Raw genomic sequence first — 71,143 nt, forward strand, 5'->3', positions numbered from 1 at the left:
AGAGAGAAAGTTGAATCAGGATTGGCAAACTCCATTGAAGAACGTAGGGGAAATTTGTACCCAATTTAGGAAGATTTATACTCAAAAAAATTTTTTTAATTCAGTCGTGTGGACTACCTCTTTCCATGGCCACCTGGAATAAATGAGGTGTCTCTGTAGTTGGAAAAAAAATGCACAGAGATGCCAAGTATTTGAATAAATTGTAACGTTGTAAAAAAACAAAAGTGCTTAGAACACATAGGTTGCCTATACTTACAGACAGACCACAGAATAAGCTTTCAGATTATACAGAGACAGCAATGTGGTCGGGGATTAAAGACACGGATAGAGTCCTATCATCCCGGACACACACGGGTGTAGACACACATGCAGGGTCACAAATACAGACCCGGAGATATCTACGGACAGGCGCCATCCTTGGATTATATATTATAGAACCAGGTATAAACAGATGCTGTATAATTACAGAAGTAATACATGTAGTCATACACTGGTCCGGTCTCCACGTAAAACAGCGGGACAATTACTAGAAGTCATAAGTCAGACACGAGTAGATGGGAAGCCACTTCCGACCCAGAATCCCCGGCAAAGCGATCGCCCCGAGCGCCACCACCAGGCATCTTTCTTCGGGAACTGCATCAGCTTGACATTTAATTCCCCCCGTGCAAAGGCGCTGGGATGCACCAGGACATCATTCCCGTGGTGAATGCTTCTCTTCCGGCCCGGGGCACCTGTGTGTTTCCCACTGTGCAGTCTCTCCGGCGATGCCAAGGTGCTTTAAGTGACACGGTCATCATCGTTGGAAAAGCCGCTCGGGTCTCTTCCCATGGGGGGGGGAGGGCCCCCCCCCGCAGGGCAACCTCCTCTGTATGACGAGGACCACCTTCCTGCCCCCGCCGCCCACGCTATAGGTCATGATGCATCCCCGAGGCGGATTCCTCCGGACCAGGGTGTCCTGATGCCCTCACGTGACACATCCAGTGATGGAAAATCTAACCATCGCAAGCCCAGGGAGAGGGCTGCAGGGTAGAAGCAGCAGCAAGGCCAAAGCACAGGTGACAGATTTCCATCACATTCGCTAAAACGACCCAGGGAGCCGACCCCATTTCCCACCCTCTACAGACGCTCCCGTGTTGTGGGTTTTTTTTTTTTTTTTTTTGCGGTACGCGGGCCTCTCACTGTCGCGGCCTCTCCCGTTGCGGAGCACAGGCTCCGGACGCGCAGGCTCAGCGGCCATGGCTCACGGGCCCAGCCGCTCCGCGGCATGTGGGATCTTCCCGGACCGGGGCACGAACCCGTGTCCCCGGCATCGGCAGACGGACTCTCAACCACTGCGTCACCAGGGAAGCTCTGCAGGTTTTTGATGAACATAGGTCTTTATTACTATTGCTGGGTCATATGGTAATTGTATGTTTAAAAAAAAAAATTTAACATCTTTCTTGGGGTATAATTGCTTTACAATGGTGTGTTAGTTTCTGCTTCATAACAAAGTGAATCAGTTATACATATACATATGTTCCCATATCTCTTCCCTCTTGCATCTCCCTACCTCCCACCCTCCCTATCCCACCCCTCTAGGTGGTCACAAAGCACCGAGCTGATCTCCCTGTGCTATGCGGCTGCTTTCCACTAGCTATCTATTTTACACTTGGTAGTGTATCTATGTCCATGCCACTCTCTCACTTTGTCCCAGCTTACCCTTCCCCCTCCCCGTGCCTTCAAGTCCATTCTCTACGTCTGCATCTTTATTCCCATCTTACCCCTACGTTCTTCATTATCTTTTTTTTTTCTTAGATTCCATATATCTGTGTTAGCATACAGTATTTGTCTTTCTCTTTCTGACTTACTTCACTCTGTATGACAGACTCTAGGTCCATCCACCTCACTACAAATAACTCAATTTCATTTCTTTTTATGGCTGAGTAATATTCCACTGTATATATGTGCCACATCTTCTTTATCCATTCATCTGTTGTTAGATTCTTAGGTTGCTTCCATGTCCTGGCTATTGCAATCAATGTGATAAACCATATTAACAAATTGAAGGAGAAAAACCATATGATCATCTCAATAGATGCAGAGAAAGCTTTCGACAAAATTCAGCACCGATTTATGATAAAAAAAAACCCTACAGAAAGTAGGCATAGAGGGAACTTTCCTCAACAAAATAAAGGCCATATATGACAAACGCACAGCCAACATCGTCCTCAATGGTGAAAAACTGAAACCATTTCCACTAAGATCAGGGACAAGACAATGTTGTCCACTCTCACCACTCTTATTCAAAATAGTTTTGCAAGTTTTAGCCACAGCAATCAGAGAAGAAAAAGAAATAAAAGGAATCCGTGTTGTGCTTTGTGGCCCAATTCTCGACGCCGCCGAACGAATTCTCCGGAAATTGTCACACCCGAAAATCTCAGGTAAACAGCTCAGTGGAGAGGAAAGGAAAGAGAGAGGCGGGGACACAGGGAAGCACCTCCTGGCTAACTGGGGTTGTACCGTCTCAGCACAGACGTTTTAAAGGGGACGGGGAGGCTGTCGACACGGCAGGCCTCATCAAGGGAACATCTGTTTGCAAACACTCATCGAAGATGAATTCATCACTCATCGTGATGAATTTCTAGAGACGACGGGTCGACCGAGCAGGTGGACGGGATGATGAGGCAGGAGCGCCCCCTGCTGTCCGTCGGGACACCTGCTGGCTCCCACCTGGGATGCGGCTTCCCGGATAGGACACTTGTGTCCTCCAGCTCCCCGCCACCCCTATCTGTGCAGGTTCCTCACCCTCCTGCTGCTTCTCCCAAGGCAGATAGCAGGAATCCTCGCTTCCGCTCTCGGCGTGGGGGATGGGGGTGGAACTGTCTGTCCCCTGTTCTCGGTCCTCTGTCTGCACGGGTTACCCGCCTGTCCTCCAAAGCCAGCAGATTCCTTCTCCGGCCTGGGTCATCGCGTCTGCACTGAGGGGAATGTGCCTACAGTCCTTTATAGGGGATTTTGTTTTAATGATGGAGAAAAGACACAACATCAAATTGACTGTTTTTAAGTGTACAGCTCAGTGGTCTTGAGTATATTCACGTTGTACAACCATCCTCAGCATCATCTCCAGAATTCTTTCATCTGTCCAGACTGAAACTGTCCCCATTAAAAGACCACTCCCCAGCCCCAGGCACCCACCCTCCTTCTCTCTGTCTCTATGGATTTGACTCCCCTAGGGACCTCATATAAGTGGAAGCCTACAGGATTTGTTCTTCCGTGACTGCCTTGTCACTGAGCCTCACGTCCTCAAGGTCCATCCACGTCGTGGCCTGCGTCAGAATTTCCCTCCTTTTTTAGGACTGAGTAATATTCCACTGTGTGCATGGACCCCATTCTGTGTGTCCATCGCCCATGCATGAACATTTACGTTTATGGACGTTTACAGTCCATATTTTGGCCGTTGTGAATAACGCTGCAGTGAACGTGGGTGTGCAAATACCTCTCCGAGTCTCCGCTCTCAATTCTTTTGGGTAAATACTCAAAGGCTGCATCCTATGGTAGTTCGGTTTTTAACTATTTGAGAAACCTCCATTCTGTTCTCTGCAGCAGCCACACCATTTTACATTCCCAGCAACACTGCACAAGTGTTCACGTTTCTCTACGTCCTCACCAACACTTGTTGTTTTCTGGGGTCTTTTTTGACAGTAGCCATCCTGAGAGATGTGAACCTGTTTATGATTAATTTTAGAATCTATTTTCCCAACTGAAGTCTCCTATACTAATTAGGTTTTGATTTGCTGGTAGCTTAATCACTTGGGTGGCGGGTCAGGTATCTGGAGGATGGTTTTACTATTAATGACACATTTTTAAAGCAATTTCTACATTTCCAAAGCTAACCATTTTGTAGTCATGTCCATCTATAAGCATCATGAAGATCAATTATTATTCTAAAAAGTAAAATAATGTTCATAGCTGCATTATTTACAATAGCCAGGACATGGAAGCAACCTAAATGCCCATCGACAGAGGACAAGATAAAGAAGATGTGGTATATATATACACAATGGAATATGACTCAGCCATAAACAAGAATGAAATCATGCCATTTGCAGCAACGTGGATGGACCTAGAGACTGTCATACTAGGTGAAGCCAGTCAAAGAAAAATATCTATGATGTCACTTATCTGTGGAATCTAAAATATGACACAAGGACTTCCCTGGCTGTCCAGCAGTTAAGACTCCGCACTCCCAGTGCAGGCAGCCCGGGGTTCGATCCCTGGTCGGGGAACTAGATCCTGCACGCTGCAACTAAAGATCCCGTGTGCCCCAACTAAGACCCGGCGCAGCCAAATAAATAAATAAATAAATATATATATATATTTAAAAACCCTGCTATACGGATTTACATTTGTTAAGGAATCACATTAGAAAATTTAAAATAAACGGTGCCAAGGTATTATCTAGCTGAGGATGGCCCTTTGAAATTCTGCTAACGTCCGAATAATACCCGTTTGTACAGCCTGGCACTGAAGAAGCTACTTGCTTCCTTCCTGTATGGGTCAGCGTCTTGGAGATCATAGATGAGACACTCCTACAGCGTGGGCTCGGCCAAGGGGAATCCCCAAGGGTGGGGGATGCACCCCCCCCCACCCCAGGTCTCGAAAACCAAAGGAAAGAGCTGCTCAGTTTGGGGAGAAGAACCCAGGAAAAACCTGCTAGGCAGCAGCCCCTTCTCACCCATTGGCCGACGCCCCCTCCCCGAAATCAGGCAGTTACAGAGCCAGGCAGGTGTCAATCACATGGGCACAGGGCAGCCCAGAGATGAACCACAGTGGATCTGGAGGACCCCGTAAGCCTTCTCCAGCACAAGTTTCATCACCAGCTTCTCCACAGGGCAGGGGTTGGGGGTGACAGTCCCACCCTGGTGCATCGTTCCAAATAGGACAGACTCCGCTCCTTAGCAAACGTCTCCCTGCATGCATCTGCAGAAGCCCGGCAAGCCCATTTTTGCACACTTAGCCCCAGGGGTCCCATGAGATCCTAGGCGTGAAAGCTTTGTAAAAAAGGAGCGTTTTGGGTGCGCTTACTGCCGACTCCCTTCAATACCATTTTTCCCTTCAATGCTTTTCCCATAGACACGGTCGTCCTGCAGGAGTGAAAAAAGCCAAAAATGCAAAATTTTTTTTAATTTTTAAAAATATTTATTTATGTGGCCGCGTTGGGTCTTAGTTTGCGGCAGGCGGGATCGTCACTGCGGCATGTGGGATCCAGTTCCCTGACCAGGGATCGAACCCGAGCCCCCTGCATTGGGAGCCCAGAGTCTAAACCGCTGGACCTTCAGGGAAGTCCCTTTTTTAAATTTTTAAAATGACTTTTATTGGAGTATAGCTACTTTACAATGCCGTGTTAGTTTCTGCTGTAAGGAACCGTTAACTTACATGGATGGATGCGTTCGGCCCCGGCACACAAAGGGGTTCTGCTTTGTGCAGACGTGGGGCCCCAAGTGGAGGATGCAGGAGGCATTGCAATGACCCAGGCAGCGGCAAACACGTTCTTTGGGAAATGTTCCTCAGTTCATCATACATCGTCGTCCCCAGTGGAAGCTAATACATCAGAGAAACAAAAGAGAAGGGGTTTTCGTTTTTCGTGACAACCTTGTACAAGAACTGTGTGGTTTTTTTTTTTTTTTTTTTTTTAACCTAAAAGGTTCATGCCGTGCTATGTGTTTCAGCAGCTTTTCTTCTAAACAAGCTGACCGGGGGCTTCCATATCACCGCTGACCATGCAAATTCTTTATTGGGGCAGAAAACCTCCAGAAAGAGGTGGTGTTTCCGGCAATGGCTCGAGGGTCCTGCTGCGAGAGATACAGCCGGCCCTACAGTACATTTTTATCCACCAGGCCCAGGGTGTCTCTCCACGGGACAGGGTGTTGGCAGGGGGCAGTGTCCCCTCCCTTACTTAGAACCTGGAAAATGATGCCTTTTATTCTTACTTTGTAATCGCCCTTCACGGGGGAAAATGATAAAAAGGTACTTGTTTTCGTGAAACTTAACATTTTCGGGGGCAAAGGCATAAAGTGGGTGTGTCTTCTCCGTTACGGCCACCCCAGCCTCCTTTGGTTGGTGACTTTGCCTGGTCCCTGGAGCCAACGTCCATTAAACCGCCCAACGGCGCCATCTGCTGGCAGACAGGCATCCCGGTCCTGCCCCAAGTGGTCCAGCGTCGCCGTGGCAACAGGAGGATGTCTCCCTCCAAGGCTCCAGGCTGTCCTGAGAGGTATTTGGGAAGAAGCCAGAGCAGGTGATTCCCGGCGCCCTGGAGGGTCCTTCATGCTGAGTCCACCCGGTCCCTCTCCAGGCCACGGAGCTGGACCAATGCTGGGGAGCACAGTCTGGGACCAGCAGCTGGCTTTCCATCATCTTCTGAAGGTCTTTCCAATACCTGTTTCTCTTCCTACCCCCAAGAAGACAGCATGACCCTCCCAGAGCCCTCAGCTCAGGAGGACTCTTAAGAAACCTACGCACCCCTAACAGCCAGTCCTGTCGTTACAGCTACGAGTGTCGGGGAAGCTTCAGTGTGACCACATCCTAACCCAGTCTCCCTAGCCTGGCACTGTGGGCATCGGGGGCTGCTGGGCCACTCTCTGACGCAGGGTACCCTGTGCACTGTGGGGTGTTGAGCAGCATCCCTGGTACCCAGTCACCAGCTGCCAGCAGCATCCTCCAGTCCAGCGTGACAGCCCAAGATGCCTCCAGACACTGCCAGGTGTGTCCCCAACGGGGGGCGGGGGGAAATCACCCCAGCTGAGAAGCATTGGTTGGACGTATTCAAAGAATCACCGGGTATTTAAGACAAACTTTAGAGGTTACCCAGTCCCGTCTGTTAAATTTGAAGGGTGAGGGTACAGAGAAGGTAGGTGACGTGCCCGAGGTCAGCTTCCTGCTGGCTAGAAATTCCGGACCTGAAAAGCCATGCTCCTCCACTTCCGAGGGCTGCCCCTGGCTTCAGCATCATCAATGGCTTCCCTTGCAGAGTTCTGGCCATCCAGAGAAATATGCAAACCGGTAGGTGCTGTGTTTGGATCTCAGACACAAGGGGGGTGAGCGGCAAGGTGACCGTGGATGCTGTGGGCAGCAGCCCCGGTGCCAGGTCCCTCCCGGGCGTGGCTTCACCCAGGAAACATGGCTGCTTTATTTATTTTTGCAATTTTTTTAAAAGAGCATAAATCAGCTCTCTTATAAGAGCTGGGGAGAAATATGTGTGAGGGGGTCAGATTACAAGCTAGACTTCTCTGCATGGATCTTTCATCAGCATTTAGTTTTTGAATCATGCAAGTGTGTTAGTCCTCCAATAATTAACACATAAAAAGCAAAGGCAAGGCCTCAACACTCGAAGCAAACCAAAGGCCACGAGCAGGCTGTGATTCGATTGGCAACATCACCTCCGGACGACAACCATAGTTTCTATGACCGTGGACGCACCAATTCGTGGATTTTCTAAACAGAAGAACTGCAGACAAGCCACATCACCGCCTGGCAGTTCTCTTGTTTTCAGTAATTTAAGGGGCCCCAAAACTTGGTCATTGAGATTCAATATATTTTAATACAATTGCTTCAGAAATCAACATTAAGGACTTCCCTGGTGGCACAGTGGTTAAGAATCCGCCTGCCAATGCAGGGGACATGGGTTCGAGCCCTGAGCCGGGAAGAGCCCACATGCCATGGAGCAACTAAGCCTGTGCGCCATACTACTGAGCCTGCGCTCTAGAGCCCGCGAGCCACAACTACTGAGCCTGCGAGCCACAACTACTGAAGCCCATGCGCCTAGAGCCCATGCTCCGCAACAAGAGAAGCCACCGCAATGAGAAGCCCGCACACCGCAACGAAGAGTAGCCCCCACTTGCCACAACTAGAGAAAGCCCGCGCACAGCAATGAAGACCCAACGCTGCCAAAAATAAATAAAAATTAAAAAGAATTTTTTAAAAATCAGCATTAAGTCCCCCCCCCAACAAATTCCTGATGGTCAAAATTTCAGAATTTTAAATATTTATTTTTATTTATTTATTCATTTAGGCTGCACCGGGTCTTAGTTTCAACATGCAGGATCTTTAGTTGCGGCATGCAGTCTTCTTAGTTACAGCATGCATGCGGGGTCTAGTTCCCTGACCAGGGATCGAGGGCCCTGGTCATGCCCAGCTGCCCCCAATGCAGAGCAATTTCAAGTCTGCTCTTGCTTAGAGGAGCCTGCTACCAGCGAACATGGCAACGACACCCCTTGTGCACCAGAGATGATTTTCTGAACCCTCACATCCCTGTGCGAGGCTGGCCCGTGCTTTCTGTCCCTCCTCTATGGGAAGGCAGTGCTGGGTCGGGGAGGGAGCAGTGGGATTTCCTGAAACCAGACCAAGGGGTTGTGCTCACTGCTGCTGTTTTGCCCTCAACCGAGCCCCATGTCCTTAACTCGTAAGACAGGGAGGTTGACCACCCACCCAGTCCTGCATCTGTTCTAAGAGCTGCCCAGTGTCCAACGCCCAGACATGGCCGGCCATCCTTCTCATCCCCGTCAGCATCACAACGGAGGAGTGACATCCCAAGGGAGGAGTGACATCTGTCCCCCAGGACCCCAGTAAACTGTCCTGATCCCTGCAGGCTCGCACGGTATTTTCCTCCACCAGGAAGGCAGCATGAGAAGACTCTGCTCTCGGAGTTTTAGCAGACCACCCTCCAACCCCGCCCAGAGGATTCTGACTGTTGTCCACGCGGAGAACCATGTCTGTGTCCCATGTCCTCATCCTTGGAGCCGTTGCTAGTTGGCTAAGTAAGTAAGGAGCTGGGACCATGCCAGCCTTCAGGAAGTGAAAGGAAGATGCTCCCCACTGTCCTGACTGGGACTTCCATCTTCTTCCTTCACTGGGTCACAGGGAGCTATTAAACCCGGGGTGTCCTTGTGCACTGCTGGTGGAGATGTAAATTGATGCAGCCACTACTGAGAACAGTATGCAGGTTCCTCAGAAAACTACAAAATAGAGTTGCCATATGAACTGGCACTTCCACTCTTGGGCATATATCCGGAGAAGACCATAATCTGAAAAGATCCCAAGATGCACCCCCAGTGTTCACTGCAGCACTGTTTCCATGGAGGACATGGCAGCAACCTCAATGTCCACTGACAGAGGACTGGATAAAGAAGATGTGGTGCATATATACAGTGGAATATTACTCAGCCATGAAAAAGAATGAAATCATGCCATTTGCAGCCACATGGATGGACCTAGAGATGATCATACTCAGTGATGTAAGTCAGACAGAGAAAGACAAATACCATATGATAGCACTTATATGTGGAATCTAAAATATGGCACAAATGAACTTATGTATGAAGCAGAAACAGACTCATAGACGTAGAGAACAGACTTGTGGTTACCAAAGGGGAAGGTGGGGAGGGATAAATTAGGAGTTTGGGATGAACAGATACACACACTACTCTTTACAAAACAGACAAACAGCGAGGACCTACTGTAGAGCACAGGGACCTATATTCAATATCTTGTAATAACCGATAAGGGAAAAGAATCTGGAAAAGTATATATATATATATATATATATATATATATATATATGTATGTATGTATCAAACTGAATCGCTCTGCTGTACACCTGAAACTAACACAACAGTGTAAATCAACTAGACTTCGATTTTTAAAAACCAAGGATTCATACGCTCTCTACACCGAGTTCCAAACCCAGCCCCAAGGTATGGGGCAGACACTCACCTCCGAGGTCACAGATGAGCGGGAAGGGTGACAGGTCAAAGGCAGCCACCACCCTCAGCCCTCCGAGCCTCCTCTCGTCCTGCAGGCCCCGCATGGCTTGTAGCCTCTTGCCCTCGGACCTGGCGTGGGAAAGCACGCCCGTGAGAACCGTGCAGAATCCGGGGCGGGCATCGTGAGCACCGACACGGGGAACCCTGTGTGGCGTCCCGCAGGTACAATGGCGAGCTCTGCGTCTGTGGACTGGAGTCCGAGCTGCTGGAGATGGGTGAGATCCGGGGTGTCGGGCGCCCCGGGTCAACGCCCCACACACAGACAGACACCTGGCTCCCGGGGCCCGGGAGTACGGCTCAAGGAATGGATCTTCCTCTAGGAGCCCCGGCGGGAGGCTGCCGTCTGTTGTAGCAAAAAAAGAGAAATGAGACACTTCTTTTCTGATAAACAAGGAAAATTAGGAAACAATGAACAGGCTAGGAAAACAGCCTAATCAGGCCTGAAAGAATTAAGCAGTCTTAGTTATTCTTTAGCTGTTACTACTAGCAGACACTTGCAGCTCGATGTGTCCTGCACGAAGCTAATTACACTCTAACTGCATACGAAGTACACTCCGCACCTGGCATTCTTCTCCCGCTACGCTCCCTTGCAACATTCTTCAGTTCAAAAAGAAGGTCACGGGGCTGATAACCTCAAGAACACCAGGCCTGGTTGCTGAGCCACCTGACGCCAGCTTTGGCCATGAATTTTCAGAAGAAAAGAAAGGCAAGACCTTCCTTATTTGAGCCTTATCACCTACGCCAGACCATGAGCCCCAGCTGTAAAAACCTGTCCTTATTTCCCAGGGACGGGGGCGGCACAGTCCTTGAGGCACTAGCCTGCCATGTCCCCTCTCTGCCTGGCAAAGAGTACAGCGATTCTCTCTTTTCCTCCAAAACTCTGTCTCCGTGTTTCCATCTGGCATCGGTGCCCAGAGAGCCAAGATTTTTGGCATCATTTCCATCGTAAGAGCAGGTCAGAGTCAGGGAAATCCAGGGCGTGTCCCCCGCCCCATAGGGCGGAGGGCAAGGCGACCTGGGCCCCTTTGCAAGTCCAGGAGGGAGTCCACACGCGCTGGGGCCAGGCCTCCGAAGGGTGGGGATTCGTGGAGGTGGGGAAGAGACCGTGGGACGGGGCGGGGGGTCTTGGGAGGGGGCGGAGAAGGATTCAAGGATGTTGGGTAGGTGAGGTGGGCCTGGGGGTCCCTCTGTCCTCTGGCCCCTCTGAGGAGTCTGCTGTGTGGGTTTGGTCTCAGTGCAGGAAGTGGGGGGAGGGGGAGGGGAAGGAGGAGGGGAGGGGAGGGAGGAGGGGAGGGGAGGGGGAGGGGAGGGGGAGGGGAGGGGGAGGGGAGGGGGAGGGGAGGGGGGAGGGGAGGACAGGCACCAGCGCTTAGAGGACCCTCAGCCACACCCCCATCCTTTGTGCTTTTCCTACTGCACCTGTGAGCAGCGCCAAACACTGCAAATAGCCATGAAGTCATCACCATCTCACAACGTTTACACCAGCGCTTCATGCAAAACCCCAGACCTGCGTCTTTGCACAGAAAGCCAAAAAAAAAAGAAAAAAGTATTCCAGGCGTCACTCCAGCCAAATCAAAACAAGGTCTTGTTTTTCTACTTTAAAATGAAGATTAAAATATTGGCATTGATGCAGGAAATCGATCCACACAAACATCAGAACTGCCAAATCTGTTTTTTTTTAATTTAAATTAAATATCAACTTCCTTCTGTTTTGCTCTATTTGGACACACTTTTCAGCCCTGTATTTCTTTTAAAAATAAGCGTCACTCTACAGTGAGGTATCACCTCACACTGGTCAGAATGGCCATCATTAAAAAGTCTGCAAACAATAAGTGCTGGAGAGGGTGTGGAGAGAAGGGAGCCCTCCTGCACTGCTGGTAGGAATGTAAGTTGGTGCAGCTACTATGGAGAACAGTATGGAGGTTCCTCAGAAAACTAAAAATAGAGTTACCATATGATTCAGCAATCCTACTACTGGGCATATATCCAGATAAAACTCTAATCCAAAAAGATACATGCACCCCAATGTTCATAGCAGCACTATTCACAATAGCCAAGACGTGGAAGCAACCTAAATGTCCATTACCAGATGAATGGATAAAGATGTGGTACATATATACAATGGAATATTACTCGGCCATAAAAAAGAATGAAATAACGCCATTTGCAGCAACATGGATGGACCTAGAGATGATCAGATAAGTGAAGTAACTCAGAGAAAGACAAACATCATATGATGTCACTTATATGTGGAATCTAAAATCTGACACAAATGCACTTATTTACAAAACAGAAACAGACTCACAGACACAGAGAACAGACTAGTGGTTGCCAAGGGGGAGGCGGCTGGGAGAGGGAAGGATTGGACGGTCAGGATTGGCAGATGCAGCCTCGTATATATAGGATGGATACACAACAAGGTCCTACTGTAGAGCACAGGGAACTCTATGCAACATCCTGGGATAAACCATCATGGAAAAGAATATTAAAGATTGTATATACGTGTATAACTGAGTCGGTTTGCTGTACAGCAGACAGTAACACAACACTGTCCATCAACTACACTTTATTTTTATTTATTTTTTTTTTTTGCTGTACGCGGGCCTCTCTCTGCTGTGGCCTCTCCCGTTGCGGAGCACAGGCTCCGGACGCGCAGGCTCCGCGGCCACGGCTCGCGGGCCCAGCCGCTCCGCGGCATGTGGGATCCTCCGGGATCGGGGCACGAACCCGTGTCCCCTGCACCGGCAGGCGGACTCTCAACCACTGCGCCACCAGGGAAGCCCCATCAACTACACTTTAGTAAAATTTTAAAATATAATAAGCATAACCCTATCAAAGCAGGTGCTTGGGACTTGCCTGGCAGTCCAGTGGTTAAGACTCCTGCACTTCTACTGCAGGGGGCTCGGGTTCAAGCCCTGGTTGGGGAGCTAAGATCCCACATGCCGTGCAGTGAGGTCAAAAAAAAGGGAACCCCAAAGGCCTTCAGATACTGGTTCTTCCTGTCTCTGAAAACGGGGCGGGCATCACTCAGGTTCTGAGACTTTACTGCACATTAGTTACCACACACTGGTGCTCACAGACCCTATCCTTATATCGCAGACAGAACAAACAGGAAACAAGTAACCCAAGACACTCACGAATTCCTTTCTAGTTTGCAATAAGTAACTGCACATTCAGAGCTGCAGGGTACCCGTCTAGCAGGTCCCTCTGACGTGAGGAAAGAAGAAATGAAGGACAGTCTAAAGAGAGTGTGAGGATGACGTGAAAGGAGGCGATACCTCGGTCCAGGAGGGCTCAGCCCCTGGCACCTGGGGCTGGGCCCCTCCTTGGAGCTGGAGGGCCAGCAGGTCTACCCACAGCTTCCTCCTACTCCCCTGAGGCTGTGGGGGGGGGATTTCTGGGTCCTCCTGGGCCCCGCTGCCCGGCTCCCTGATGCACAGGAGAGCTGTGTCCCTGCGGTGTGTCCTGCTTCCATCCTGGATCTAGTCTGGCCGCAGTCAGCCCCCTGCTCCTTTCATGGATATGAGGTGATCCAGCCTTCGGTCAGGCGAGGCATCTCTTTCCCACCTGACCTTCGGGAGACACCGATGAAAACTACACAGCAGCCGAAATCCGTGCCTGCGCGTGGGACCCAGGTACACCAGCACAGGCAGAAGGAAGAAGACTGTGACTCTCCACTGCTCCCAAGCCAGGCTCCCTTTGCACATGGGACAAAGCACTGAAGTCCCTCGGACCGACTCCAGAGGGTCCAGCAAGAGCTGCGGAGGTGTGGAGGCGCTGTGGGTTACTTGCACCCTCGGGCAGTGTCCACTGGGCTGTGTCCAGCTCATGCTGTGCTTGCTGCGCTTCTCACGGCTTCTTTCTTTAACTGAATGGGCCCCAAGGTCAAAAACTCAGGGGATGTCCCCTTAAAATCAAGATACCCTGCTTCTCATAAAACACAAAGCTCGGAAGCTGGGGCGGCTGTCACCCCATGGCCGCGTGGGAACAACTTGTGGGAACGGACGGGGGGCCGACCCTTTAGACGGGCGTCCACGCTTTGCCGTGCCACTGCCCCTACTGTGCCCTCTTGTCTGGTTGTGACAAGGGACCCCTGACGCTTTGGTCTCCCTCACAGACTTACTGAGAGTCCCCTTGGCTCCAAGCTGTGGGCCTGACCCTGATGCACGTTACACACCAGCCCTGGGCCACCTGGAGACGCTCAGAACGGCATCGACGCTACCTGCCCGGTGAGTCTCACGTGGGTGTGATTTTGGAAGAGAAATGTGAAGTCAAACAATGATGATAAGCGTGAATCTGATAAGCTGCATCTTTTCCAAAACCAGCGGCAGAACCGGGTCCTCGGGTTCTCACAGCTAAGCTACCGGAGGCTCAAGATGGGGTTTAAGTTAAAATAATTAAGAAAGAAAGCGTAGAACCACCGTTCTCAGCAGTGTCAATGTCTTCAGCTGGTTGTCACAACTGGGGGAGGGGATGCTCCTGGCACCTGGTGGGTGGAGACCAGGGAAGCTGCTCCACAGCCCACAGGGCCCGGGACGCCCACATCAGAGGGTCACCCAGCCCCAATGCCAGTCGTGCTGAGAAACCCTGACCTAGCATCAGAGATTCTATCAGTCACCTATTATAATTCCATGAGCTCTCACTTATTATCAGTCTATCTATTCAGCCAGGGTTCCCCAACTCCTGGGCCGCAGACCAGTACTGGTCCACGGCCTGTCAGGAACCGGGCCACACAGCAGGAGGTGAGCAGGGGGCAAACGAATGAAGCTTCATCTGTCGCCCCCCATGGCTTGCACTACCGTCTGAACTATCCCGCCATCGCTTGCGTTACTGCCCGAATTATCCTGCCACACCCCTCACCCCGTCCATGGAAAAACTGTCTTCCATGAAACCGGTCCCTGGTGTCAAAAAGGTTGGGGACTGCTGTATTCATCTATCTCTCTATCGTCTATCTAGACCCACCTATCAATATTTATCATCTTCTATCAGTATTTATCAATAATGTCTATCCATCATCATCTATCTCTCAAACTATCCATATTACCCATCAATCATCTGTCAATATCTATCACCTATTGATCAATATCAGTACTTACCTATCAGCATTTATCTAACAATATTTATCTATCAATAACATCTACCTATAGATTCACGTATCTATAGATCCATCTTTCTACCTATCATCTATCCATACCTATCAATAGCTATCATTTTATCAATAGCTATCTATATCTATCAATCACTTATCAAATTATCAATATTGTCTATCAATCATCTACCATCTATAATGTATCATTACTTATCTATCAGTATTTATCTAATAATATTGATCTATCAATATCTATCACTTATCTATAGCTCTATCCATCTGTCTCTACTGTAGTGATTCCCAATTACAACTGACTTTGCCCCCAAGAGACACCCATCAATGTCTGGGGACATTGTTGGTTGTCGCACTGGGGGGAAGGGGTGCTCCTGGCACCTGGGTGGAGACCAGGGAAGCTGCTTCGCCCCCCACAGGGCCCAGTACGCCTCACATCAGAGAATCCTCCAGCCCCAGATGCCAGTGGGGTGAGGCTGAGAAGCCCGGTGTGGAGCACAGCGATCACACACACACAGAGAGCAGAACGCAGGGTTTTCCACCCGTATGTTCCAGATTATCTTCCTGCTTTGCCCTGGGGCACCCCTACTTCCCCTGGAGACTCCTGAAGCACAAGGATTCTCATCACGACATCATTAGATGAATCCCGTCGACCTCACACATCTGCTCCGGATTCCCAAATCTAATGATGTCGCGTTTGAAGAAGAAGCCCGGCATTTCGATTCCTCGGATGCCCTGAAAACCAGCCCCCAGGCAGCCCTGGGACTCAGGAGCGCCACCGACACCGCACCCACCTGACAGCCGCGGCCAGGTGGCCCCAGCCCAGGTAGGTGGTCCCGGCCGTGTACAGCAGCATGTCCTGCTGGGACTTGGGGCTGGCTCTGGCCAGGTACGTGCTGGCGAGCTCTGTGTTTTCATACACAGCTGAAAACACACAGAACAGAGGGAAAAAAAAAACGCATTAGATACCAAGGCATCGCTGACATGCCGACATGCCGACACCAGCACTGGCAACATCCTGATGGAAACGCGATTCCTGCCTGGGACCATGGAAATCCCAACAGCTGGACCCTCGTCCTGAAAGACTGGCTGACCTGTGGGCAGCAGGTGCACCTGCTGGGTTCAGCTTTGGCAAATCCCATGGGAGGATCCGGCGGAGCAGGGAAACAGCCAACGAGCCCGAGGGAAACGTATATTACAGTCTGCGGACCTTTAAGCAACAACTGGTTTTAAAATGGACATATGGGGGCAACAGCCCGACTCGTGCAGAGGAAACAAAGATCAGGGGAGAAAGGGGCGCTTTTTGGGTGAGCTCAGCTGTGCAGCAGGGACCCGAGCCTGGTGGGGCCGTCATCTTCACCACAAGGTGCAGGACGCCCACAGCCCCCAGGGCAGATGGCACCGTGCACCCCAGCTGGACCCTAAGCCACTCCACCCCTCCAGCTCCCGACAAGGGGGGACGGCCCTGGGCATCTCGGGGCCACGTGTCCGAACGGCTTGTCCAGTGCCTGAGCCTGTCCTGGGGGCCCAGCTGTGGTGCTTGGGGTCCAGCGTGGTCCTGTTCTTGTTCACAGCATCCCTCCTAGGACAGGAGCGGCTTGTCCTGCACAATGCGTACCTGCCCAGTGTTTGCGGGTCTCCACGGGGACCCCAGAGGCAGAGCCGGAGTGGGCGCTGCCGTCACGGGGCTTCCTAGCCTGCGCGCTTGCCCAAGCCCTCACCTGCCTGGGCCGCATGTCAGCGGGAACCACAGGCTCCTCCCACCCCCACGTGCTTCCCATAGAACACCCGGCATCCTCCACAGGTGTATCCTGGCTGGGTTTCAGCATGGGCTGGGCATTCAGGGGCGGTGCTGCCAGGGGGGACCGGGAGGGGGACCTGCAAAACTTGTTCACGAGGTGTGGCTGGCACCTGCTTGATTTCCAAGCCGGGCTATCTGAACACCATCAACCCCTCAGATGATGTCTTCCTGTTCAAGTTAACTCAGCCACGCTGTTTGCACCCCAGAAATCCAACAGGTTCACAAGTCCTTTTGCTGCAAGAAAAAAGCCCACCAGCTACCCCTCCCACCTCCGGACCACCCACTCCTGTTCTATCAAGCGATAGTCCCTACACTTTGCAATTTCTCGGATTGACAAAACTCTAAAAAACCATCTGGATGACCGACATAGGGTTGACAGTTTTGAATTTTGCAAAGGAAGGACATTAAAGAAAAGAAAAAAGAAAAAAAAAAACCCTACCGTCACCATCTTCCATAAGAGAAAAGCAGCTTCAACACCAAAATAATATACTCTCATCATAAATGGCAACCCCTGAATTGAATCAGTTCAGCTTGATGGAAAATTACTCCCTTGAGATTTTTTTTTTCACATTTTTATCTTGTTCCTTGGATACTTCATCGGGGTTCCAGCGCATACACCAGCCTGAGGAAACCTCTAGATCGGGAGTTGGTAAATGACATCCCGCGTTTGCTCTCTGGTTTTGGCCCTCTGCCTGTTTTTGTCAATAAAGTTTTATTGGAACCCTGGCCCACCACCTGTTTTGTCAATAAAGTTTTATTGGCACCATGACCCACCACCTGTTTTATCAATAAAGTTTTATTAGAACCCTAGCCCACCACCATTTTGTCAATGAAGTTTTACTAGAACCCCGTTCCACCACGTGTTTTGTTAATAAAGTTTTATTGGAACCCTGGCCTACCACCTATCTTGTCAATAAAGTTTTATTGGCACTCAGCCCCGCCCGTTTGTTTGTCTCCAGCTGCTTGGGTGCGCCAAAGGCAGAGACGGGTGGCAGCTGAAGAGACCACACGGCCAGCCCACAAGGCTGAGAATACGTACTCTCTGGCCCTTTACAGAAAAAAAAAAAAATGTGCTGAGGGTGCACCTTTAAAATGCCTCCTTCAAAACAGCCAGGATGCTTACCTTTTTCTCTCCTCACTTCCACTTGAAGCAGCTTCAGGGACACACAGGCGTCCAGCAGTAGCTTTGTTCCCCGGGAGCTGACGCCCAGATGTGCAGCCACTGCAGCCGAGCCCAGGGTCTCCGGGGCCTCGGCCAGAAGGTCAAAGACTCCCAGCTCACAGGCGGCGAAGAGAACCTCGGGGCAACGGCAGAAAACAGACTCAGCTTTAATTCTCTTAAGAACCACACTCAGACGCACACACCGTGGGGAGGGAGCGTGCATCTGGAAGTGCTCAGGAAAACAGGGCAGTTCCTCAAAAAATTCAGCATAGGATGACCTTAGGATCTAGCAATTCCACCACTGGGTGTAGACCCAAAAGAACCAAAAGTAGGGAGCCAAACAGATAGCGTGGACACCCGTGTGTTCACGTGAAGCATGCTTCATAATGGCCAAAAGGTGGATGCCACCCAGGTGTCCACTGATGGTGGATGGATAAACAAAATACCGTGTAAAAACAATGGAATATGACTCAGTCTTAGAAAAGATGGGAATTCTGATCCAGGTACAATGTGGATGAACCTTGAGGACATGACGCTGAGTGAGAGAAGCCAGATACAGAAGGACACGTACCGGGGTTCCCTAGAAGAGTCAAATTCACAGAAAGTAGATGGTGGGTCCAGGGGCTGGGGGAGGGGGAGTCAGTGTTTAATGGGGACCAAGTTTGGGAAGATGGGAAAGTTCTGGACATGATGGTGGGGGTGGGTGCCCAACAATACAAATGGACTTGATGCCAATGACCTGTGCCCTTAAAAATGGCTGAAATGGTAAAATTTACAGTATGTCTATTTTACCACAATAAAAACACTTTTCAAATGATGCTCCCACCTTGCACCCAAGAAGAGACTGCTCCTGCTGTTTGAGGGGTTGAGCCCTAATCCTGCCCCATGGGAGTAGATGGATTGGTCCCCAGGGAGGGTGGGCGCCAGGGCCCGGTGGGGGCTGTCCCCCTAGAGGCAGGGGCCAAGGGGGTCATTCGTGGGCTGGCCAGCCGGGCAGGCACAAAGGTGTGGGAGCCTGGGAGGTCCAGGCGTCTGCAGCAGCTGCCCCCGCCCTATCCGTCCACAGAAGCTCTTCACGGAACCTGCCCGGAATGGCAAGACCCTGTCCTGGGAAATGCACACCCCGCGTAAGGGACTCTGAGGTCCCCAAAGGGGATGCCCGAGGGATATCGAGGGGCACATGCAACCACGGGAAACCACATGTGAGTTTTCAAAATCCTAGAATCCTCTCTCTGTCCCTTGCTAGTCACACTGATCCTGGGAGCAGAAATTCAGGGGATGGGGGACAGACAGGGCCTTCTGCTCTTTCATTCTGGAACCTTCCTTCTGCATCGTTTTCATTTTCCAAACAAGGAAATATACGTATTCCTTTTTTTTTTTCCCTTAAGGTGTCAGTGGTGTTCCCTACCTGCTGGTGTCAAGAGTCTTAAGATGGTTTATTTTCTCTTTTTCTCTCTCCATCTAAAGAAGTGAATAGGGTGGCTCCAAATAATACATAAAGGGTAAAAAAAATGAATAAACCATCAATGCATTTTTTTTCCCTCGCACACATGGTTTGGGATGATATTGGCCATGAGAGGTGGATCCTTAAACGCCCCACGAGGAGAGACAGTTTTTTTTCTTTTTTTTTTCCTCCAGAATTGTACCCTAGATTTGGGGTACAATTTTTATTTTTATTTTTTTGAAGTAGAGTTGATTTACGATGTCGTGTTAGTTTCAGGTGTACAGCAAAGTGATTCAGTTATATATAAAAGAATACACGTATACATTCTTTTTCAGATTCTTTTCCCATATAGATTACAAACTATTGAGTATAGTTCCCTGCGCTATACAGTAGGTCCTTATTGTTTATTCTTTTTCATTTTTAAAAATTAAAAAAAAATTTTACTGGAGTCGAGTTGGTTTACAATGTTGTCGTAGTTTCAGGTGTGCAGTGGAGAGATGGTTTCTTGAGACAATGTGTTTCCCACACTTACGATTAGGCTTGTTTTAAGAGCATAAAAGTAAGACCCGTGTCTATGTTAACTAGGGAAGTTGCTGCTTCCTGACCCACGATTACACTGAAAAGCCCTCCGAATGCATGTGGGAGAGGGGAGTGTAATACTATTTTGTTAATTCCTAATTCTGCTATTAAGGTTCTAGTAACTGTTATTCTATTAAGGCAGCGGCAGTACCGATGTTTGGGGCTGGATCATCCTCTGATGTGGGCCGTCCTGGGCACTGCGGGCTGTGCAGCAGCATCCCTGGTCTCCACCCACCGGATGTCAGGAGCATCCTCCGCCCTCCCCAGCTGTGACAAGCAAACATGTCCCCAGACGTTGACAAGTGTGCCCTTGGGGGCACAGTCCCCCTTTGAGAACCATTATATTAAAATAAAGTTCCATCAACTCTCACTCTACTAAGATTATATTTTATATTAACTGTCGTTAAGATTGTATCCATTCCTATTCCCTTAAGGTTATAGTAACTCTTATTTTATTAAGATTGTATCTACTCTTCTTAAGGTATTATTGGCCGTTATCCTATTAAGGTCACATGAACTCTTACTGTATTAAGGCTGCACTAAGTTTCATCCTATTAAGATGGTATTAGCTCTTGTAGTGAGGTTGTATTAACTCTTCGTACAGTACATGGCAATCACTCTTGTTCTACTGAGATGTTACTAACCCTCATGCCATGCAGGTTGTATTCAGATTTTTTCTATTAAGGTTTTATTAAGTCTCGTCCTACTAAGGACGTGTTAAGGTGTATTCTCTAAAGATGGTCCTAGCTCTTCTGTTCAAGTTGTGTTGATTCTCGCACTGTGAAGTTTGCATTACCTCTTACCTTGTTATGATTGTATGAGCTCCTGTATTAAGGTTGTGGTCACTCTTTGTGTAGGAAGATTTTATGAACTCTTATTCTATGCAGTTGTAGTACGTTTTATTCTCTTAACGTTGGATGAAGCTCTTGTATTGAGATTCTATTAACTCTTGTCCTATTAAGGTTGTATTGTTTTATCTGATTAAGACTGTGTTAGCTTCTAGGTAGTGAGGTTGTATTAACTCTTATTATAGTAAAGCTGTAATCACTCTTCTATTGAGAGGTTATTGACTTATTCTTTTAAGGTTGCATTCAGCTTTATTCTACGGAGATTTTATTAACTCTCTCGTTCTGTTCGGGTTGTATTAAGTTTTATTCTAGTAAAATTGCATCTGCTCTGGTTCTGTTACGGGTGATAGTACATGGCATGAAACTGCGTGTACCAAAGCGACTTTCCTCCCAAGATTTATAAGCCACCGAACGCCCTGTGAGCACGCAGCTGGCACTGAGTAAAGAGCGGGCGGCCCCAGCTGGCTGGGGATGGGATGGGAGCACAGCCAGGTCATGTTTTCAAGCCAGGGGAAGGCAGCAAGTTACTCTGTTTTCTGTAAGGTTCTCTTCCCTATATCTCAGTGGTGCTAAGATAGGCGTCACAGCCCAGGAGGGTCCCCGGGCAGCATTTGGGGGATCCGGAGCTTGGATGGGGAAGACGCTTCACTCCCCTTTTCGGTCCACCCTTCCTGAATCTGAGCACCCGCCTCGAGGACAAAGTCCGCCCAGACCATGCACGTGTGACCACGTGGCCAGGAGGGGCCACACTGTCCTCAGGTGCACGACAGCAGCCGCAGAGACCGTGGGACCCTGCCGGCGGGCAGTGCCCTCCCTGAAGCCGGGGGTCTGGATGGACCACCAGCTGCAGACAGCGTCCCATCTTGCTGTCACAAACACTCACACCCCTCCCCTCCTGCCAGCGTGGCCAAGCTTGGGGCATCTCTAGGCCCCGAGGACAGTCAGCTGCCACGTGGTGAGGCTGTGTGTTCTCAAGGGTGGAGGCTCACTCGAGAAAGCCTGGACGGGCGCTCTTCACAAGACAGGCCCAGCCTCGTCCTCGAGCAAGAGGAGACTGGCTGCCCCTACCTGCTTCCGAGCGACTCTGCACAAGGAGAGCTTCACCACTTGGACCCCAAAGCGAGGACGGACTGGATTCCCAGTGAATCCGGCGGAAGGCCAGCACCCACCGCTCACAGCCTACTTCAACACACCCACCACCCCTGTCTCTCTACAACACAAAATCCAACTCTAACTTCCCTCCACTTTTCATTGAAGCAAAAATTCAAGTAACACAAGAATCACCTTTAACCATTTTAGACTAAACAGCTCAGCGGCGTTTAGCACATTCACAGTGTTGTGTAACCACCACCTCTATCTGGTTCCAGAACCTTCTCATCCCCCCAAAAGGACACCCCGTCCCCATGAGCTGTCACTCCCCCTCCCCCTCCCCCAGCCCCTGGCACCACAAACCCACTTTCTGTCTGTCTGATTTGCCCGTCCTGGACGTTTCCTATAAACAGAGTCACACACCCTGTGACCTTCTGTGTCTGGCACTTTCACCGCACATAATATCCATTCAGCCACGAGAAGGGATGAAACGCTTACGTCTACTACGTCGTGGGTGAACCTTTCAAAGCTGCCTCGATTTTAAATGCATCACCTTGTGTTTAGGGTGTGGCAGACAAGCACCCGTATTCCTCGATCACAAAGTAAGTGTCTGAATTAAGTTGATACCTGTATCCCAATAACCATCATTTCCTTTGTAATCTTACCTAGTTCAGGTTAAGCTTTCATGAACATCATTCTGAGGTGGAGTCCGTGGGGGTCAACAGATCTCCAGAAGGGCCCCAGGCCCCGATGGCCAAGCTTCTGCACATAGTCTTGTCCAGAGTTCCAGGACATTCTCATGCCCCCGGAGGAGAGCAAACAATACAGGGGGCAGCCTCAGGCTGTCTACCCGCCCGCCCGCTAGCTCGCAGAGCTTCCTACCTGGGAGACCGTGAAGCCACCGGAATATTCCTCCAGGAGACGGCAGTCCTCCTCCCCAGGGGGACCCCATCTTCCTTCCAGGCCAGCCTAGCTTGGAGGACCCCAACTGTCCTGGCTTCGGGAATCACGGGTCTCTGAGCAAGCTGAGGGGACGGCCAGGGGCTCAGTGCTGATGCCCCAAGCTCTTTGCTGGAGGCCAGGGAGTGAGCCCAAGATGGATTATTCTAGAAAATTCCATCAGCCTGATTAAGGGGATGACAACGCTTATGGGGACCCCCGGAGTTTCCGCTCACTCCTTCTGTCCCTGATGAGCACACAGCCTTAAAATCACCTGCACCCCCAGCCCCTGCCCGCCCTTGCACCATCAGCTGTGGAACTGGCCCCAAACCCATACGCCCACTAATCCCTGGCGTTGATAACTCATTGGATGGATTGAACAGGCTCTGGGCCCTTCATATGGGGAGAGGGGGGGTGTATTAATTTTCTGGTGCAGCTGTAACAAATGACCACAAACTGGGGGGCTGTAAACCACAAACATTCATCCTCACCTAGTCCTGGAGACTAGACGTTGGAAGTCAAGGTGTCCCAGGGCCGAGGTCCCTCCAGAGGCTCCAGGAGAGGGTCCTTCCCGCCTCTTCCAGCTTCTGGGGGCTCCAGGCGCCCCTGGGCTCGTGGCCGCCTTCCTCCCGTCTCTGCCTCCGTCTTCACGGGGCTTCTCCTCTGTGTCTGCCTCTCTTCTGTGTCTTAGAAGGACCCTGTCATTGGAGGTAGGGTCACCCTCATCCAGGAGGACCTCATCTCAAACCCTTCACTTCATCACGTCTGCAAACACCCCTTTTCCAAATAAGGTCCCGTTCCTGGGTTCTGGGGTTTAGGACAAGGACATATGTTTTGGGGGGGTCCATCATTTAATCTGATACACCAGGGAGATCAATTATTTCCACTGGAGGCGTTTCAATCACCAATGAACCATGGTGAGCCATGCTAATCCCAGAGGAAGCCCAGAACCCACCCTGAACTCGGTCCTGCCATGGCCCAGCCCCGCTGAGGAGCTGCTCCCCCGCTTTTCCAGCCATTTCTGACACTCAGGTTTAAACCCTCAGAGCCCAGATGGGGGCTGCAGCTCACCCCCACACCTGCCCCCGCCGTGGTGGCCCTCCTGCCTTTTTCCACCCTGGACCCTGGCAAGCAGGACCTCACTGTCAGCTGACCATGCCACGGTGGACACAGCCTGAAGGCGAGAGTGATGGGGGACCCCTGGGAGGGACCCACAGGAGGGCAGAGGGACTGGCCATCGAGACCATTTGCTTGATTAAAACGCAAGCAGCCCTTTCTCAGCCAAATCCCCCTTGGCTGCAGGATCAATCCGGGATCTTCACTTAAGGTGATTAGTTTAGTAATGAGATTGAGTGACGAGAAGGAACCTATAAAATTCAAGGTCAGTGCTTGGATTTACTCTTCCAGGGGCAGAAAGTGTTACCGACCAGGGTTCTTGACCTTCCTTAATCAATAAAAATTGATCAGAGGCCAGACAAGAAATTCAGGCAAAGCTTTACCGGAGTCCCTGCTGCAGTGGTGGGTGGGGAGCGAGAACAAGGAACAGGTGCCCTTGCCCCGCTCCCCGAGGAGGGGGGAGCTGGCTCCTTATACGGGGTGACGGTACGGGTGGGTCCAGGGGTTGGGCCAGAGGGGAGGCTTAGGTGGTCTGCCCACCCCTTTGGTGGTGTCCAGTGCAGGGGGCATGCAGTATCCTGCTTTTGCTCCCGGCTCTTCAGAGGTCACAGTTGGGTTTTTGGTCTCTTTGTATCTCTTGTCCAGAATTTGCCCCAACTGTGCATGCACGTGGTTATTTTTAGTCCCTTATAGTTTCTTTGTATTTTGCTGCTCCAGGAGAGGTGTGTCCAGGTGCCAGCACTGCAGCAAAGAGTCCCAGGTCCCAGCCTGTCTCAAAAGGACTTAGAGGCCATAAGAGCCCCAAGGTGCCTGGCTGTGCTGAGCTGTTCATTGGATCAGCATCTGTCCTGCGCAGCCAGGTCCTCAACGGTCTCCATTTATACCAGAAGAAGAAAGACGGCATCCTGACAGAAGGCTATTCTCATCGGCCAGAAAAGAATTTATGTTGGGGGCTTCCCTGGTGGCGCAGTGGTTGAGAGTCCGCCTGCCGATGCAGGGGACACGGGTTCGTGCCCCGGTCCGGGAAGATCCCACATGCCGCAGAGTGGCTGGGCCCGTGAGCCATGGCCGCTGAGCCTGCGTGTCCGGAGCCTGTGCTCCGCAACAGGAGAGGCCACAACAGTGAGAGGCCCGCGTACCGCAAAAAAAAAAAAAAAAAAAAAAAGAATTTATGTTGATGGGTGTTCTTTAAAAATGAGCCTAGGGGCTTCCCTGTCAGTGCAGTGGTTAAGAAGACTCTGCGCTTCCACGGCAGGGGGCGTGGGTTCGATCCCCGGTTGGGGAACTAAGATCCCACATGCCGTGCAGCGAGGCCAAAGAAAATAAAAGAAAAAAGCACACAGATGTCCGTCGGAGAGATTGCGGGTTTGGCTCCAGGCCACCCCAATAAAACAAATATTGTGAGTCACAGTAATAACATCAAAAACCATAGACACCATAACAAATAATTTAAAGGTTTGAAATGCTGCGAGAATGACCAAAATGTGACACAGAGACACAGAGTGAGCAAATGATGTTGGAAAAATGGCGCCAATAGACTTGCTCGACACAGGCGGGGGGGCCCAAACCTTCCATTTCTAAAAACTCCACCATCTGTAAAGTGCAGTAAAGCAAAGCACGACGAAACAAGGTCTGCCCATCCGTGGAAACTTAGGAAGAAGCAGAACACGAAAGTAGCCTCAGGTGATCGCATGTACAGGCTGGATGAACACGCACGGCCTGCTCTGGGCTGCGTGGCTGCCCTGCCTGTGTCTCCGGGCGTCCCTACACCTCAGTGTTGAAGACACACACGTGCAGGGCAGAGATGGATATCCCCACTGCTCCTTTGCTTCTGAGTACAGGAGCTTGCAAACAGCCTCTTCTGCCTTCACTGCAAACAACCATACGCGTTTTAAAAGCATCTCTAAATCATATGGTCCAGTAAAACACTGACTGGTAAAGATCCATGCACCCCAATGTTCACAGCAGCACTATTCACAGTAGCCAAGACATGGAAGCAACCTAAGTGTCCATCAGCAGAGGACTGGATAAAGAAGATGTGGTACATATACACAATGGAATACTACTCAGCCATGAAAAAGAATGAAATCATGCCATTTGCAGCAACATGGTGGACCTACAGATGATCATACTAAGTGAAGCAAGCCAGCCAGAGAAAGAGAAATGCCATATAATATCACTTATACATGGAATCTAAAATATGACACAAACACCTACGAAACAGAAACAGACTCACAGACGTAGAGAACAGACTTGTGGTTGCCAAGGGGGAGGGGGGTGGGGGAGGGATGGAGTGGGAGTTTGGGGTTAGTAGATGCAAACTATTACATTTAGGATGGATCAACAACAAGGTCCTACTGTAGAGCACAGGGGACTATATTCAATATCCTGGGAAAAGAATATGAAAAAGTATACATATACACGTATAACTGAAACACTTTGCTGTGCAGCAGCAATTAACACATTGTAAATCAACTCTACCTCAATAAAATAATTTTTTTAAATCTCTAACTTAAACGTAAGCACAAATGTAAAAAGCTTTTGGCTTTTTAAACACTCCCAGGGCTGACATGCAAGGAAGATGGAAAATCAGAGATTCAACGTGATCTAGTTATTAGGTGAGAAATGGTTGTATCAATTCCAAAATGTAATTTAAAAAACCCAAACACTTAACATCTCTGAAATTGGGATGTTGCACTGGGTTGAAGACTGTCCCCCTAAAATTCCTGGAACCTCAGAAAAGACCTTATTTGGAAATGCAGTCTTTGCGGGTGTGATGCAGTGAAGGGTCTGAGATGAGGTCCTCCTGGATGAGGGTGACCCTACATCCAATGACAGGGTCCTTCTAAGACACAGAAGAGGAGAGACCCAGACACAGAGGAGAAGCCACGTGAAGACAGAGGCACAGACGGGAGGGAGGCGGCCCCAAGCCCAGGGACGCCTGGAGCCCCCAGAAGCTGGAAGAGGCAGGAAAGACCCTCCCCTGGAGCCTCTGGAGGGACCTCGGCCCTGGGACACCTTGAGCCTCACATGCCTGGCCTCCAGGACTGGGGAAGGATGAGTGTTTGTTACTTTAAGCCCCCAGCTTGTGGCCGTCTGTCACAGACGCCCCAGGAAACCCATACAGATTTCTCACCAGTAGCGGCGAGTCACGGATCAGTGGTGGACGGCAGGGCTCCTGTTTCAGAGGTGCACCCCTAACTCTGCGCCTTGCAGCGGGTGGGGTCCAAGGCTGAGGAGATACTGAGCTGGTGTAAGGACGACGCATGCGCAGGAAAGACGCCCCGGGCTGTGAGCCGCATGGGCCTAAGCCTGGAGAGGCGGAAGCATGGCGGGTGGGCGGGGCCACGCCATCCTCTGCTCCTCCCCACGGCCCAGGAGGGCGGGGCTGGCCGATGTCTGGGGAGCTGTGCACCCTCCAGTCCCTGAACCAAAGCAGCCTTCTAAACCTTTTCACAGATCGAGGCGCCCCGGGAATTGTAACCGAGTAGGGCCCTCTGGGGCCTTAAAGTACTTAGATAACAGCCTCTGATGCACGTTTCCGGAGTTGTTCTGCAGATGCTAAAACCACCACCAAGTGGAAGAAATTAACTACCTGATGATCATGAACACGTAGCTCCCGGACCCACTGGCACCTGAGGCCAGATGACCTTAACCCCTGTGACCCTGTCCTGGTACCTCACCGTCAGTCAACCAGAGAATTGTGCAGGAGCTGATCACACCTCCTGGGACACACCTACCGCACTTTGCCTTTAAAAAGGCTTTGCCGAAGCCCTTCAGGGAGTTTGGGTTTTTTGAGCACCAGCCCTGTTCTCCTTGCTGGGCCCTGCAATAAAGCTGCACTTTCCCTCACCACGGGGGTGAAGGTGATTGGCTTTACTGCACACAGGTGAGCGGACCCGAGTTTGGTTCCGTTACAGAGTTAGACCAAGACCCCGGGAAAGGAGAAATCAAAGAAAAAGCCAAAACACCATATTCTTAGGTTTTTATTCGTGTAAAATGCACACAACATAAAACTGACCATTTTAACCATTTCAAGTAAACAGCTCAGAAGCATTTAGGACTTTCACAGTGTTGTGCAAACATCACCTCTATCAAACCTTCTCATCCCCCCAAGGACACCCCGTCCCCATGAAAAGTCACTCCCCATCCCCCTCCCCAGCCCCTGACAACCATGAATCTCCTTTCTTGTCTCTATGGATTTGCCTGTTCTGGACGTTTCCTATCAACGGAATCACACACTGTGTGTCCTTCTGGGTCTGGCTTCTCTCACTGAGCATCGTGTGTTCAAGGTCCATCCACGTGGTAGCCTGTGTCAGAGCTTCACTCCTTTTCACGGCTGAGTCATATTCCACTGTGTGCATGGACCCCATTCTGTGTATCCATCCATCCATCCATCCATGGACACGTGGGTTGTTTCCACATTTATCGCTGTTGTAAATACTGCTGTTATGAATATCCCTGTACAAGCTTTTCTTAATGACTGTTTTCAGTTCCTCTGGGTGTACACTTAGCAGTGGGATGACTGGGGCCCATGGTACGTCTATGTTTAACTTTTTAGGAAACTGCTATGCTGCTTCCCACAGCACCAGCCCTATTTACATTCCCACCAACAGTGCACAGGGACCCAATTTCTCGACATCCTCATCAGTGTTTATTTCCCTTTTATTATTACTATCAGTGATGATGATTAGTAGTAGTATTGCCGTTCTAATGGGTTTTGTTTTTTTAATTGAGCAAATTGTTTTCTTTTTAGTTTGGAGCCTGGGGCCGCAGGATGATTTAACTTGCTGCCCTAAAGCAAGAGGGAGCGTGACTGGAGAAGGGCGAGTTCAGACGTACTTGGAGACCACCTGGTATTCATTACTTGCAGCTCCTGTAATACCTCAGACTGGGGGCTTATAAACAACACACATTTATTCCTCACGGTTCCGGAGGTTGGACGTCTGAGATCCCGGTGAGGGCAGATTTAGCACCTGGTGAAGACCCTCCTCCTGGTTCCTAGGTGGACGTCTTCTTGCTGTGTCCTCACACGGAGGAAGGGGCGAGGGAGCTCTCTAAGGACACTAATCCCATCCACGGGGGCTGCACCCTCATGACCTCATCACCTCCCAGAGGCCCCACCTCCTGACACCATCGCCTTGGGGGTAAGGGCCCCCGCCAACACGTCTGAATTTGGGGGGACGCAAACGTTCCGTCTACAGCGCCTGGGTGCGCGTGTTCTGATGGGGCGGTGAGGGTGGTGGGAGTGTGAGGGCAGTGCCTGAGTTGCAGGGCAGGAGAGAAGACCCTCCTGCAGGGGTTTTATGGACGAGAGCAGAGATGGGGGGACTCAGGCTGAAGCGGGTGTGGGGAAGACACGTACACAGCTCGGGGGTGGAGACGTCAGCCCATCCGCGTCCTGACTGGAGGGGCCTGATGTGAGAGGGGGGTGCATATGGCGCCCGGGAAGGGCCTGCCCGGAGGAGGGGGCTGGGCCTCAGGCACGCCACGTGCGTGTGGGCAGTGGGGCAGGTGGGAGGGGTTGGAAGGGACGCTCCACGAAGTGCACCCCCCTCCTCCGACAGAGCATCAGCATCGCCTGGAAAACACCTGTTACAGGTGCTCCATCCGCCCCCCACACCTGCCGCGTGGAATCCTGCCTTTTCCTCTCACCCCGAGGTGAGTCCAGAACACCTGGAAGTCTGAAACCAGACCGCCATCCTGGGGCAGGGGTCTTTCAGGTACCCCCTACGCTTTTTTTTTTTTAATATCATCTAAATGCAAATGCAAACGGGGTGCAATGCCTGGCATATAGTAGACGTTTTTCAAACTTGCTGCATTCTTTATAGAGTGTGTCTGATAGAATCTAAACAACCTAGCGATTTAATAACTATATCCATCCACTTAAAACCCCACAAAATAACAGTGTGTTTAAAATCGTAATGTTATATGGTTTCCTTTTCTAGTCCTATCCACATTCTTAACTCACTTTTCTCCCCGCCAGGATTCTGGGCTCTTGTTTTTTGTGCTTAGAAATGTCCCTGGTCATCCCATCCTACTTGTGAAGTAAGATGTCTCCGCACGAGGTGACGGAGGTTGACTAGCCTTTCTGTGGTGCTCATTTTGCCGTATACACAAATTTCAAACCGATATGTCAATGATATCTCAATAAAACTAGAAAAAATAAATCAATTGAAATTGTACGAGAATTTACGTTTTTTGTGTTTTTTACTGTTAACAGAAGGGTTTATGTGTTTTATGTGCTCCGACTCATCATGAGCAGGTGTGTAAGTGAAAACCTTGCAAATGTTAAGTATGAGCCGACGTTCGATTGGAAATGCGTCCTCTCACCGAGGCGGACAGGGCTTCCTCTCAGGATGGCTCAGAAAGAACTTTTCCCCGGTTTTTCCTCGGGTCTGGGGGAACCTGGTTCCTGTACTTGGTGGGAGCACAAACACGGGCAGAAGGGTCTCACCTCCTTTCTAACAGTCTCCCAGCAGACACCTCCAGGAGGCCCTTCTTCCGTCCCGCTGTCACCGTGTCCCTCCCCAGACCCGCCTCTCCAGGTGACACTGGGAGCCCAGAAGCCGTGTCAGCGTGGGGAGCAGAACCCAAGTATGAGGAAGGAGGCGGCACGGTGCCTCCCGGGGGCCGCGAGCGGGAGGAGAAGGGGGACGCTGGAGGCGCTTTCCCAGGGCGATCGGTCACAAGTTTAGAGCGAAGCCGAGGACTTAGAACTGGACCCGATCCCCTTCGAACGGGGTGCGCATCAAGGACCCCAGGTGGGAGATTACAGGGCAAAGACAGGAAGTGGGGAATCTAGCAAGACGGCAGCCTAGGTGACTCAGGTGAGTCGGTGGGGTTTCCGCCGTGCGTGTTGAGCGGGGCTATGCGTGGTGAGGAGAAGCACAGGTGCCTGGAGGAGCGAGGCACGGTTTCAGTGATGACAACCTCCTCTTTGGCAGTACTTTAAAAATCCAGGTAAGTAAGAAACTACAAAACGAAAGCAGGTCAAAAATCCCCTTGTAGCGATAGTTGCCTGTGAGATTCAGGGTTTGCAGGAGTGAAGATGGCCGTGAAAGGGGTGAATCGACTGCCCGACGCCACCTTAATCTCGTTCTCCCCTGGAGCCCTCCCTGAGAGCTCTGCGCCTTTTGTCAGTTCCCCATCTCTCCTCGAATGCAGGTTGCTAGGTTCCAGAGGACACAGAGCCACAGTCAAGTCCCAAATCCCAGAACTCCTGGTGACCCCCAGGCCCTTAGGTCTGGAGAACATCTCCACCGGGTGAAACTGTGATAAGTTGGGGGTGGTTTTTATTTACCCACAATGACATAATGATCCCACTCGGCTAGAAAGAGGCTCAGGACAAAATGCTATCAGACAGACAGACAGAAAAGGAGGGGCAAACCTCCCATTCATTCACCCCAGAGGTTGGCAGGACAACGCTTCTAGGGTGGAAGCCTTCCATTTCCTCAATAAACGGGTTCCTTAGTCACAGCGCCCTTGGTTACAGTCTAGTCACCTCAGAACTAAGAAAAATCCTGGTTTGTGAAGAGAAAATCTAATCAGTTAATAGACGTGTTTCAAGTAATCTCTATTTTTTATCGCTAACAACTCCAACAGAAAACAAGAGAACTTTTAGAAAATAAATGAAAGCACAATTGTCCCTCGGTATCTACGGGGATCGGTTCCAGGACCCACCGCCGGTACCAAAATTCGCCGATGCTGAAGTCCCAGAGTCCACCTCCCGTATCCATGGTTCCGCACACACGGATTCAACCAACCGCAGATGGTAAACATAGTGTTCAATCTGCGGTTCACTGAATCCGTGGATGTGGAACCTGTGGATAAGGGTTGGTTGCACTGGTAACCTGGGAAATCCCACCCTAAGTCATAAGGACAACAAGTGTCTTAAACCCAAGATGAGTCCAAACGACCAGGATCCCACACGGGCAGTATGGGCGTTCTTCACCTGGTCCCCACGCAAATCACTGCCGTCGGCCTCACAGAAGAGGGGCTGTTGGGTGAAACGGTTCTAAGCCAGGGTCCCGAATCCTCATTCTTAGGCACGTTGCCTCTGAAAGTATCTGCTGTGTCACAACAAAAAACTACTGTCCTCTCCTCTGCAGAGCCTGGCTTGAAAAGAGAGAAAAATCATGGCTTACGCCAAAACCTTCTTTTTCCCTGACACCCTTGGATGCTGTGTGTGTGTCTAGGAGACACATACATGTAACAGACATCTCTTTCCATCAAATTCCTTTCCTCCCCATTTACCACCAAACAGACTTCAGGACAAGGAAAATTATCAAGGTACAGAAGGGCACTGCAAATGACCACGGAGCCAGTTCTCCGAGGAGACGTGACAATCCTTAACTTGTACGCAACTAATAACACAGTGTCAAACACAAAAGGCAGAAACTGATAGGCCTTTGAGGAGAAAAAGATGCATCTGCTGCTACAGTTGGAGATGTCAATGCCACCCCTCTCTGAGGAACTGACAGATCCAGCAGGCGGAGGACCAGTCGGTAAGGGAGGATTGGCCTGGGCAGCATTTATTACACCTCTGCCTTCTGCTGCGTAGCTCAGTGGTTTTGGAGGTGGAATACGCATGATCAGTGGAACAGGTTTAGAATTCAGATGCCTGACTCTCGTCCACAGCGATACCTCCCCCGACCTCAGAGATGTCTGCTGATCTGACTCTCCCTCACTTCAGAGAAACCTCCTCTGACCTCACGGAGACCTCCCTTGACTTCAGAGACCTCCCCTACATACACACGAGATGCCACGTGGCCTGCTCCTCAGTCCTGTACTTGCTCCTTCAAGATCCCCATGTTTCAGGGGGCCTGTCTCATCCAGCAACATATCCTGGGCACCCAGAGTGACACCCAGTCCCCCGACTTTCTCAGAGCTGCTGATGGGGCAAAAAACACTCAATGCCAGGCTGCAGGAATCCTGACACAGCTGCCCGTGTGCATCTCCGAGAGGCATCTCCAATCACTGGGCATCTGAGCATGTCCTGCGCCCACACCTCGGCTGGTGACAGACCAGACCAATGTCAGCGCAGAGAAGGAAAGTGCAAGTCTGTTGTGCTGACCTGAGATTCTGACGATGATGTGACTAGGGTGGAAAAGGCACGTAACTGCCCTCCACGTGCTGAGAAGATCCGGGTCTGACTTAAACACAGACAGACAGAGGGACGCCTGTTCTTCTTCAGGGGGCTATTGTACAATAGTCACAGCATGGGAAATCAATCTTTAGAAATCAGCGATTTCAGATATGCCAAATTACGCTCAGGTCAGTGAGGTAGACCAAAGAACTTAAAAACGAGAAAACACGTAAGTATGGGAAACATTAGTTCATTGGAAAAGGATTTTATTTCAGCATAAAAATGCAAACTGGAATAAACACCATCTCTCCTAAGGCGGACGATACAGCTATTTTTTAAGTATTTCTGAGCTTCACTCAGAGAAGCCAACGATTATAAAATTTAACATGTTTGCAGCATTAAATCTGAAACGTTCCAAGTAAAAATAATTTAGCAAAACGGTTTCTTAAAAAAACCACACAGGCTAACCTTGACTAGGAACCAAAACTAATTTTAATCAACTTTTTTTTTTTTTTTACGCTGAATTACTTGAATTTGTAGAAAAGTGAGTGTCTGGGACCCTCTGTACCACTTCTGCACCTGCCCACACCTACAAAGACGGCACGTCTGAGTTTCCGCATTGCAGAACCTACAGCTTGCTTCCCCAACGATGACTTAAATGCACCAGAGCCATTTTCCTTTAGCATCCCACCCAAACTTTGTTCCCAATCCGTTAAACTTACAAAAGAGGGAAAAAACCAAACAATAGAAAAACACCCGCAGGGCGAAGCTTCCTCTTTTCCATGCCCCGTGGGGCTGTGGCCGCGACACCGGACAGTCCGTCCCCGTGACGCGACAGGCGGCTCCCGTGAAGTGAGTACGATAGGCGTCTCCGAGCAGATGCAGGGATTCGGCGCTGCCAGCCTGTGTGCCCGGGGTGGGGCGGTCTGCAATTCTCACGGCTGGTGGCCTACGTGCTCCTCCTGATTCAGAGAGGACTACTGACATTAAAGCTATTGGATCAACAGTTTTAAGGGAAACGAAAGCTCGTAACCAGGGACAATGCCTCTGAACTAGACCCACGGCCACGAAGAAAAGGAGGCTGGAGACAGTGCCTTCCTCACCAGGGGGCTCCCTGGGTGTGCTGGGGCGTGGGGGCAGCGAGCAGCAGCAGGACGTGCGCCCCCCCCCCCGTCCTGGTCCTCCGGGATGGCTGCCTGGGCCCTCCGTGCATTACCTGTTCCAGGTGCTGCGGTGCCGGCTGGGGGAGCCCGAGCGCGACCTCTCGCTGCGTCGGTGGCGGCTGCGCTTCCGGCCCGAGCTGCCCCTGCGGTCCCGGTCCCGGCTCCTCTCCCGCCGGCCGTGCCGGTCTCTGCTGTGGGACCTCCGCGACCGGCCGTGCTCGTGCTCGTGCTCGCGCTCGGGGCTGGCGCTGCGCCGGCGGGGGCTGCCGTCCTGGTGCGAGCGCTTCCTGTGCGGCCGCCCCTCCTTGTGCGGCCTCGCGTCCTCCCGGCTGCCCGCCCGCCGCGGCCGGCTGCGCTCCCGCTTGGGCCTGTCGTCGCTGCCCCGGTCCCCGCTGGCCCGGCCGCGGCCCCCGCTGGGCTCACGGTTGCACTTGTCTTGCTCGGAGCGAGCGTCCTTCCTGGGCGCGCTCTGCTCGCAGGTGGCGGGCGCGGCCTTGGGCTGCTGGTTGTTGTCGGGGATGCAGGCGAGGACGCCGGGGCACCTCTTCTCGGACGGGCCGTCGTCGGGGGCGACCCGGCGAGGATCCTGCCCCTCCTTGCTCGGGGCCTCGTCCGCAGCTGCACTGCCACCGTTCACGTTCTGGGCGGGGCCGGCAGCCGGCGGCCGGGGCGGGGCCTCGCGGGGGGCGCCGGGCGTGGGCGGGGCGGCGCCCGCGCAGCCGGCCGACACGGTGTGCAGGATGTCCAGCACCGGCTGCAGCAGGTGCGCGTGTGTGGCGCCCAGGCCCGCGGGTGCGCGGGCGCCGTCCGCCTTCTTGCTGAGCAGGATGCTGAGCAGGCGCTCCCGCAGTTCGCGCTCCCGGCGCTGCAGGCCCAGCGCGCGCTCCTTCTCCTCCTCCACTCGCCGCAGCTCCGCCTCCTGCAGCCGCCGGCGCTCCTCCTGTTGCTGCAGCCGCAGCGTCTCCTCCCGCTGCTCCTGCTGCCGCAGCTTCACGGCCTGCGGGACAGAGGGGGCCGCGCCTGAGCTGGGCTCTGAACCCGCACGGACGCTCCGCGGCGCGCGGCTCTGCAGACGCCGGCCAGGGGGACCCTGCGGGCGGGCGGAAGGGCGGGCGGCTGGAGCCCGGCCCGCCCCACCTGCCCGCGCCCGGGCGTCCTGCCCAGCCGGCGGAGGAAAGCCCTGGCAAAGCTCCTCGCCGCAGCCCCGGGGCGGGCCTTCTGCGCCTGCTGTCGGTGCGAAGGTCGCCGGCCACGGGGAGCTGAGATTACGGCGCGGAGGCGCGGGGCCGGGCCTGCTCAGGGTCTTCAATATTCACCATGAAACAAGAACACGCTGCCACAGGTCTCAGCGCGCCCGCCACGCTCCTTCCCGCGGACTGATCACAACTGTAACCAGACAACAGGTTAGGGTCGCCCCGCGCCTGACTCCGCGGCCCGCCTGAGCACCAGGCGCGCCCAGCAGGGTCCGTCCACGCCCCCGGCCCGGCTCGCGGCAGTTACCGGCCTGGCGTCCAGGAGGAGCAGGTGGGGGAACCGGGAAGGCCGTCCGCACAGCGCAGCTGAGACCTGTCAGCTCTGCAGCTGCGGACTGAGGGGGCGCGGCCCGGCTCCGGGCGCCTGGCTTCCCGGGGCCACGGCGAGGACCGCGCATCTTCCGGCCTCCGCCCCGACCCCCGGCCGGCCCCGGCCCAGGGCGGCTGACCTGACGGGGCCTGAGCAGCACGGCCCCAGTGAGCCCCGGGGGTGGGCGGGCGGCCCTCGGCGGGCCCTGCCGACCCCGCCTCCCCGCCGCGTCAGGCCGGCCCTTGCAAGGCCTGGACGCGGGGAGGCCGACCCACAGCTCCGCGGGCTCCCTCAGCGCAGGGCCCGGATCTGGAGCGATGACCCGGGGACGCCACAAGCGTCGTCCCGCGCAACGAGCCCCACCCCCGGGCCGGGGCACCGCGTCCCGCAGGCGCGGCAGGTGGTACCTTGGCGCGGCTCAGCAGCTCGGCGATGAGCCGGATGGACTGCAGGTTGCGCTGCGCCAGCAGCAGCTTGCGCTCCTCCAGCCGGATCTTCTCCTGCAGCTTCCGCTGCTCCTCTGCCTGCAGCCTCTCCAGCTTCCGCTGGCCGCGCCGCAGCTCCCGCTCCCGCTGCCTCTGCTCCCGCCTGCGCAGCTTCTCCTCCCGCCTCCTCTCGCGCTCCTGCTCCTCCAGCTCCTTCTGCTTCCTGCGCGAGCGAGACACACGGGCTCCGTGAGGCCGCGGGCTGCATGCGCGAGGGCGCGCCGGCCACAGGGCGCCGGGGTGGCAGCCGCGGGGCTCGGCATCGCAGCGCTTCATCCCCGGAGAAACCTCAGTCGCATCCGGGGACCCCGAGGAGCGCGGGGCTCAGGGGCTGAGAGTTTCCGGCGTCATCCGCGGGAGAGTCTCGCTGAGTGCGACCCCAGCCCGGAATCGTGAAGAAAGGGACGGATGGCCAGGGAGGACGCGGCGGCCGCTGAGTTTTGAACAAAAGGCACCCGGATGGCGGAGGGGCGACGACGGACGGGTGGGGAATGGGCTGCGGCAGCGGCGCGGGGCGCGGGGAGACGAGGCCCCTCCGCTGGCCGCACGCACCCCGAGCGCAGAGCCAGCGTGCTGGACCGGTCCCAGCCCCAGTGGCAGCGGAGACACCCGGAACGGGCTTTCACACCCCGGGCACCCGCGGGCCCTGAGCGGAAGGAAATCGGCAACGTACACGGCCGCAGGAAGGTTCCGGAAGCAGCGAGCTAAGGGCAAGACCAAACACGAGAGACTGTACCGCATGGCCTTTCATAGGAAGTGGTAGAAACGACAAAGGCACGGGGACGCAAACCCGACCCGCTCTGCCCTGGGGTGTCCCCCGATCAAGGGGTCCCGAGAGCACGCACTGCCTGGGGAAACCCTGCGAGAGCACTGCGTACACTCTCCCTGGAGACAGCGACACCCCCCGCACCACACCCGCCAGCCTAGACCCTAACAACACCCTTCCTCGTTCGGAAATGAGGATGCCACCGAGAGCAGGACGGCTCCAGACCCCCAGGGAAGGTGAAGACCAACGGATGTGTCCACCTGGCACCCCCGCATCTCCCTCGAGCTTTTAAGTTCGCTGACTTGCCCGTGTTGCCGGCACAGCACGGAGGCGAGGTCGCTCTGGGCAGGACCAGACACAGAAGAGACCCCTGAGGCCAGGAGGCAGCCCGTCTGCAGAAGAGCCGACATCACTCCCCGGGCGCCAGGCCCGGACGAGGAGGCGGGAGGGCCCAAGCTCACCCGGACACGGCGGAGGGGGGCGGGCTGGGCCCCGAGGCCGGGCTAACGCGGGGAAGCAGGACAGCCCGAGGGTGCCGGTGGCCAGGAGGCCGCACACACCTGAAGGCCTCCCGCAGCAGGGTGTGCGTCAAGAGCTGCGGGTCGTAGCGGCCTCACGGGCCTCAAGTGACCACAGCTCTCAACCGTGGAGCTCATGGCCCACGACGTGCCACGACCAGGAACGCAACCGCTACTGGCCGGCTGCACTCTGTTCCTATGAACACCAAAGGACCCAGAGACGCCCGCCCGGGATCGGGCACAGACGTCGAGGTGCCCGGCCCGGCCCGCAGGCTCCGCCCCACAGCCCTGCCCACCAGAGCGCACCCTGGGCGCCTCCCGGGCCCACCGCTCGTCCCAGGCCAGCCCTGCCACCCTCCGCGGCCACAGCCGAGGCGCCGCCCTGGGGCTGCGAAGCCGGGTCCTCACCAGGACGTAACCTGCTCTCTGTCCTCCAAGGCCACTGTCAGTCCCGTTTCCCCACCCGCTTTTCCTGCCATGAAGGTCAAGCAAATTGCCTTTAACGAGACCTCAGAGCTGCTTTCAGGAAGGCCGTGGGGTAACTTCTACGCCCCCCAGCTCGGGGGTTTGTGGTCATGGTCCACTTGGAAGAGAGAGGACAAAGCCCGTTTGGGACAAGGGTGGGTGGTCCGCACGCCACTCGCGCTTCCCGGTTCTGCCTGAGGGGGCCGTGCTGACGCTGCGGCCCGCTTCACTGCACGATCCAAACCGTCCCCGCCAAGGGCCGCCTCCTGAGGGCAGCCACGCAGCGAGCAAAGCCTACACTTCCCCGGACGCCCGTTCCTCTCTCTGCACCGACGGCCTCACTCCGGGGCTCCTGGCCCCCGACCAACGGCCACACCCTCGTCCGCAGCCCAGCCATCCCCGCCTCCCCGCGGGAGCCACGTGGGGCTGAGCAGAGAACAGCGGCGGCGTCTGGACCCACTACCCTGGAACTGGGTTCCGGTGCAGACAAAGGAACTGCTACGCGCCGAGACATCTCCGCATCTGTGTTAGTGCTATCGGTGAAGGAAAACAAAACAGGAACCCAGGGAAGTCAATTCAGCCAACAGGTCCACAGACTAGTGAGCAAGGAACTGCACAGATCACGAATGCCTAAGACTGAACACCACTGCAAAACACACGACACCTTAACACACACACACACACACACACACACGAAAGAAACACGAAGCGCACAGCAGCCGTGATGGACCAAGAAGAACCTCTCCTTGTTTTCCAAAATCCAGGTAGTATCGTTGGTCAGGTTGCTTTTATAACTCACAAAGCAAAAGATAAAAGGGGGAAAGGTCGTCCCCCGAGTTTGCCTTTAGACGCGTGAGCCTCAGTTACTTTACAGACCTCCTAAATGAGGCGTTTCTGTTAAAACCCGCCCACGTCATCAGTTCTCTACTTCACTTAAAAGCAGCTTCAGCCTGAACGCAAAACCTGCAAAACGGCCAAGACTCCGTGCCTGTGTCAGCAGGAGCCGCGCATGGCACCGAGGGAGGCTCGGAGGGGAAGGCCGGGCCGGGGCAGCGGGCAGGGGCCACGCGGGAGGGGCGTGGGCGCCGCCGCCGCCGCCGTCCGCACATGCGCACACGGAGGCGCGCACGGGGCCCAGGCGGGAGCCCCGAGGCCCGGCCCGGGCCGCACGCACCTCTCCTCGGCTCTCTGCCTCTCCTCCGCCTCCTTCTCCCGGCGCTTCTGCTCCTCCCGCTGCTGCTCCAGCTCCTGAAGTTTCTGCCGCTCGAGCTGCCGTTTCTTGATGGAGGCGTCGCTCAAGTGTTTGGTCGAATCGAAAGAAACCTTCAGAGGGAGAACGGGGCAGGTTGGGGTGCGTCGGGCGACCGGAGAGCCTCCCAGACGGCGACAGACCCGCCCGCGCGAGGCCGGCTGCCCCAGACTCAGCGCAGGGAAGGGGCTCCCGGGACGCCCTCCCCTGAGTGGCCGCGGGCCCCGAGCCTCACGGTCAGCGCTCAGGACGCGACTCCTCCCGAGAGGGGAAGGGGACCACGAACCACAGGGACACCGCCGCACCCGTGTAGCCCCGCCTCCGCCGGGAGCACGAGCGCACCCGGAGGCCCAACGCCCTGCCCCGGTACCGGCAGGAAACGCGCCCCGCGCCCCTCTCCCCTCCTGCCACAGGGCCCCGAGGCCGGCTGCCGCGCCTCCCCTGCCCAGGGGGCACGGGACACAGTGCGCGGCCGTGAAAGAACCGTCGCCTCGTTTCAAGGGACGTTTGGGGACCGGCGGTGTGCCGGCCGGGCCCAGCTGGAGCCCCCTCCCGAGCGTGCCCGACCGTCACCCTCGCAGCCACGGGAAGGCGTGCAGCTCCCTCGCGCCCCCTGAAGACGCAGGTTCTGGGAGAGAAGCACGGGGGCCGCCGGCTCCCCGCCCGCCCGCCCGCGGCTGCCGTCCCGCAGGACCTCCTCCACGGGGCCCCTCCCGCACCTTGATGTTGCAGGCCACGGCCTTGCCGTCCTCGCCCTTGTACATGAGCTTCATGCCGCGCAGCGCGCTCATGGCCTGGATGAAGCCCGCGTACTCGCGGTACTGCACGTAGGCCTCGAAGTTCAGGTGGCCCCCAAAGCTGAAGGTGTGGAAGTTGCGGCCCGTCATCTCCTCGCGGTAGGGGTCCAGCATGGGGATGTCCACGTTGCGGATCTCCCCGAAGCGCTCAAACACCCGGACCAGCACCTCCTCGCTGGGCTTCTCGGAGCCCGACTCCTTCAGGGCGAACCACTTGCAGGGCAGCCCCTCCAGGTGGATGGTGTCGGGCCGCTCGCCCGGCAGCGTCTCGTTCATGTCCTTGGCGTCCCGGAAGAAGGAGTCCCAGTCGTGGCGGGTGGGGAAGTCGATCTTGAACTCGGCGGCGCGCACCTTGAGGATGTCGGAGAAGCCGCTGAGCTTGATGGTCTTGCCGTCCAGGCAGGCCAGGAAGGACCTGACCAGGCTCTTGTTCTCCACCTCGCCCTCGAAGCGGATGAAGTCCATGGTGCTCTTGGAGATGCGCAGCGTGGAGAACTGGTGGTTGTGCACCATGCCCTTCAGGCGCTCCATCACCTCCCAGTTGGAGATGGACTTGCCCGGCTGCTTCAGCTGCGGGAGCGCCACGCTGATGGTCATCTTCGTGATGGGCTTCAGGTACAGGCCGTAGGGAGGGCACAGCTCCACCGCCTCGGACGTGTCATGCACGATGGTAGCCGCAGCCATAGCCGGGACCTCGGGCCTGAAAAACACGCGCGCGCGAGGGGTCAGGGCCGGGTACCGGGGCAAGGTGTCCCAGGCTGGCCGGTGCTGCGGGCCCAGAGCAGGGAGGGAAGTCTGCTCTCTGTACGTCGGGCACACGGGCCTCTACGTAGGGAAAGGCCCTCAGCCCGAGACGTTGGTGCTTTTAATGAGATTACACTAAAGCAAGGGAGAAAACGGGCCGACAAAACGTTCAGGCACGGTTGGCAGCCCGACTCCTTCAGCAGCGCTGACCTGCCCCCAGTACCCAGAGGCAGCTCTCCCGGGGCCAGGGCAGCAGAAGCCCAGCTCGGCGGGGTCGGTCGCTGCCCCCAGTGTACGCGGGCCAGGCCGGCTCCACCCGCCACCTCCACCAGAGGGTGCAGACACCTCACGGGGGAGGGAAGGGACGGCCCAGGACAGGCATCTGGGAGGGCCTGTGGAGGAGGTGGCCCTGTGTTTCCATGAAAGAAACAGGAAGGAAGTTTCAAGCTGAAAAAAACAGCCAAGGACCATCGACTTCAATTTCCCCACTGTGGGCAGAGGCACCCTCTCTGTGCCCAGATAAAGCATAAAAGTGACAGGGCCTTTCGGAAACCGGGGGGGAGGGGGGGAGCCCCTCCTCCCCCAGCTCTTCCCTCCTGGTGGGACAAGTGCCTGCTTCCAGAAAGCCAGGCCGCAGCAGCGCTGAGCCTGACCCACGAACACCAAGCCCTACAGGTGGCAGCCTCAGCAGGTCTGCCCGCCCACCCGCTAGCTCTCGGAGCTCCCTCCCCAGATCCAGAAGGAACCCCAGGGGTGCGGGCGTCCCAGCTGGAGCAAAGAGCCACGTGGCAGGGTCAGGGGAACCGCAGAGGGGCTCTGGCCTGGGCTGAGACCTGTGACTCCCCGCTCCACAGGACCCCAAAGGCCGCAGGGAGGGCCCGAACCAGAGCCCCGGACACCCGTCCCCATCCCTCGCTTGCCTGGCGGGAGCCCTGGTACTCCCAGCTTCCCAGGTCGCCTGGCTTCTCCTGCATCCTGGGCGCGACCCCCAGCCCCTGCGCTGCCCTGATACCCGCAGCTGCCCCTACGCGGTGCCCAGTACCTCCAGCCCCTCCAACTGTCCCACCCCCCGATCCCCAGTTCCCGCCTTCCCTGTCCCGGGCTGCTGCCTGTTGTCCCGGTAACCCCCGCCAACCCCATTAACCTCGGAACCCCCAGCCCCCGGCCCCGCCTCCTTCCGTCTCTGGCACCGGCCCTGCCCTCCCCCCCGCGCCCCACCCCGATACCAATGGCCTCCTAAGAACCCCCGTCTCCCCGGACGCCTTTGGCTCCTCTCACAGCCCCCGGTGTCCTCGGCCCCAAGATCCCCGCAGACCTCGGGCCCTGCTACCTCGTCACCCCAGGTCCCCCACCCCGGCTCCTCACAGACCTCGGCCCTCGATTCCCCGACTCCAGGTCCCCAGGCCTACGACCCCAGGCCGCCCGCAGACTCCCAACCTCTGGGTCCCCCACCTCTGGGTCCCCGTTCCCGAGAGCCCCGCAGACCCCGGCCCTCTGATACCACGGCCACAGGGTCCCCGCCCCCAGACCCCCGCCCGGCTCGCGGGCGGAGGCGGCTGCGGACGGCGCTCACCGGCGCGGGGTTCCGCCTGCGTCCCAGGCCGCCGCCGCCCTGGCCCCAGCTCTCCGCGGGCCCCCGACGACCCTGGCAGGCGCGGCCTCCCCGCCCGGCGTCGCGACCGTCCACCGGAGGCGCCCCCAACACGACCCGCCGCCGCCGCCACCGCCGCCGTCCGCCCCTGTGACGCATCTCCGCTTCCGGCGCCGGCGCCCGCGGAAGCGGCCGCGCGGCGGCTCCCTGTTTCTCCTCCAGGCCCTGGTCCCGCCCCCAGAGGCGGGACTTCCGGAGACGACGGGGTGGTGCCGGCCGGGGCCTCCCCTCCCCCCCCGGGCTTTGCACTGCTCATGCGCGAGCCCACCCCGCCCCCAGGCCGCTACCTGTGTTCAGGTCCAGGCGGAGGCGACACCTGGGGCAAGAGTGTGAGGCCACCTGCCTTAGGACCGGGACCAGGTGTTTGGGTCTAGATTACTATTATAACTATGCATCGCACATAATATGTAATATAATTTCATTATAAACTATTACCTAATTACATATTAATTATTTATTATAGGAATTGATTCGTTGCATAGCGTTATTATAAGGTAATTACATCTACTTATGTAATACAGTGTTAGTGTAAACATAGAGTATTTTTTACATTTTGAATGTTTTACATTTTAACATTTATTTTTCTATAATATTTATTTTTAATAATATCTGAAAATGACACAAATTACATATCGATTATTTTTACTTACTTGACATATACTTTATGTATTTTATCATTTTAAGGTGAAGCCTAATAACATCTAAAAGTTAAATGTAAATAAGTAATAATATGCTTTAGGCGTTATATGTAACATTTCATATGTAACGAACTTTTGCATAACTTTACATGTTACATATATTTTATGCATAATAATATACATATAATTTTATGATATAAATTAACAAATGACAATTTATTAAGCTCCCACTTTATGCCAGGCGCTGCACAAGGCATGTGATTCTGATGCCCCAAATAGGTCACAAGCCCCACATTGAAAATCCAGGGTTGGGGGCTTCCCTGATAGTGCAGTGGTTAAGAATCCGCCTGCCAATGCAAGGGAAACGGGTTCGAGCCCTGGCCTGGGAAGATCCCACATGCGGCGGAGCAACTAAGCCCGTGCGCCACAGCTACCGAGCCTGTGCTCTAGAGCCCGTGAGCCACAACTACTGAGCCTGCGCTCTACAGCCCATGAGCCATAATTACTGAGCCCGCGTGCCACAACTACTGAAGTCTGCGCTAGAGCCAGTGCGCAGCAACGAAGACCCAACACAGCCAAAAATAAAAATAAATAAGTAAGTAAATTTATTAAAAAATAAACAACCCAGGGTCGGAGAACAAGAGCACAGACCCTCTGTTTTTCAACACGGAAAGTGCCAAAGCATATGCTTCAGAAGGGGCGAGGGTGGGTAACTCCACCCTATGTCAGGTGGAGTTTTGAAAAGAGGCTCCTGGGTATTTGCTGGGTGTCTGCTGTGGGTGAGATATGTAGTCGAATTAAATGCTACCCATATAGTCAAATATAATCATGACATCCATCTGACAAGGAGGAAACGGAGGCTCCAGGGTCCCCCAGGTAGGGGGGTCCCTCTTTGAACACAGGCAGGCTTCTCAGTGGGGTATGTATCTTTTCTGTTTTCTTTTGTCTTCTTCTTCTGGAGAACGTAAAGGTGTTTGGTGTTCCCTTGAAAGCCGTTCTCCCAAAGGCTGCTTGCATGTGGATGGCTTGCTTATTTCCCTGGAGAACTGTTAAATTTCGAAACTGCTTTTCCGCTGTGTTCTACCAAGCAATTTGCAAAGTGAATTAAGAAATGAGGTATTCACTTCTTTGGAAGCGGCAAGACTAAGAGATGATTGTAATAATTTGGGAAATGTTCAAGGAAAATCCTTTTACAATTTTGAGCAAAATGTTCCACCAGGGGATGTACCCCAGAAACAGAAAAACAAAGTTCCCAATTACCTGTAGCCCTAATCCTTTGTCCTGGCGTGATGTATGCATGGGTATACAAATCACTCTCGTTGAGCGTGACGGGGACTGGGAATAGGATGAGATATCGCTCCCAGGATTATATGGCAATGGTGAAGGAATTTTGTGGTTGTAATTAAAGTCTATAATCAACCGATTCAAGCTTATGGAAGGAGAGATTATTGTGGATGGGCCTGACCTAATCAGGTGTCGGAGTCAGGGCTAAGACGTCGGAGAGCTTTCAAACAGCAGAGGAACTGCCTGGTTGCCTCAAGGAAGCGAACTGCCTGGTTGCCTCGAGGAAGCAAACTGCCTGGTGGAAAAAGACCACTTGGCAGGGATTGGCAGGTGGCTTCTGGGAGATGATGGTCTTAATGCTCCAACATAAGAAACTGAAATTCTTCCAAAAAGCACTGAGCTTTGAAGAGAGCCCCAAGCCCCCAGTGAGACCCCTAGCCCTGGCTGACAGCTTGATTTCAGCCCGGTGAACCCTTGAGCAGAGGACGCCATTAGCCCGTGTCTGGACTCCTGACTTAGGGAAACTGGGAGATGATACACATGTGTTGTTTACAGCCTCTACGTTTGGAGCCCTTTGTTACCCAGCCATATATGACTACTACATCTGGAATAGACATATGGATCCTCAACCCTCCTTAATCACAGAAAAACATGCCATGCCGAAAATGACCTCCTCTCGTGCTTAAATAAGCAGTGGTTTTCTTATCATCACTCGATTCAGTTTTTAGGACTGCTGTAACACATTACTCCAGACAGCACAGAAATGTACCCCCTTCAGACCAGAAGCCTGAAATCAAGGTGAGGGCTGGGTGGGTTCCTTCTGAGGGATCCAAGGAAGGATCTGTCCCAGGTCTGTCTCCTGGCTTTGGGTGGTTTTCTGGCAATCTCCAGTGTCCCTTGGCTTGTGGCAGCCTCACTGCCATCTCTGCCTCTATCCTCAAAGGATCGTCCTCCCTCTGTGTGTGTGTCTCCATCTCTTTTTCTCATAAGGGCCCTGTATACGTAAGATGAGACCCACCCTCCTCCACTGTGCCCTCATCTTTATGTAACTAATTACAGCTGATACAGAGGTACTCAGGTTCATGCTGGATGTAGGCATTCAATGAGGCACTGCGAGAATTGAGAACAGTAAGCTGGACACCTGTTTCTGAACCCAGAGCTACTCCAATTCTGGCTTCCATCTAGGTTCAGATACTTCCCTCCAGGTTAGACACCTTCCCCCCTCTGTATTAGCATTCCTTTCACTTTGAGCCATATCGAGGGACCCTGTTAATCCATTCCTATGAGAAAAGTGCCTGGTGTTAGTATGGGCATCTATAAATGTATGTCTATACGTATGCATGTATCTATCTATCTGGTCATCTATCCATCTCCCTATGTACCCATCTGTTCATCCATCCATCCACCCACCCATCCATCCATTCATCTACCCATCTATCCATCCATCCATTGACCCACCCAGCCACTCATCCAACAACCCATCCATCCATCCACCTATCCATCTGTGTGTCCATTCACCCTCCACCCATCCACCCATTCGTCTGTCCATCACCCATTCATCCATGTACCCACCCACCCATCCATCCATTCATCTACACATCTATCTATCCATCCATTGACCTATCTGTCCTTTCATCCAACAATCCATCCATCCATCCATCCATCCATCCAACCATTTGTCTGGCTATCCATCCATTCATCCACCTGTGTGTCCATCCATCCATCCATTCATCCACCCACTCACCCACCTGTCCATCTGCCCATCGATCCACCTATCCATCCAGCCATCCCTCTCTCCATCCACCTCACAGATCCATGCCTCTCAAGACTTTATTCAAAACAACCCCTTTCCACCAGGTGGCGCACCCACCTCCTTAAAGAACACTGGCAAGCGCTCCGCCATATTAATCCTCTGGTCTGGATGTGAAGCCAAGGTCTGAACGGTCATCCATCCTCAGCAAAATATCAGTCCAGTCATTTCCCATGAACATTCCCTATTTATGGAAGCCACCTTCTGCCACTCAGTCTCCTATTAGATCATTTCTTATTTATTCCAGAACTTACTACGCAATTTATCATGCCCTAAGCAGCACAATAAAAAGAAAAAGGCACACCACAATTGAAGACACTGCAGAAATGCACTCTCGCCTCTGCTGGTGTTGGTGGTACAAATTAGCCTGATGTTCAAAAGTAAATTCAACAAAATCTATCAATTACCATTTTTAAAGTGTCCACATTCTCTTTGAGTCTTCAGTCCAAGTGTTGGTAATTCATCCTATAGAATTATTCCCCACAGATATACAAAAGTATATGTGTAAGTTCTGCATACGTGTGTGTGTGGCCACACACACAGAGATATACAGTATGCATATATAATGTACATATGTGTGTATATACATATATGTGTGTGTGTGTGTGTGTGTGTGTATAGTCCCTGTAGGTATAAAAGGCATATGTGCAATTAATGCTTCTGGCTGCATTAGGAGACCTGGAATTGGAAACAGCCCTAATGCACACACACAGGATGCTGAGTAAGCCATTACAGCAACCTCTATGCTGAGTCAGGCACAGATATACTCACCCACTCACTCGCTGAGTGTTACATGAAGACCTCATGCTGCAGACGTGTTACACGACCCTGCTGTTGTGATGATACGGTGGTAGGATAAGAATGACTCTGAGGTCCCAGGCTCTGGCCACCCGGTGAGGTCAATGACATGCACTGAGGGCAAACCAACAGAAGAAGGTGCAGTTTGGAAGAGGAAGGAGGCAGGTGGGTCCAGGAGGGTTGACTTAGCTTGGAGGTGCCCGCAGCCTTAAGGGAGCTGTCCTGTAAACTCAGGAGCCCAGGGTGAGTCTACAGCAGGAAAAACCATGATATTGGAGGTGCGTCCCTGGTACAGGAGAAGATACTGGGCACAATCCAACCATCCATCCCCCAATTCATCCATCCATTTCATCCATCCATCCATCCATCCATCATCCATCCATCCATCCATCCATCCATCCATCCATCCATCATCCATCCAGCCATCCATCCATGCATCCATCTATCATCCATCCATCCACCCATCCATGCATGCACGCATCAATGTGTGACAATATGCACAGAATATTGTCCACTAGGGAAACTCACCTGAGCCTCAGCATCCAGTATTTATTGGTACTCAATCACGTGGCTGTCCTTTAGTCTCCAGCTGCTTCCAGAGGTTCAGGATACTAATATTTGTAGTCTCCATCTTCTCCTGGAGTTTGGAACTGATATGGCATGTCCCAAAGTCCCCATCATAAATTGCATCGTTAAAGGGTCCAGCAGCCAAAGTCCCCAAGCAAACAAAGACACGCCTATGAAGCAGGACACTGCAGGGGCCTGGAGGTCACCTCTCAGGAGCAGAGGGCAAAGACAGGCCTGTCTTTGGGCCAGGTTAAGTCTTCACTACGCACAAACAAAGCACAGAAGTGCTACAACGTATGGCAGTGCTTTGAAGGAAGATGAGAAAGGGGAGGGCGAGGGTGGGGTCCCCTCACGAGAACAGGGTGAGAGCTTTAAGGGCAGTACTGCAGGGCTTGTGGAAGGTAGTTGAAGGGAACCTGGCCTCCTGGTGCAAAGAGATATCCTCTGCACTAGCCCAGACAGGAGTGACGAAATGTCCTTATGGGACTTTCCCTGGGGGAGATCAAAGAGCCCTCCGGTAGGGTCCCCAGGACAACGAGATCCTGCGGGTCCAGGAGAGGCTGAACCATACACCAGCCGTCAGCATCCAAGTGGAGGCTGTGGTTACATCTTGCTGCGTTAAGATCGATCTCATCTCCCACTTCCCCTCGCCTATGTGGTCCATCACACGATCGCAGAGAGACACACAGTGTTTCCTGGAGCAGAAGGTCAGTTTAGCAAGGGCCCTCCCTCCTCACTCTGTGCAAAATGGACTGTATTTTCAGGGTGGTTGTTCCCACTTTGTAGACATGAGTAAAGTGTCTTCATGCTTTGGTGCCTTCCCCATTATTTCTCAAGAGCGTTCCTTAAATCTCTACATTATTTCCCCACCAGATCTGCATAATTAGAGCTGGACTTTATTTTATTTTATTTTATTTTATTTTAGTAAACGGTACCAGCCTCACCTCTCCAAGTCTTTGGAAGGAAAGGTATTATGTGTGTGGTTCTCTTGGAGACTTTCTCCCACCGTCCCTTTCTCTTCCCCCGACGGCACTACAACACGTTAATCATCTCTGAGCTTGGGTTTGCAGATACAGAGACCTAAGGGGTGGTTGACAGGAGACAGACACCACCCCAGTCCCTGGGAGTGGTCTGGAGGTGAGGTCCCCAGGACAGAGGATCCATGTCTAGCTCTGTTAATGATGAGATCACAAGAATCAAATACACTCCATGAGAAAGGACCCAGGGTACCGCAGTAGGTTATCTAAGGTTGCTAAGGAACAGGGGGGTGGGGAGATTTCATTGACAACATGGCCTGATGAGAAAATGCTCTTTCCTGTGTTGCAGATTCCGGGAATTCATTAGATGTTGATGTGCAAGTGATATTTTAAGGAGATATGCTATGGGGGGTGGGGTCTTATATGCTATGGGGAGGGGGGTCTTATTTCCTGTGTAAGGAGGAGAAAATCAGATGTTGTGAAGATCAGAGCAGAGGGCAGTCTCAGAACAGGAGATAAAGGTACAAAACTGAGATAAAGGAGAGTCCCTCCCTTCACAGAAATGACATCCTCAGGTCTGTCACCAATGTGCAGGCCTTCCCTTTTCTCTTTAGGGTAACTGGGATGTAATTCAGAACAGAGTGGAAGGTGTTTGGCCGGTATGAGCATGGTCTCCAGAGCCAAATGTGTAGGGATGGCCACCTGGAAGTTTCCAGTGGCAGGTGACAGCTGGGGGCGGGGGAGGCCCAGGACCGTGGTCCGCATCACGAGGCCCCCAACAGGTGAGGGCTGCCAGACAGACTCACAGACAGGGCCCAGTCCTGAGAGGTCGGCGAGAGAAGGCCTCATCCTCGGGGACTGGGCTCTCGCCTCCTGTAGCTGGACCCTGAGGGCGACGGGGGGAATGGGTAAGCATTGTGTGGACTGAAAAAAATGCACAACCTAAAAGTTGAGAATTATGTTTTATTTGGTGGACTTGCTGAGGTCTTAAGTCCGGGAGGCAGCCTCTCAGAAGGCTCTGAGGCACTGCTTCCAAGAGGTCAGGGAGGAGCCAGGGTATCTAGGGGTTTTTGCAACAAAGACCAGGTGGTCAGAACATTAAAAGATCACAGTTAATTAAAGAAAACCAGACATTTCAAGTGCATGAATTTAGCGCGTTTCTATGTATGGGAAGATGCAAGAGTCTGGGTTCATCGGAATCATTCCTTTGATGTGCACCTCAGCTATCTGGGGCCAGCATCCTATTTTTCTCCATCCTGAGTCCCCCCAGGGTACACCGTTGGGAGTGGCTGTAGTGGCCTGATGGCCGCCACATCTTTATTTACTGATATGGCAGGCAATATTTTTCATTCACAGTTGCAAGGATCAAGAATCACAGCGACCAGGGCTTCCCTGGGGGCGCAGTGGGTGAGAGTCCACCTGCCGATGCAGGGGACACGGGTTCGTGCCCCGGTCCGGGAGGATCCCACATGCCATGGAGCGGCTGGGCCCGTGAGCCATGGCCGCTGAGCCTGCGCGTCCGGAGCCTGTGCTCCGTAATGGGAGAGGCCACGACAGTGAGAGGCCCGTGTACCGCAAAAAAAAAAAAAAAAGAATCCCAGCGACCAGTGAACTGAACTAGGGTCCAGTGTTAGAGCACTGGCCACCTTTGTCTTCTCCATCCATCCATCCACCCACCCACCCATCCTTACTACATTTCTACTGTCCCAACTTTGATGGATGGGGATTACCATGGGTTTCAGAGCTATCCCTCTAAGCCCAAAACAGAGAAAGGGCCCTGCTTAGGGATGGGAGCTGGGGAATTTTTAGGGACCAGATAGCGTTTGTGCTTTGCTTTGCATCTCTGCTTTTCTCTTGGGTCCTCCTGTGACCTGCTCCCTGAAGACAGGTTTTCTCCACATGGAGCAAAGAGGCAATCCATCCACCTCTCAGCATACAAGGTTATCTATTTGTGACGGTTACTGTTATGTGTCCACGTGGCTGGGCCACAGTGCCCAGATATGTGGCCAAATATTATCCTGGATGTTTCTCTGAAGCTATTTTGTGAGTCAGATGAACATTTACATCAGTGGACTTTGGGTAAAGCAGACTGCCCTTCCCAATGTGGGTGGTCCTCATCTAATCAGCTGAAGGCCTCAAGCGAATGAAAACCCATCTTCCCTGAGCCAAAAGGGAATTCTGCCAGCAGGTGCTCTCTGGGCTTCAGCTGCAACCTCAGCTCTTCCCTGGGGTCTTCAGCCTGAATATCTGAGACTTGCACCCCGACAATGGTGTGATCCAATTCCTTAAAATGAATCTCTCTCCATATCTATACATCTGATTGGCCCAGTTCAAATCACGTGTCTCACTTCAGCATCTCCCCTGCTGCCATTGGTAGGTCTAGCCAGAGGTCAAACCTCAGACTAGGGCAGGATCCTGGAAAGGCACTGTCGGGAGATGACAGGACAGCCCTAACTATTCCTGCTCTTGGAGTTGGGGGCCAATCCTTGGTTTCACCCCAGTGAGCAGGGCAGCATCCTCAGAAAGTTTCACAGGCACCTCTGCTTGCCCCCCACCCCCTAATCCTACCTCCTACCTGCTTGTGAGCAGAGACCCTGCCGGAAAGATGCAGACACAGGGAAACCAGAGAACCGGGAAACCCCTGCAGGATGACTGGAGATTGTTCAGAAACGCGGTAGACCCCATAGCAGCTGCTCCTCCTGTAGATCCAGCACAAAGATGGGGACAAGTGGTCAGAGATCCCCGCCTCTTATCTAAGTGCGAGGGGAAGGGTGTCCTTGGGACTGCAGTGATCAGAAAAGTCACGAGTAGGAAGGACAGCATGGAGAATTCCTTTTTTCTTTTTTCTTTTTTTTTATTAGTTTCTGCTTTGTAACAAAGTGAATCAGTCATACATATACATAAGTTCCCATATCTCTTCCCTCTTGCGTCTCCCTCCCTCCCTCCCTATCCCACCCCTCCAGGCGGTCACAAAGCACCCAGCTGATCTCCCTGTGCTATGCGACTGCTTCCCACTAGCTATCTACCTTATGTTTGGTAGTGTATATATGTCCATGCCTCTCTCTCGCTTTGTCACAGCTTACCCTTCCCCCTCCCCATATCCTCAAGTCCATTCTCAAGTAGGTCTGGGTCTTTATTCCTGTTTTACCCCTAGGTTCTTCATGACATTTTTTTTTGTTAAATTCCATATATATGTGTTAGAGTACTGTATTTGTCTTTCTCTTTCTGACTTACTTCACTCTGTATGACAGACTCTAGGTCTATCCACCTCATTACAAATAGCTCAATTTTGTTTCTTTTTATGGCTGAGTAATATTCCATTGTATATATGTGCCACATCTTCTTTATCCATTCATCCGATGATGGACATTTAGGTTGTTTAGCATGGAGAATTCTTAACAGGCAAATTAAAATTAAGAGCCAGGGCAGTAAAAATGGGAGGTCATCCATTATTAAATCCATCAGGAAGAGTCAAACTCTGGCAGAATACTGAGGTATAAGGATTAAAAGATAATTTAATAGTGAATATATTATTACATGAACGTGATATAACATATGTATGAGTTACATGAATATATATAATGTATATGAATATAGTATATATATGGTGTTTGTGTATATACACACATATGGTGTATACATAGATTACATTATATATGTGCATGTCATATTTATTATTTCATATCTCTACACATAGTATATTTGCAACATAAATTCCATGAAGAAAACCAATAAAGCAGAAGCAATAATCAAAAAAAAATAAACAAAAATATCCCTGTACTGAATACAGCCGTGCAAAGCAAAGCACCCCTCCCCCAAGGGAAAAGAGACCCAGAAATTCCTCTTGGTAATTGTTCTTAAATACTGAAGATAAAGAATATTGTCTAGTACCCAAGAAGAATAAACAGATTATTGACAGAAACAAATCCTCAGTCATCCCCAGAACCAAATACCCAAACATCTGAAGCACTAGGTCTCTCTAGTTGTTTTTGGTTTTTTGGGGGGGCCGGGGGCAGGGGTTGTTTTGACAGGGAAAGGTTTTCCACCCCAAAATCCTATGCTGGAAAAGGTGTCATCTTAGAAGCGTAAAATTGCAGGCACGATTCAAAACATGCCCCTCATGTTCCCTTTTTGGAAAAAAGGAAAAAAAAATCTCATAAAACTAACTCTGGCCAAAGAAGAGAGGAAGTGAAATCTAAAATTTTAAAGTGGAAAAGCTTTGGTACAAAATAATTGGCAGTTGGCCATAAAAAAAAAAGAGCTTAATAAAAAACATTTTATATGTGTAATATATAAAAATACACAATGCATTGACATAATTACATTGTAATTAATAATGAATGGTAATGGAGTAATACTATACATATTAGTTGTTATGAACTAATATGAACATTATATATTTTTAGCCTTTTTAAAATTGAAGTATAGTTAATTTACAATGCTGTGTTCATTTCTGGTGTACAGCAAAGTCATTCAGTTTATATATATATATATATATATATATATATAATATAGTTCCCTGCGCTATACAGTAGGTCCTCATTATCTATTTTATATATAGAATATATAGTAGTGTGCATCCGTTAATCCCAAACTCCTAATTTAGAACACAATGTATTTTTAAAGTACAACATAGAAGACACTGACTTTGAAATAAAAGATGTAAAATGTTTCAAGAAATATAGGATCTAGCTCTGGAATACCTGACTGTATTCTCATCCCACAGACTGGGGTCCACAGTGGACTGGGTCTGCTTTTCATGATAATAATAATTTTTTATAAACAGGATTCCATAGTTACTTCTTACTGCAAGTTCAGCTGTCAGCAGGGAAAGGTTGATATTTGCAAAACACTGAAATAATAATTCCTGAAACTAATTAAAGCAAGTGTAGCATGAGAAATAGAGGGCATGAAACAAAGTAATAATACTTTTAACAGTAAATGCAAAGACGTTCCATTCTAGGAGCCCAGACTGTTTATCTCCATTCCTACCGCCAATTTTCTCCAGTGGGCGTTCTTATTACAATTAGAAGAAAAGTGATTAAGAAAAACGGAAGCAGAGGCAGAAACAAGGCAATAAAGGTGAAGCCGGCATCAGGGAAAGAAAACGATTTTGGAAAAGCACAACTGATGTGAAAGTCTTAGAAAATGGCAACTATAACTAGAAAGAATCATTTTTTCCGTTTGTTGCCCCACATACTTGGAAAATACCACAAACTTTATACAGCTTCTTTTTTTATGCTTTTACGTTTTTGTTTTTATTTTATATTGGAGTATAGTTGATTGACAATGTTGTGTTAGTTATACAAGTTCTATTTTTTTAAAGAATCTAAAAAAGAGTGGATATATGTTTTTGTATAACAGATTCACTTTGCTGTACACTTGAAACTAACATAACATTGTAAATGAATTATACCCCAATAAAAATTTTAAAAAAAATAGTTATGCAACTTCTAATGTAACACCGTAGATCTTCCCTCCTGGCTTTATTATAGTAAATTAATATAGATACCCTTGTATTTCACTTTGATGACATAAAAGGATACACAACACCTCCTTCCTTGTATTAAAGAACAGAGAGAGTCCCAGGGATGTTTCAGAATTCAGAAAGATTCCCTGAAGGATGATTTTGGACCTCCTTCCCATGGATGGGTGGGGTGAGGGTCGGCTGACCGCAGAGATTCGTGATGTCATGGGTGGGGGGAGCCCCACTTCACGGGGTGTGCAGCCAACTTAGAAAGGTCCCTTTGCCACACGGTGTTGAAGGAATACATCCCATCATCCCAGCATTATTGGATTATCTCCCAGTATTAAAAAAAAAAAGTGTATGGTGTTTGTAGGTGGAATTCCTGACCCAAATGTCCTTCCTAATTGCATTGCAAATCCAACCTCAGGATCAACCCCAAATGCCTCGCCCTTGACATCTTCCGGCTTCCTCACCCCTCCACACTCCAGCCACACACACGCTCAGGGTCTCCTTCCCTATAAAACATCCTGAGAAATGGCACTACGTTATTACAGAAACTAAACAGCACGTATCCTCCCAATAGGGTGACTGTTCCCTGATAGGGAAAAGCCACCTGCACAACAAGGGGGAGTGTCAGTGCCTTGGTCCCGAAACTGAAGGATCCTTGGAGACCAGGTGTCTTGTCCATAAGGCACCTGGGGGCCTGGGGCTGCTGCCCACACCTTCCCTGCAAACTGGGGCTGACGCGCACCCTCCAGGGGGGTGTGAATCACAGGAGATGACTGTCCTCTCTGGGGTCACAGTCACTCCCCAGACGGGGACGGCAGGAGTGTGAGTGAAGTGTGACCCTCCCCGGAGCCAGGTGGGACCAGGCCAGGGCCCCCCGGTGGTGGTATGGCCCTGGTCACAGGACGGGGGGCCGGCAGGGGCCCTCCAGTTCATCTGCCACAGCCAGGGTCTCTCTATTCGGCTGGTCTCCAAATCTCCATTCACAGTGATGGTGAACGCACAAAAGCTAAGCGACCCCAAAAGCATGCTGTGCCGGGAGGTCGGTGGGGGACAGGCCAAGAGGGACAGTGTGCGCGGACTCACCCTCTTAGGGCAGACTTCTCAGCCTCAGCACGATGGGCATCTGGGGCTGGAGGACTCTCTGATGCGGGGCGTGCTGGGCTCTGTGGGGTGTGCAGCAGCTTCCCTAGTCTCCACCCACCACGTGCCAGGAGCAGCCCCTCCCTTCCGTGCTGACAACCGGGAATGTCTCCAGACATTGTCATATGTCCCCTGGGGGCAAAGTCATCCCTGGGTGAGAACCACAGCAGTAGATAGATAGATAGATAGATAGATAGATAGATAGATAGATAGATAGATAGGTAGGTAGGTAGTAGATAGATATAGACAGACAGGCAGATAGATGAGGTTCTTTGCTCAGTGGCTGAGCTACCGAAAGCCAGGAGTCTGACAAGGAGTCAGGGAGGGGTCCCTCGCTCTGAGCAGTTCCGTCTTCGCCTTGATGAGAGGGAATCAGATAGATGAGGGGTGGCCCGGCACTTGCCCCAGAGGAAAACCCCAAACCGCACAGGGGTGGGTGCTCTCTGTGGGTGGGTCCACAACCCCTGGATTGCCTCAGAAGTAACCCATTCACAACCGCAAAGCAAGCCACGGTCCAGGGGAGACTCCGGTGTAACCCCACGGTCCCTCCACCTCAGGTGCGCCCTGGTAGCTGAAGCTTTAGGTCAACCTCCAGAGCCTCTCTGTGGGACCTAATTGGAAATAGTCTTTGCAGAGGTAATTCATGCAATGATCCACATGAGGTCCCCCTGGAGGAGGGTGGCCCTACATCCAATGACAGGGTCCTTCTAAGACACAGGAGAGGAGAGACACAGACACAGAGGAGAAGCCCCGGGAAGACAGACGCAGAGACGGGAGGGACGCGGCCACGAGCCCAGGGACGCCCGGAGCCCCCAGAAGCTGGAAGGGGCGGGAAGGACCCTCCCTAGAGCCTCTGGAGGGAGCGCAACCCTGGGACACTCTGACCTCAGACGTCTGGTCTCCAGGACTGGGGGAGGATGGATACCAATCATTTTAAGGTGTCCAGCTTATGGTCATTTGTGACAGCTGCCCCAAGAGGCTCACACAGCGGTATTATTTAAAACATGCAAGATTTCGGGTCTTTTGGACGTCTAGAGAAATCTGGGGTCTGGAGACCCCAGGCCAGGAGACCCAGAGGGCACGGACGGGCCTGGCAGGTGAGGGTTTGCTCTCTCGGGGCTGTGTCCTTGGCTGGGAGCCCGCACACATCCCGACAGCCCAGCCAAGTGCAGGTGGGCCTCGGGCATCCCACAGAACCTGGTGTTTGCTCTTGGTTTCAAGATCAGCATTGCAACGTCCCAAACCCTCATGGGGAACTCACGCTGATGGGGCCGTAGAAACTAAAACTGGGGTGAGTCAAATGCAGGTTATTTATTTTACATCCATTGTCTGTTTTACTTTTTGTTTCCAGAGAGCAATCTCCAGGGTCCCAGCAGCTTTGTGTGCAGCCTGGCTCTGCTTTGCAGGATCATATGAATGTCAGAGGGACCTTACACCCGAATCTAATACTCCTCCATCCCAACAGTGTGGCTCTGGGCTCTCGGCTTGGGGTGGGAGGGGGCCCAGTGGGAGACTTGAAGGCCCTGGTGCAGCTGGCACTCCCATGAACGGAGGCCAGTCTGTCTGATTCTTTTTATTTTTTTTTGAATTACAGTGAAATCCACATAGCATACAATCACCCCTTTTAAAACGCACAATCCAGAGGCACTTAGCACATTCACAGTGTTGTGCAACCACGACATTTATCTAGTTTTAGGACGTTCTCATCCCCCCCAAGGAAGACTCTGTCCCCATTAAGTCATCCCTTCCCCTTCCCCAGACGGTGGCACCACGAATGTCTCTGGGGATTTGCCTGTTCTGGACGTTTCCTATCAATGGAATCACACACTGTGTGTCCTTCTGGGTCTGCTTCTCTCACTGAGCATCGTGTGTTCAAGGTCTATCCACGTGGTAGCCTGTGTCAGAACTTCACTCCTTTTCATGGCTGAGTCATATTCTACTGTATGGACGGACCCCGTGCTGTTTATCCAACATCCATCCACCCATCCATCCATCCATCCACCCATCCATCCATGGACACTTGGGTTGTTTCCACCTTTGGGCTGTTGTGAATCATGCTGCTTGAACAACACAGAGTCATTGCCTCCTGGGTCCCAGTTAATGGGGCCGAGAGCTTTTTGTGATGCCTCCTAAAGCTGGAGGATCACTCACACACCGAGACCGCCCAGCCTGGCCTCGTGCCAGGGCTATGGGGCAGTGAAATGGTTTCCCTGGGCCTCCCGTACCCATGAGCTTGTTTCTTCTCTTGAGGTTTTGTTGGCACCAGCCTCTGGAGGGAAGCAACCGGCCCGGAAGCTGAGGACCTGATAGGCGTTGCGGTGTGAGCTGGAGGGTGTGTCTCTTCCTTTTCCTGTGCATTCACCAGATTCTCAGCACCATTCGGTCCACCCAGGGCTGCACAGAGACCAGGAGGCCGTGGGGCAGGGACCCACCTTCCTGAGAAGCCAATCATGGTTCCTGTAGAACCGGGGCCTGGCTTCATTGCCTCTTGGGGTCGGCTTTGCTCTGAAAGCGGGGGTGGGAACAAAAGTGCAGGCTTGGGGCTGTGACCCGGCATGTGGGTCTGATCTCTGTGGTTTGGATGAGGAAGTGTGGGCAACTGGATTTCCCCCAACACATGCTCAGGGCACTCGCTCAACCCAGATGGCATCAGCGTCTACCCTGGGGGGATCTGACCCTCCCCAGTGGCAGACCACCCTTCTCTTCCTGCACCCCATGTTTGTTTGCTGGAGACAGGACCGCTGTCCCAGCAAGCCAGGATGGAGTGCAGACCCTCCACCTGCTGGAAAGACCCCAAGAGGATGGGTCTTGGGGTTTGGGGGTTTGTGGGGCTGGGGTGGCTGCCACATTGCCATCCTGTCATCCTAAAGTGCTTTTCAGCAACTAAATAATCTCACACCATGTGGAGAATGGACTTCTCCCTCCCCACTCTAACCGAACAGGACCCTGTACGGGAACAGATCCCACCACCACCACCCCGCAATGTCCTCCGCCTGCCTTCTCATGTGTAGAAAAGCTTTAGCCTCCTAGGCCTTCCGAGTTCCAAAGAATACATTTAATCAGAGAAGTGAGAAAATGCAGAAAGAAAGGAAAACAGTCAAGCAAGACAAAATAATAATAGATGAGCCCTAAAACAAAGTCAAAGACTTTTAGTTCCTCCTCAAGGGTTGTAGATCATATTCTGAGCCGTATCCTGTGAGCTGTTTTGCAGATACTGAAAGCCCCAGCAGGTGGGAGAAATTACGTGCATGCTGCCCACCAGCACGGAGACCCCAGACCAGCTGGAACCAGAAGGTTGATGATGCCGACTCCCGATGACCTCGCCACCAACCACTCAGAAGAATGTCCACCAGCTGCTCACACAGCCCACAGCCCCACTCCCTCACCCTGTCTTTAAAACCCTTTCCCTGAAAGCCATCAGGGAGTTCGGGTCTTTTGAGCACCAGCTGCCTGGACTCCTTGTTTGGTGCCTGCAATAAACGCTGTACTTTCTTTCAGGACAACCCGGTGTCAGTAGATTGGCTTTACTGCACACAGGTGAGTGGACCCCAGTTTGGTTAGCTGGGGACAGGATGGGGCACATCTCTCAGATGAAAACCCTAGAAGATGAAGATCAACCAGTGTGGGTCCAGCATCAGGCATGCAGGTGGCTGCAATGGGGCTGTCTGTCACCCTCCTAATGCCTTTTGGGAATTAAGGGGCACCAGAGGCCACTTGCCATGCAGGCTCTGAACTTCCCAGAGCCTGTACCTTGTCTACACTGTGGCCAGTCCTGGGGTCCATCTGTGTTAGAGGCAAACAAAGAAGCAAGGTGAGGATGTGGAGAAATCGGAACACTCGTGTACAGTGGGTGGGAAGGTAAAATGGAGCAGCCACTGGGAAAACAGTCAGCAGATCCTCAGGAAGATGAGTCCATTTTCCCTGCCAGGCACACACAGGCCACGTCCCACCAACACGTGGGGTTCACGAATGGCCCTAAGTTAACCCCCCTTGTGTGGCCTCTGCACAGGGGACTTCGCTGTTCCACCACAGGGGCCACAGAACAGGGCTCCAAAACTCAGCCCTCAGACCTGATCTGGTCCTCAACTTGTTGTGTAAATAAAGTTTTATTGGAACAGCGCTGGTTCCACCACACTGTTGTGGTGTCAGCAACACCTTGTTCATTACAGTGGCAGAGTCCAGTGACCTCAGCAGACACCACATGGGCCTCAAAGCTTAAATATGTACCTGCTTCCCTGCTACAGACAGAACATTCCAATGGGTGTTCACCACAGGTCTACACTCCAGGGCAGGGTCTCTGACGCCTTCATCCCATTCTTCAGCCCATCAGGATTCTGAGGTATTGGCTGCATCATTTTAAAAACTTCTCTCTTGGCATGGGTCTGCCTTAGACCTGCATACTTTGGAGCTGATGGGACAGCGGATACAGGTAAACTCCACCTGGTCTGTTTAGAGATGAGAGAATTGACCTTAGGATGGTGAAGTTAATCACTCAGCATCCTCTGCGTGGCCGGGGCAGCATCCTGTAGATAACGATCCCATCCACCATCTCCTGGACCAGGTGGTTCTTTCTCCACACTACTTCATAGGACCTCTCAACCTCACGGCCTCACCTGGGCACACTTGAGCCCTGCGGCCCAATCCACCTGCCCCCTTTCCCACGCACGGTGCCCATTTCCCATAAGGAACTCCATCATGGCCCCTCGAACCTGACCCACCTCCGCAGGAACCTTGCAACGGTTTCCTGAAATCAGCCGTGGACACCAGGGAACAGTTCGTGTCGAATCTGCCTTCCAGTGAGTCAGCTCCCATAGAGGTTGAACTTTGTCCTCCCCGGCCCCTCTCCCCAAAATTACTTCGGATTCCTCAGCCTTGATGAGAAAGGATGGTTTTGAAAATGGAAATCATGTGCAAACTCACCAGGTGGAACCTTTAGATATCAGGGGTGATGGGCAGAATTGTGTGCCCCTTCTCAAATTCTTTTTTTAAATACATTTGTGTATTTTATTTATTTATTTTTGGCTGGGTTGGGTCTTCATTGCTGTGTGCGGGCTTTGTCTAGTTGCGGCGAGTGGGGGCTTCTCTTGTGGAGCACGAGCTCTAGGCGTGTGGGTTTCAGTAGTTGTGGCATGCAGGCTCAGCAGTTGTAGCTCTCGGGCTCTAGAGCACAGGCTCAGTAGTTGTGGCGCATGGGCTTAGTTGCTCTGCGGCATGTGGGATCTTCCCGGACCAGGACTCAAACCCGTGTCCCCGGCACTGGCAGGCAGATTCTTAACAACTGCACCACCAGGGAAGTCCAGACACAGGGTCTTTATGGAGGTGATCAAGTTAAGATGAGGTCATTAGGTTGGGCCTGATCCCTTAGGACTAGTGTCCTTATAAGAAGAGGAGATCAGGACTCAGACACACACAGAGGGATGATCACGTGAGGACACAGGGAGATGGCCGTCTACACGCCCAGGAGAGAGGCCTCAGGAGGAACCAACCCTGCTGACTCCTGGATCTCAGATTCCAGCCTCCAGGACTGGGAGACATAAATGTCTGACGTTTAAGCCTCCCCGTCTGTGGTGTTTGTTATGGCAGCTGAGCTGAGCTAACACAGACGCTTTCAAACACAAGCAAGCCAGAGAAGAGCGTACGGAAGCTCATATACCCTTCACCCAGTTCCAGTCATTATCCACAACTTATTGACCTTTTAAAATCTCCTCTGACACTTATGCCCAGCACATGTGCACTATTTTCCTTTCTTTTCTTCTGTTTTACATTTGGGCCATTTAAAAAGAAACAGGGACTTCCCTGGTGGTGCCCAGACCCCTAGCAGCCCAGGGCCACGTCCTCTCTGAGGGGCTGACCCACCACCATTAGCTGTGAACTTGCAACATGGGAGAACCACAGTCTATAGAAGGATGGTATGTATAAATCGATGGATGGACTGATGGATGGTAGATACAGATAGATGATAGATACACAGTGAGATGATGGGTGGATAGATAGATACGTAGATAGGTAGATAGATGGATAGATAATTAAAAGTGGTGATAGATACAAGGATGGACGGATGAATGGATGGATGGATGGATGGATGGATGGATGGATAGGTAAGCAGACGGATGGATGGATAGATGGATAGATAGATAATAAGCGGTGATAGATGTAAGGATGGATGGATGCATGCATGCATGAATGGATGGATAGGTAGGTAGGCAGACTGATGGATGTGTGGGTTAGATGGACAGAAGAATGGATGGAAGGTTATGTGTGTGCATGGGCAGGCAGATAGATAAATAAATGATTGATAGATAAGTGATTGATACATACATGTGAGATAACAGGTAGATGATACATAAATAGATATAGATAGATTACAAATAGAAACATAGATAATAGATAGATATGGTGGTTGGATGGATAGATAATAGATATCAAAGACAGAAGACAGATGATAGATCACTGATAGGTAGATAATAGATAAATATAGTGATAGAAAGATTGATGGATGGATGGATATATGTCATCAGGCAGGCACATTGATGAATAGATATAGATGGATAATAGATGATAGAGACAGAGATAGAAGATAAATAAGTAGATAATTGATAGGTAGATAATAGATCAATATATAGATATAGACGATAGATACATGATAGAAAAATATAATTAAATGATAAATAAAGATAGATACAGGTATAGAATGTAAATAGATGATTGATCGACAGACAATAGATGCCTAGGGGTACATATATCCTCCATACTCTGTAAATAGATGACCCTGGATTTCCCCAGGAACAGCGTTTCCATATTCGCTAATTCACCATCCCCATGACTTTGCGGCACACAACCTCTGAGAATCACCACCCTCCTTCCCCCTTCCAAGTGACGCCGGGGCGCCAGGGCTGGACCTTGGTTCTCGTGGTGGTGGTGGTGGGGCTTTCGAGCAGCTGCCTCTTTCCGACGACAGCGCACCTGGCTGTGAAGTCATCGTCCTCACCTGCGCACATGCGCCCCGCCGGCCCCCTCTCGCCCTAGAGGACGCGGCCCGGGAGGCGTGGACCCCGCTCCATCGTGGGGGAGATGGGGAACATGGGCCAGGGGCACACCACCCCCCCCCGGCCCCCCCAGGGCAGTGTCTGGGCATGGGTCACCGGGCGGGTCACCTTCTGGCTGCAAGACCAAAAGAGGTCGCCAGGCACCCAGCTTTCACCTGCAAGAGGAAGTCAGTTCGCTTAGCATATTTTTAAAACTTAAAAAAATTTAAAATCCCAGGCATTTATTTGTTCCGTCTGGGAATCCACTTCAGGTCACCGCCAGCTACACCATCGGGACTGGGCCCTCCCTGCCGGCCCGGTCTGCAGGCAGCAAACCCTTTCGGAGAGGCAGGGTCTCCCCGAAGCCGCCTCGGGACAGGACGAGCCCTGAGGTCGCGGCTCTGGGGGCCGGCACCCCGCCCCCGGCAGGGCGCGCGCTGATAGGACGGGGACCGGCGGGTTTGGACTACGGGAGCGAGCAGACAAACAGACGTTACACAGGAAATTTCAAAACGGGTTTCCTCTCCACCTGCCCTGGGTCTCCACAGCAGCCTCCGGAGCCCGGCAGGGGGACCTTGGAGGATTTGCAGCCGGCGAGGGTGCAGCCGGCGCGTCATGCCCCCCGCGCACCTAGCCCAAGAGACGGCGGGGATGCTGGCACTGGGGCTGCGCCCCGACAACCACCCCGGCTCCTTCGGGGGCAGCGGGACGCCGCTTCTTGGCACCAGGCCCTGAGGCACAGCTGCTGCGTCTTCCGATCCAATCCCGGCGGCGTCTACGCTGCAGACGCGCACCGCTCCTGCAGCCCGGGCCGTTCCAGGTGCGTTCAATGCCCTCTCTTTATTGACGTGCGTTGTCTGGAACAGGGAGGGTTGCGGGGGGGTCTTACTGGGTGAGAGCCTGGGAGGAGGGCTGCGTGCGTTCTCGTCTCCGCGGTGCAGACAGAACAGGAAAACCTGTAGAAAGACACGCACGGCCACTTGGCGGGGAGATGCTCGGGACACGATCTCCTGTGCAAACTCCCTCAGGAAACCGCACCTGCGCACAGGTGAGCGCTGAAGGCGGCCGGGCACGAGGGAGGACGGGAGGCTGAATCTGGAACGGTTCTGGCCGCTGGGGGCCCCCCTTGAGACCTCAGATCAGCTCTCAGGCCCCGGCTCACCCAGAAACCCGGGCTCTAGGTGCATTTTAAACACCGTCCCGGACGAGCCTGGGAAGCAGGGGCGCCGCACGCGCGGGCTGGCGGCGGCCCCGGGGATTCGCGGCCGTGCACACCAGCCGTCTGCGCCCTTCGGGTCACGCCCGGCCGAGAGGAATTACGGAGCGTGTGGTTCCGCTTCCAAAGCGAGGTGGGGTTTTTTTTCTGCCTTCTGTCATGGTGTCACGTGCGGTCAGAAGCGGGGCCCCGGGCAGGAGCCAGGAGGAACCAAGACCCGGAGGGCCGACCCCGCATGGCCGCGTAGGAAGCCCCTTGAGCGGCTGGATTTGAAGGGGGCAGCTGGGCCGGACGTGCGCGTATTTCTCCGTTTAAGATGCTTCCACGGCGCGAGAATGGTGTTTTCATTTGCTGGGGCGTTGCCGAGGCCAGCGTTGGTGGAGGGAGGGGCCTTCAACCCCTGGACGTTGTCCCCGAGTCCCGGCGAGCCCCTGCCCTTCCAGGAGGAACCAGGCCGTGGGAAGAGTCAGGAGGACCCTCCAGACCTGGGCTGTAGTTTCTGAAATATCCCCGCTCAGCCACGCGGACCGAGGAGGGCGCAGGGGCAGGACCACCCTCGACAGGCCACCTGGGACCCCCGGCCAACTCTACGGAGGCCTGTGCTGTCACCTTAGGGACAGGGCAGGGGGTGTGGGTAGTGACGGGTTAGCGACAGGATGGCGGTCCCCTGGGTGCTGCTTCTCACCTAGCCCTGTGCCTCGTCTGCGCCCCGTCCGTAGGTGTGACCACCAGCCGGCAGAAGCGGGGGCCTCCCGCCCACACCCATGTTCTGGCCCGGAGGCAAGGGGCTGGGCGTGCGGGATACGGGGAGCCCCATGCTCCCCTGCCACCTCGCCCCTGCTCCCTGACCGCTGGCAGCTGTCCAGGCCCCCAGGAGACGACCAACGCCAGCCACGGACCGCCCCCCCACCCCCTCCAGGGCCAACACCGCACCGCGGGGAGGCGTGACCTGGCGAATGAGCACACAGAGGGGCTGCAGGGTGGGCTCCCCCAGTGCGTCCCCTGGGGTCAGCACTGGGAACCCCCAGGGAAAATTCTGCAGCCGTGTCCACACCCTCCTGGCTGGACACACAGACACATGGATGCAGGGTCTGCCTTCTTCTAGGGAAAGCCATGCTTTGAAAGGCAGCTGGTGACTGGGTTTGCTTTTGAGCCATGCAGGGAACTCGGGTGGTCATGTTTCTGCCGGGACCTGGGGGAGGGTATGTACTTGCTGTGACCTCAGGAGGCCACGTCTGTGCCGGGACCTTGGGGGACCATATCTGTCCTGGGACCTCGGAAGACTGTGTATCTACTGAGATCTCAGGAGGCCTCATCTGTGCTGGGACCTTGGGGGGCTGTGTCCCTGCTGGGACCTGGGGGCCACATCAGTGTGGGCGCCTGGGTGAGGGAGCAACGCCTGTCATTCTGTGCAAGTTTTCCTGCTGGGGGGAAGATGGCCAGGCCTGAGGTGCAGAAGCTGGCTCTCCCCGTCCCAGGCTCCTTGGCAAAAGGAGGGCAACATGCCAGAGCAAGGGCGTCGGTGGACGGGTGCTGTGAGCCGGCATTGTGTGTGCATCGACCCCAGTGCACACGCTGCCCGCGGACCGTCTCCTCCAACCCTAACCTCACCGTCATCATCCCTATGTCCCAGGTGGGGAAATTGAGGCTGGGACTCGGCCAAGCACACGGCGCCTCTGAGGGGCCGAATGGGAAACTTGGACCCACTTTTGCCCTCCAGGGCCCTTTTACCTAATTCAGTGTCCAGCCGCTCGCCTGGACAGTTGATGCAGGCAGTGGACAAGGCACCCTGTGCCCGGCGTGGTGCTGAGCACTTCCGGGGAATAGAAAGATGAGTGAGATGCACAGTGAGATGCAGGCCACGAGGGTTCAGGGCAGGAAGGAATCCAGGAGGCCTTCCTGGAAGGGGTGGCATTTGCCGGGGCCGAGTGGGACAGCTAGGAGAGCAGAGCTGTGGCAGAAGGGACGTCGTGAATGGGAGCGGGGTCGGGGGGGATGGGGGGGTGTTCTGGGTGGAGGGAGGCTTGGGGCGCAGGGGACAGAATGGTCCCGGGAGGATGGAGAGACTTGAGCGGCTGGCCCAGAAAAGCTGTGGAAGCTTCCGACATGGCTGGCGATGCTGGACGGTGCATTGGAAAGAGCTCTGGCCAGGGCCATGGTGCCACAACAGGGTGTCAGTGGGGTCCTGAACGGAAAACAACTTAGGGGTGGAATCTGTGCTTCGCTGACCGATGACGGGGCCGGACAGGAGGTAGGGACCAAGGTGGCGCGTGGCTGGGGAGAGGGTGGTGTGGACCAGGCAGGGCAGAGGGGTGGGCCGGGCTGTGTGTGTTGCAGGTGGTGCTGGCCTGACCCCCCAGGGAGGCTCATGAATGAGCAGGGGGCTGAGAGTGTGGACCCTGGGCTTTGAGTAGTCATGGGGGGTGTGGCTGGGCATGGTTTATGGGGGGCAGCATGGTCATGGGACCCCTGACGGAAGGAGGGGGTGCGGGAAGAGAGGGGCGAGGGGATCTTGGGGAAGAATCAAGGGTCACATATACCGGGTCAGGACCCACCTTCTGTGATGTGGCCGAAGTGACCCTCGGGCTGGCTGGTCCTGTCGCGCAGTGTGGGGTGTGGAACAGCCTCCCCGGTCTCCACCCATCAGGTGCCAGGAGCTCCCTTTCCCCCAGCCAGAAATGTCCCCAGACATTGTCATATGTCCCCGGCTGGGAGGGCAAAGTCACCCCTGGTCACTCACCACTGATCGATGAATAGATGATAGATAAATGACAGGTAAATAGGTAGATAAATTAGATGATCGATAAATAGACAGATGATTGATTGATAGATGATACATCAATTGACATGACTGATGGACAGACAGATGAGTAGATGATAGGTAGGTAGACAAATGGATTATAACTAAATTAGATAGGTGATAAATGATTGATAGAGAGATGGTAGACAGATTGACAGCTGATAGGTGGGTAGATAGACAAGTAGGTGATTTTTTGATTCATAGATAAATACATAGATGATAGATTGACAGATAGATGGATAGATAGATAATAAATTATAGATAGATAAATATAGATACATACATAATAGAAAATTATAGATAGATGATAGATAAATAGATGGTAGTTTGATTAATTGATTGGTAAATAATAGATGGATAGATGGACAGATAGATAGATAGAAGGCTCTCAACTCATACTACTGGCATTTTAGACAGGATAATTCTTGGGGTGTCCTACGCACTGTAGAGTATTAAACAGGATCCCTGGTTTCCACCCACCAGATGTCAGTAGCAGCCCCACAAATTATGACACCCCCAAACTGTCCCCAGATATTATCAGGTGTCCTTTGGGGGGCAGAACTGCCCCCGATTCAGGACGGCCGGGGAAAACACAAGAAGGGTCAAGGGACAGTGCAGCCAGAGGGCTGGGAGGAGAAGCAGGGCCATGTCCCACCCCCCGGGTCTCAGGGAGAGAACCAGGCTGGGTCAGGGCATCCTGGGCCACTTTCTCCCAAGTCTCAATCCTATCTGTGTGCTCCTGTTCCTATAAGATAATAATTAAAGTTAAAAGGACCCTGTGATAGGCACAGAGATCATGTGTATAGGATAAACAAATATTCCTCTGGCAGGCCACGTCCCAGGGCAAATGGGTCAGGATTTAATCCCCACTGTCCACAGAAAGGGCCCCGGCTTGAGCGTGTGTCATCCCCGCCCTGTGGGATTATCTGCCCAAGAACCAAACATGGGCTCCAACAAATGACATTTTTCTGACAAACCGGGACCAGTAGGAAGACTTTTTGTAATATCCTGTGCTATAAAGGGAACTGAGGAAGTGGGTGGATTAGGTGATGCAGCTCCCAGCTGCCTGGTCACTCCCTGCTGCAGGCGTGGCCCATCTGCCACTCGCATCTTCTCCTGCGAGTACCCTGCCACCGGAGGCACCCGTCTCCAAGTTTTTACGTGAAACATGCATGTGTGCCGGCGGTGGGATGGGCAAGGCCACGTCTGCACTTGGGATGGGGCAGACCAGCCGGCAGGCACATGGAGTAAGATCAGAGATAACCCCTTAGTCACAGCCACAGGAAACAAATGGACGGGGTGCCTGCATGAGCTGTGACCTTGTACATGAGGGGCCAGCATAAATCAGCACGAGCTCACTGACGGTTTGTTGGATGATGGATGGATGGGTGGGTGGGTGGATGGATGGTAGATGGATGGATGGTAGATGGAGGGATGGTAGATGGAGGGATGGATGGATGGATCAACGGATAGATGGGTGGATGGATGGATGGATGGATGGATGGGTGGATGGGTGGATGGATGGATGGATGGATGGATGGATGGATGGATGGGTGGATGGGTGGATGGATGGATGGATGGATGGATGGGTGGGTGGATGGGTGGATGGGTGGGTGGATGGGTGGATGGATGGGTGGATGGGTGAGTGGATGGGTGGGTGGATGGGTGGGTGGATGGGTGGGTGGGTGGGTGGATGGGTGGATGGATGGGTGGATGGATGGGTGGATGGATGGGTGGATGGGTGGGTGGGTGAGTGGATGGGTGGATGGATGCATGGATGGATGGATGGATGGGTGGATGGATGGGTGGATGGGTGGATGGGTGGATGGGTGGATGGATGGATGGGTGGATGGATGGAGGGATGGAGGGATGGAGGGATGGATGGATGAGTGTGTAGATAGACAGATGGATAGATGGATGATGAATGAGTGGACAGATAAAACAAGAGATGAGACTGGTTCTCCATGAATTCCCCTGAATTAGTTCCCTGGGGCAGCCATACAAATTACCACAGACTGGGTGGATTAAGCAAGATAATTTTATCCTCTCACATTCTGGAGGCCGGAACTCTAAGATCAAGGTTTCTGCAGGGCTGCATTCCCTCCGGGGCTCCAGAGGAGGGTCCTTCCTGCCTCTTCCAGCCTCTGGAGGCTCCAGGTGTCCCTGGCTTATGATCACCTCCCTCCAATCTCTGGCTCTGTCTTCCCACAGCCTTCTTCTGTCTGTGTGTTTCTGTGTCTCTCTGTGTATCTTCTCTTCTTACAAGGACACCAGTCATATTGGTTTAAGGCCCACCCTAATGACCTCATCTTAACTTAAACATCTTAATTACATCTTCAAAGACCCTATTTCCAAATAAGGCCACATTCTCAGATATTGGGCTTCAATACATCTCAAACAAATTCTCCACGAAACCCTGTGCTACTCATCCTAACCAGAGGAGGAGAGAGGGCGCATTGGATGCATGGAGACCTGGGGCCCCACTCCGATGCCCCCACGCTGAGTCCCTCACTAGTTTACAGACCCCTGGCCGCAGACTGCCTCATGGGGTCATTCTGAAGACTCCGTAAGATCCATCTATCTGTTCAACACTGGTGGCAAGCAAGTCCCTGGCAGATGTCATTCTCCTTGGGCAGTTCATCCCAAATCGTGCGGGATTCCCAGTAGGGCCGTTGTTGGTGGTGCACAGATGGACTCATGGAACCCTCACATTGTCCCTCAGAGAACATTGTCTAAATCCCTTTACACATGGGGAAACTGAGGCACCAAGTGGCTTCGTGACCTTCTCAAAGTCACCCAGGCAGTGGTCTACACTGCCTGCTATCATTGTACCTATTATGTTGATGATGATTCCTCCATGCATGGGGACTCTGAGCATTCTGTCTGTTGACTGTACTTAAAGCTAAAATACCCGTCCACTTGGGCGTGATGGAAGAGTTCTAGAACTAGGTAGGGGTAGTGTTTGCACAACATGGTGAATGCACCAAATGCCACTGAATCATTCACTTTGAAATGGTGAGTTGTATCTCCGTTTAAAAAAGAGAGAGAGGAAAAAAAAAACAACTGTCCGCTACAATAGCCCTGCTGTTACTTCCTCATCCCGGGCTATAAACTCTCTGAAGGAGGGTGTGAGCCTCCGTGAGCTCTGGAAGGTTCTGAGTCACACTCACAGGAAGCCGGCGGAGGGGTGTTGCTGAGATCCCCACCACAAGGTGCCTGTCCCCGGCCACGGCTGGCTGGTTTCCTTCACTGAGCTCATCTCCCTTCTAAATAAACACGGCCGTTGCCGTTTCTAAACAATCATGCAAATGATGGATGGCCAGGTTTCTGCACGTGGGGTTTTGTGCAGCCGGAGGCAGGGCGTCCTCCCTCCTGGCTGTGGCTTTGATTCCCGGTTCCTGAGATGCCTCACAGCCAGGTTCCATGCTGGCTGCTCTGTAAAAACATCCGTCTGTGTCCACGTGGCCGATGATTAAAATGGACCCTGCAAGAGAGACGTTGGGGGACCGGAAAGGATATTGGAGACCAGAAGCTGCTGGGGGACCAGAGAAAATACTGGGGATCAGAGATATTATTGGGGGACCAGAGAAAATATTGGGGGACCAGAGAATATGTTGGGGGCCACAGATATAATTGGGGACCAGAGAAAATATTGGGGGACCAGAGAGATTGTTGGGGGACCAGACAGATTATTGGGGACCAGAGATTACTAGAGGACCAGAGAAAATATTGGGTCTCAGAAAGATGGCTGGGGGCAAGAGATTATTGGGGACACATCGCGAACATTTTGGCCTCATTCCCCACCATCGGGGGATCTCACCTGGGTCTCTCAGACAGCAGAGCACACTTTCCCCTGAGAACGTGAAAAGGCCATGCGCGTGCAGAGTGACCCCAACTTGGAGGATCTGATCTCTGCCCGAGCCCAGCGCACGGATTAGCTGCAGATCCTCATTGTCCACCGAAAGTGGTTTCCATTTTACCCAGAGCATCAGAAAACTTCCTTAGTGGGGATCCTTTGTCCTCGGACTCTGGGGGCGGGGGCCCATCAGCCCCAGGCCACGTGCTGGGGCTTCCCGTAGGGGTGGGACGGGGGCTGGTTGCTCCCCCACATGAGGGCTGACATCTGTGGTGCTTACTGCTTGTCCTTGGAGGTCTCTGCCTCTCCGGATGTCCAGGTTCACACCCACCAAGCACAAGCCAGCTCCCACTCGACACCACCAGGCTCACCTGTCCCCCAGGTGTGCATGGAGCCCCTATCCCACCTCCTCGCCGCTCACCTAGCACCAGCCCACGGTCTCCATGCCATCCCCTTACAGTCTGCGTGTTAGGTGTGCGGTCACCAGACATCTTGATTTGCCCGGGAAGCAGGAAGCTCCAGGGAGGGTAGAGCTTTGGGAGCTAAAATGGGGACAGTTCTGGGAAATGGAACTAATTGATCACCCTGGTGTAAGGGATTGAAGGACTTCCCCAAGCACACATCCATGTCCTGACCCCCAGAATCCAGGAACGGGACCTTATTTGGAAACGGGGTCTTGGCAGGTATGATGCAGTGAAGGATCCGAGATGAGGTCCTCCTGGATGAGGGTGGCCCTACATCCAATGACAGGGTCCTGCTAAGACACAGAAAAGGAGAGACCCAGACACAGAGGAGAAGCCACATGAAGACAAAGGCAGAGATGGGAGGGAGGCGGCCACAAGCCCAGGGACACCTGGAGCCCCCAGAAGCTGGAAGAGGCGGGAAGGACCCTCCCCTGGGGCCTCTGGAGGGAGTTAGTTTGGGGTCACTTGCTACAGCAGCCCCAGGACACTCATATTCTAAACTGTACCCTGGAAGGAGACCTACAAGCCCTGTGACCACCAAGCCTCCAGGCGCGTCCTGTTGATTTTACTCATGTCCTATGATGGGCCCTGTGTGAGAGGGTCCAGAAGGAAGGCTGGAGGAGAAGACCAGCCCTGAAATACTCAGGTGCCCTTGGGAGGGTCCCTGCGTCTCCCTGCCTCAGTTTCCCTCCCTCCCTGTGCACCGTGGTCTTGGATCTTTCTG

At 52.8% G+C, this 71,143-nt stretch overlaps 2 protein-coding genes across 3 annotated transcripts; both read right to left on the reverse strand.

Moving 5' to 3' along the window:
• Positions 1–1,826: 1,826 nt before the first annotated feature.
• Positions 1,827–31,618, reverse strand: ASMT (acetylserotonin O-methyltransferase; the record flags this gene model as incomplete). Its single annotated transcript, XM_060086568.1, has 12 exons — positions 31,541–31,618; positions 31,183–31,234; positions 30,337–30,433; positions 27,082–27,191; positions 23,835–23,963; positions 22,707–22,780; positions 17,826–18,000; positions 15,696–15,825; positions 12,744–12,805; positions 11,220–11,238; positions 9,747–9,869; positions 1,827–1,881 (listed from the first exon to the last, which is right to left on the reverse strand). Coding segments are annotated over exons 1-12 (1,104 nt in total), but the record flags the coding sequence as incomplete, so codon positions are not given.
• Positions 31,619–33,216: 1,598 nt separating this feature from the next.
• Positions 33,217–42,502, reverse strand: AKAP17A (A-kinase anchoring protein 17A). 2 transcript variants are annotated; one of them, XM_060087449.1, is made up of 6 exons: positions 42,291–42,502; positions 39,896–40,673; positions 39,102–39,250; positions 36,101–36,341; positions 34,184–35,127; positions 33,217–33,929 (listed from the first exon to the last, which is right to left on the reverse strand). In XM_060087449.1, exons 2-6 carry the CDS (start codon positions 40,655–40,657, stop codon positions 33,917–33,919), a joined length of 2,109 nt encoding a protein of 702 aa, XP_059943432.1. In that variant the 5' UTR covers positions 40,658–40,673; positions 42,291–42,502; the 3' UTR covers positions 33,217–33,916. The 2 variants fall into 2 exon arrangements, with proteins under 2 accessions (XP_059943432.1, XP_059943434.1); XM_060087451.1 differs by having other exon boundaries at positions 33,217–35,127.
• Positions 42,503–71,143: the final 28,641 nt, after the last annotated feature.

This window comes from Mesoplodon densirostris, chromosome X (assembly GCF_025265405.1).
Source record: "Mesoplodon densirostris isolate mMesDen1 chromosome X, mMesDen1 primary haplotype, whole genome shotgun sequence".
NCBI classification, from domain to species: domain Eukaryota; kingdom Metazoa; phylum Chordata; class Mammalia; order Artiodactyla; family Ziphiidae; genus Mesoplodon; species Mesoplodon densirostris.

Bases quoted from the DNA above. Each gene is read 5' to 3' on its own strand.
- AKAP17A (XM_060087449.1), bottom strand. From the start codon at position 40,657: ATGGCTGCGGCTACCATCGTGCATGACACGTCCGAGGCGGTGGAGCTG. The intron at 39,251-39,895 runs GTGCGGGAGGGG...CTCCCTCTGAAG, and splicing joins CCGTGGCCTGCAACATCAAG to GTTTCTTTCGATTCGACCAA. The intron at 35,128-36,100 runs GTACCACCTGCC...TCTGTCCCGCAG, and splicing joins AGCTGCTGAGCCGCGCCAAG to GCCGTGAAGCTGCGGCAGCA.